The sequence below is a fragment of the Coptis chinensis genome, chromosome 3, assembly GCF_015680905.1.
Source record: "Coptis chinensis isolate HL-2020 chromosome 3, ASM1568090v1, whole genome shotgun sequence".
In the NCBI taxonomy this organism is placed as follows: domain Eukaryota; kingdom Viridiplantae; phylum Streptophyta; class Magnoliopsida; order Ranunculales; family Ranunculaceae; genus Coptis; species Coptis chinensis.
In genome coordinates, this window is record NC_141458.1 from 46,146,059 (window position 1) to 46,218,147 (window position 72,089).

The following is a 72,089-nucleotide window of genomic DNA, read 5'->3' on the forward strand; positions in this document are numbered from 1 at the left end:
CACTTTCCTATTTCAAATGAGGAGCTATATGATGTTATAGGTCTCATATTGTTTCTTTGCTCCATTTCCTCTGCCATATCCATTTTGCCGCGGAGAGAACCATGTAAAGCCGAATCCTCCTACGCTAAGTCGGAGTTTTGTTCCATTGTGATTCCGAGTCTTTCCTATACTTCTCCCCACTTACCAATTTCCAATACATTATTCGCTGCTCCAATTCCTCTATGAGAGTTGTTGTGAGTAGAGTGAATTGCTTCTATATTTCCTCTTCCCCTGCCTCTCCAAGCAACACTGTATCTTTCTTGATTTTGCAAGCTGGCGATAGCGGTTTGGGCAGATCCCAAAACCCTATCTTGCCTTGGTGTCGGTGACGGTGGAATGTTACAAAAACTCAAATATTCAGAGGAAACTTACTGAATACAATCGTATTAAAAATCTTTAACTATGCTCCAATGACTTACAATCCCACATGACTTGATGCGTAAGGGACATATACCTTCACATAAGCACTTCCAAAGTTTATGGAAAAGTGATTAAGTTATCCATTTTGCTTCTTTATGGTAGTCCTTTTTAATGTCCACATTTTTTTTTTTTAGTTCCCACTTTTTGATTTTCGTTTAAATTATTCTAATATATTGTATGACTTTTCAGTCTTTAATCACAACAGGGACCAATTTCATTTACAAAATCTTCTCTTTTCACATACTCTACTCTAAAGAAAATTTCATTTTTTGGGATTTAGTAATATGTAATTTATTTTAATCAATTTTTTGGGATTTAGTAATATGTAATTAAGCATCAATATGACTATCACAAGTACAAATGCTATAGAAATATAAAGTTTATCTCAACTCACATAACTTTCTATGAATACATACCTTTATTACGCTTATATCTTGCTTTTTCACATCGGTGTTAAGAAACAACCTTATCTTGCTTCATTGGTGGTTGATTCTTATGTTGAGTAGTTATTACCCTACATAAAAGATAGTTACAAATATGATACAAATGACACATCAAACAATGGAATTTAGAAACAACGAACAGGGACCAACTTTAAGCTTATAAAGAAGACCAGCCTGTCCTTATCTGGAAAAAATCTAGACAAAAGAAGGCCGGGGAAGTAAAAGCGAAAGTAAACGTAAAAAAAATTCGGAGTTTACCACCACACTAGCTAAAATAGGCCAAGAGAACCCAACACCAAGCCTCTCAGTTATATGATGCTCAGTAGCTCTTTTATCAGTAAAGCACCGCACGGAGGATCACCAATTCCAACCCCAAGAATCGACCATGAACTGAGAAAAAGAAGTCACCGTTCAATTTTAGCTACAATACAAGCCTCAAGAAGTTATAGGAAAGTAAAACATCAAACCTATGTTACTCACCCAAAGAAGACTAAATGCCAATAGAGACACAAATGTGATGTAATTTTTCCTCCCAACGCAATTATTCAACCACTGCACAAAACACAGGGATTTTGCATTTTTCATCAAATTCCAACAAGAAAATGATATACATCGGATAGGTGGTAGAGAAAGCCAAGCATAAGAGGTTTTGCCAAATAATAGTCTGATAATTGTATACCATCTCTTAAACACTGAATACCAGAGCATGGACCAGATAAAGAAAGTGAAACTCCACCTCCACCGCATCAGTTAACTTAACTGCTTGAGCACCTTCATAATTTCCACCAAGTTAATTTTTATTACCATATTGTACTGATTGTTATGCAGTGGTAATTATTGGCTTAATGGCAATAAATGACTCAAATACTGACCGAGTATCAGGTAATGATCTTATATGTTTATGCTACTGCAATATTTTTAGTGTACATTTATTTTGAATTCAATGAATCAATGTGTCACTGAGTTTTAATGATTTAAGCGCATATATCTACTAATTAGAATGCTGCTGCTGCTTTTACAGCATCTGGCAAAAGTAGACGTACTAAACTGAAATAACACATTTTCCGTAATATAGTCAAAACCTCAGTAGGCCACTTCAGCAATGTAATTAGAATTATCTGCCAAACTTTAGAAGGTCATAAAGATAGTGTTGCAATCCGATTGAACTAAAGTCCATCTAGACTCATTTTCATGCGATCCATATTATTCTCTTTCCGAGTGCATCCTACTTTATTTGAAATTTTGTTGAACTCATTTCATTGGATTTATTTCCCAAGGATATCAAACTTATTATTATTATTCATTTGAAAGGAAGTATTTGAAGGCTTCGATGGAGGAAAGGAAAGCCATTTGGTGACCGGCTCAATAAACACCCTTGGATTAGGAGATGGTTTTTCATCCTCCGGTCACTTGGAAATATGTTTTACGCTCTATGTTATGATGATCATCATGACCTTACTTGAACATGGTCTATTCTATAGGCTCATACATCTCAATCCTTGAGAGTTGAGTCATAAGGAGACCGTGAACCAAAGCCGGTAGATGAATCGTGAGGTCGTTGCCATGATTAATGGTCAGATTGTGATGGGGTCCCTTAGTCGTAGAGGATCATTCTCGGCGACTTCGGGTTCTTTGGGGGGGTGGTCGATGCGGTTGTCCGGACAGCTCATCGACAATCAATCTAACACAATTTACATCTTGGTTGTGCGTCGTAAGAATCGTTTTTTATGATGGTAAGAAGAGAAGTTCAAGAAAGAACACTTTTGAGGGTTTTGTTTATGCGGTCTTAGGTGGTTCTCTTGCGAATTTACTCTAAAAGATGTAGCAAATTCATAAAAACAACTCTATGATTGAGCTACTTCAAACATCTTGATACTCAGATGCGTTCTATGTAGATGGGCCATTTATTTGGGAACGGCTCAAATAGTTAGGATATTGTACTGATTGGTTTCTCCTAATCATCCCTCACAGGCTAACATTATTAGAAACTTAGATATATAAGGAAGCGATCACGGAGCACCACATTGTGTGTGTTTCGGTATTGAGGAGGTTAAACTATAATAAACTTAAGGCAGAAAAACTGTAATAAACTTAAGTCCAAAACAAGCCATTTTTCTTCAGTCTACTCCACACGTCATTTCTTTAACCAGATAAGTCCTCACCAATCTCAACACAAAATACATTATTACTGTTTCTTCCTGCATTCCTATCTGACTACCTAAACTCTTGCCAGTGGAGCACTGGCCATGGCCAAAACATTTACTCTGAAGTTGTTTTAATCATGAAGAAACGTGGTTAAAATGTTATGAGCCACAGATTGTTTTGTTAACCGTATTTAGTAAATAATCTCCACAGAAATAAGAAGTACAAAAGATGGCAAACAAGGTTATCATGGGAAACGGATCTCAAGATCACCTATCCCCTAGCTTTTGAACCCGTTATCCCTCACAGGCTAACATTATTAGAAACTTAGATATCTGATGCCATTAACAATGGGTATGGCTCATGGGGTCCCTTTATTCGGTAAGTTGTTCTTCGGCTTTACGGGTGATTGTTCACCGTATCCTTTCCTCAAAGGATGATGGGGAGGCGAACGGGGACTCCCACTATTGTAAAATCGATCCTCTGGTCTATTCTGCTTTCCTCAATTTTCTCCTTGCTTTGGGTCCGTATTGATCCATTCTTGCCTAAGCAGACAGGACCGATCCTTAAACAATGTGGAGTGGAATGCTAATCATTTTGTTCTTTACTTTTATTTTCGCTCAATTGCGCTTCTTCATCTTACTTATTTGTTTCTACACGTGCTTGGAATTGGAAGTGTGTATTTTGTAGATAGAATGTTACAAGCATGGGATCGCATGTATAAGATAAATTTTGTTCCTGTTTCAACGAGTCATTGGGTATGTAGTAGTATTGTTGGTAAAGAAGAAATGATGTTAATATGTGTTCTGTTGTATTCAGTATTGATGAACATTCTCTCGGCGGGGGCCATCCGTCCTATAGTGAAATTTCTTACGAGCTGCTAAAAATCATCAAAAACAGCTGAAAAATTCTTCTAAGAGCATTTGCAATGCAGGTGATAGAGGGGGGGAAGTGATAACTATCACCTTGTTTCCTCCAAAAGTCTTTTGTGCAATCTTTGGGTGATAGACTTCGGTGATAGTTTTCCGAGTTCAAAACAAAGGTGAAACCAACCACCGAGTTTATCACGACTTGTTAACCGGACGGGATGTTGGATTCCGTGCGGATTACAAAACTCACCGGGACGGAATCAACATCCCGTCCGAGTCCTAACGGCTACCAACGGTCAAAAGTCGAACGGTCAAAAAGCGGTCAAAATAAAAACTTTGGTATATATACAACATTTGTTTCATTTCAACTCACACTTCCAACAATCATATATCATATTTCTTCTTCTTTAAAATCAGTTCTTAAAAACCAAATATCAAATGGCATCAACTCAAGCATCTCAAGCAAGTGGTAGCACTCAAGCAAAAGCGAGAGCTCACTTTAGCATGTCCGATGATCAAGCTCTATGTCTTGCTTGGATAAAATTAGTGAAGACTCTATTGTTGGTGCTTTCCAAAATGCAAAAGGATTTTGGAATCGTGTAACAAACGAGTTTAATCAAGCACGTGGGTCGGATAGGTCTCCCGATTCAATTAGCGGAAGGTGGAAATATATTTCAAAAATGATGAACAAATTTGTTGCAATTGTGAATGCGGTGGAGGCTCGACATGCAAGTGGTACAACAATACAAAGCCGGGTAATTACAAGCGTTGTCAATTTGGAATTTATTGATTATCTTAGTCTTAGTCTAATTATTTCCGTCTTCGTCTAATTATCTTAGTGTATTTATTATTTCCATTTTAGTCTTAGTCTAATTATTATCTTAGTCTAATTATTATTGCAGTTTAATTATCTTAGTCCTAGTGATTATTTTAGTCTAATTACCACCATTTTTTTTTTTAGTTGTCGAGGCAAGGATGGCGTACCAACTACAAGAAAAATCGGCTTTTTCACTTGATCATTGTTACGTTATACTCAAGGATAATCCAAAGTGGAGTAACGCGTTTTTGAGGCAAGGTCAAAGCCGCCCCACAAAGGGAAAAGGTCATAAAAATGATGGTGAAGATTCAACTTCTAATTCACCAAGTGTTGGTGGAGTTGAATTGGAGGGTTCTCAAGAAATAGCGTCCAAAAGAAATGGGCGTCCTCTTGGATCGAAGAAAGCCAAGTCCAAAAGGAACCAAGAAAAATCATTTGGTATGTTGGAGGGTTACTTTACACGTTTAGAGGATACATTTGCACAGGATGCAAATGAAACACAAAAATGCTTAGAACTTAGGGAAAGGGAACTTGCATATGGTCAAAGAACTGTGATGGCAAGAGAAAAAAAATCGGATTCAAGCAGAAAAAATCAGGTTCAATTGGAAAAAATCGGCTTCAAAAGATGCAATATGAAGCTAAGATTTTAGCGACCGATACAAGTGTCCTCCATCCCGATACGCTTTTATAATCGAGCAACAACAAGCTGAAATACGTCTTTGAATGGGGAAGGGCTAGAGGTGGTTCTAGCTCTAACTAAGCTTATGTATTTTAATTATCTAGTATTTTATTTTAATTAAAGCACTATGTATTTTAATTAATGCACTATGTATTTTAATTTCACTGTCTTTTTAATTAATGCACTATGTATTTTAATTTCATTGTATTTTTAATTAATGAACTATGTATTTTTATCTAACTTTTTTTTTAATTAATGCACTATGTATGTTGTCCAATATAATTATTTTCATAGAAATACAATTACCAATCAAATTAAAATACATTGTAATATAGTTCATTAAAATACAACTGATTAAAAACGTTGGAACTACATAGGAAATACATTAGGAAATACATTAGGAAATACATAGGAAATACGTTGGAACTTAATAGTTCACGTTAGGAAATACATAGGAAATACATAGGAAATACGTTGGAACTTAATAGTTCCGTTAGGAAATACATAGGAAATACATTTTCATTTCCATTTTAATTTTAAGCCTCCTTCTCCCTCATCCGGATCCGACCAATTTGGATCATAAATTGGTACCGGATCTGCTTGTTTTCTTCAATGCCGGTCCAATTAAAACATGTTCAACTAAGTCCTTTTGAAGATTAGTATGTGTAACTTCATTTTCGATCTTATTTCTTGCTTCAATCATCGATAGACAAAATGAAAACCATCATCTTCCGAAAAGAGCGGTATTGTTTCTTTCCTCGACCTTTCCAATTCCAAACTCCACTTTCCGTTCATTCTCAACAATCATATTATGCATTATAATGCATGCCTTCATTATATCTCCAAGAACAACAACACTATGACAACGCAGAAGCCTTAACAATATGCCATCGTGCACGCAAAACTCCAAGCGTCCTTTCAACATCCTTTCTTGCGGCTTCTTGGCGTTGAGTAAAGATCTTTTCATGCTTATTTCTTGGATAACGAATGGCTTGAACAAATGTGCCCCATTTTGGGTAAATACCATCAGACAAGATAATATCCCATATCATAGTCATTACCATTCACATTAAATGCAACAGCAGGAGCCTCACCTTGCTCTAATGATTCAAAAACATGAGAACGATGAAGCACGCGTTAATGTCATTATCACGAACCCGGTAGGCGAAGAAGCAATGCGGATCCAACAATGTTTTATGCCGCAGCGGCTTCAAGTATCAAAGTTGGTTCCTTCTTGTACCCTACATGTGTTCCGCCCATCCACTTGGGCAATTCTTCCACACCCAGTGCATACGGTCGATTGATCCAAGCATTCTGGAAAACCCCTTGCTGCATTTTCAGCTAATATCCTAGCGATTAATTCCGCCTCACTTGGTCGATCTCAAGTACTCTTCCTCAAACGCCCGTGATAATTGCCTTGCACCAACGCTTCATAGATACATTTCTTTGTGGAATCTCCAATTTGTAAATACTCATCCGTTGAATCGGAAGAACAACCGGTTGTTAATTGTGCAAGCCGCAGCTAGTCCCTTTGTAACCCGAAATTGCTTGCCGACCCAATCCATCCACCTTGTCTTTAAAGTAATCGTCGAATGATGCAACAGTATGCAACATATACATAAAAGCTCTCTTGTCATCCTGTACCTTCGTCTAAACTTATGAGGAGGCCACCTACAAGGTGTTGTGAAGTAATCCCTCATTATCTTTTGTTTCTTGAAATCACCACCATCTCTAAGCGTGTACTCTACGCCTGCGCGCGGATCCACGCGTTTATGCAGTATCCACATCTTCAATTTCAATGGCTGCTTGAGTCATTAATGCCTTGGCGATGGATAATAACTGCAACCTCCTCCTCCTCCTTAGCCTCATCATACCATTATGCTCATCTCTTTACTCTTTCCATGTAGTCATCTTTGGAAATTACCGAGGAAGGCGACCGGTGAAACGGAAGGCGAACTATTACTACTAGATCCTCCCCCATAACCTTTGGTTATATGTAATTCTTTCTTCTCTAGACATTTTTCCTATTTTTTAGCTTGGTTGTGGGGAAGAAGATGGCTATGTTGTTTGTTTGATATAAAAGATAGAAGAGTAAAGCGAAATATGAAAGGTAAGGTCACATATGATAAGGTCACATGTGATACTTTGATTTTGGTCCACTTACCAATTGACAACACATTTTATTAGATTTTTGTTCACTCTCCAAGTGACAACACATTGTATCAAATGTCTATCCATGTACCCTCAATAATTCCAAATGGGCCACCATCCCCATCCATAATTGCATTGTTTGGAATAGTAAAATGTAATGCGGTGAGGAGGGCTTAAAAACCGGGCCGGGATGTTACATTCCGTCTCGGTCTAAAAACCGGGCGGGATGTTACATTCCGTCTCGGTATCCCCATACACTATTCTGTCGAACACAGCCGAACCAAACCACCGCAAAATGAGTGATATTCCAAACTAAAATTTCTTTGTTTCAACAATGACGAGGGAAATGAGTGAAACAAATGTGAAGCGAAATAAAGCGAATGTTCCATTTTGGAAACATCTGAACTTATAAGTTTTAATTTTTTTTGGCCATAACCTCATTTGTTTTATTGACATATTCATATAAAAAACCTGCTAATATACTTTGAAAATAATAAAGAAGACAAACAACAATCATGAACAACACCCAAGTCTAACACAGAAACTCGGTAAAAAAACTAACTTATAATTTCTTAAAAAAATTGGACATAACCTCCTTTGTTTAATGACATATTCATATCCAAAACTCATCAAAGAAAAACCTGCTAATCAAAAATTCATTACAAACAACAATCCCAAACGCCATAAGACAAGTAATGGCGCACAGTTATTACAAACTACAAAAAAATATCTACTGAGACCTCCTCCCCCTACGAGAAGGCCCGGTCGAAGAGCTCTCCCCCCTACGTCGTTGTCGCCTCTCTGGTTGAGCTTGAGCTTGAGGTACTCCACTTCCAGCATTCTCCAACTCTTGCACACGTCTCTGAAGCTGCAAAGTTCGATTACGTTCTTCTTGTAAGTACTCAAAACTGCGACGAGAGGACTCCATGAAGGACTCACGCATGGCATAAGTGAGAGAGCTGTAGTTAAGGAGCTCTGACCTTACTTCATCCTGTTTAACAAAACAAATGCAAGTTAGGGGTTATAGTGAATACTAATAATAACAAATCATAAATAAATTCAAATCATACTAACCTCGCTAAGCTGCTTTCGGATCGACAAATCTGCTACCACTGCGGCATCTACTGGTGGAATAGGTATTCTCATATCTTGCCCCTGAGAAGTAATCATGCTCCAATGCCAAAGGTCATCATCATCAAATATCTGTGGAGTTCTTTGCGGCATCTGAATATCATGAAACACCACGTGGATCGTGGGGGCAACTCCACTCCTCTGGGAAATGAATGTCGGGCCTCAATGCTCCGAAGTAACCCCTTCAAAATTGATGCCCGGTATAGCGCACCTAGCAAGAGACCTCGACCAACCCTCTTCCAATATAAGTCATAGTCGCCCGTAAAACTGAAAGGCGATCGTCGGCCACTCATTTGGGTTTGCTCTATAGTGTGAAAGAACGGCGGGAAGAATATCGAGAGGTCATCATATCGTAGGTGGTGGGTAAGGTATAACAATCTCTCCAGATACTTGCCGCCAACATCTGTCCCCAAGGTACCATGCAGTGACTGACCCTATAAGTATCATCCGCCGCTGAGAAAGAAACCTTGCTCTATGACACATATATGATAGTCTCACGGTACTTCGGTGTTCTCTGGAACATCTGGAATATCCGCATAAGGGGTCTGAAAGATGAAGGACTCGGCCCAGGGTTGCCACTCAATTCGACTAGCTCCTAAAAGCTCAATCTGGCGGCGAGTGTTATGAATATTATCGCGATAGGTCCCCATACCCCCTCGCCTCACGATGAAGCCCCCATGCTTGAATCGTGGAATCAGGTCATGAGTCTCATCCTCTTCCAACCTCTTCAACACGGGATGCATCACACGAAAATGCTCGTACCACCAATCCGTCATCAATAGATAAAATACAATATCAATATATATATATAAACATGTCAACATTAATAATTAGATAAATAAATGAAATGAAACAATAACTTAATAAATAAGACTTACGGTATAATCCAAACAAAGCCGCACAAATTGCCTTTTAGCGGCTTTTCGTCTCAACTAGAGGTCTAGCCGGTAAAGGTATGCCAAGATGGATTGACCCCGGTCATAATCCCACATCCTCTCGTGCGAGGCGGCGGCCATCCACCCGATCGTAAATAACTATCGGCATATCCAAATAATACCGCACCAACAAAGTAGAAGAGGAAGCCGTACATACTTCGTGGATCGACTCCTCACCAATATGATAGTCTTTCGGCTTCTCCTTGAGTCTATTCAAATATCTCGAAGTAAAACCAACTCATATTTATAGCTCCTCCCTTAAAACTGCTTTCAGCCGATAATCTCAAAACTTCGTCTTGCTCATCATCTTCAACCAAATCAAAACCTTCAAAGAAACTCATTACGCCCGTAGTAAAAACCTCTAAAGTTTCATCAAAGGAAGCGACATCTCCATAACCAATTGGGATACCCGTGAGCATTGTGAAATCAAGAGGGGTAATCCCAAGCTCACCCCATGGGAAATGGAATGTGTGGGTAGTTTGCCACCACCGCTCAACTATCCCAAACAACAACGCCTGATCATTTTGTCCTAAATTAGAATTCAAAAAACTCCCAAATGGTGTGGCGGATATAATATCGGTAACCGTGACAAAATTAGGATCCGTTTTTGATTTCATACAACGCCACCACGACACAACATTTGAAAGTGCACAAGCGACTTTCCATAAGTGTACTTCCTACATTCAACAAACCGCTTAATACGATATAATTACAACTATTTTTTTTTAAAAATAATCGACAAATTCAAACTAAAATAAACTAATATAAACTAATACAAATTCAAACTAAAATAATACGACAAATTCAAACAACAACAAACTTGATATAAACTAACATAAATAATAATAATTAACATAAAAAAAAAATCAAAAACTTACTTGAGATTCCGCCACTTTCGATTTGCTCACGTGTCGGACCGATGTTGACGCTTAATGGTGGGTGGTCCTCGATTTCTAGCGGTGGAAAATTAAACCCAAGTTCAATTTAGGTCCTCCTGCCCACATTACGCGTTCTCGACGACGATCCTTTTTGCCCCTTTTTTTTGGAAATTTTAACATTTCCAAACCATCGGGAATGTTCTTCATGTGGTGAGGTTGGTGGGGATGGGTTGGGGGATGGAGAAGTCATTATGAATGGAAATTTGTGTTAAAAGGTTGTTAATGGAGGCAACAAAATCGGAATTTTGGCTGGAAATGAAGTGAAAATGGAGCCTGTTCGCGTCTGTTGATATTGCGCCATCAGACGGGATGTTACATCCCGTCTCGTTATAAAATATCAGACGGGATGTTACATTCCGTCTCGTATCAAAAACCTCCAGACGGAATCCAACATCCCGTCCGAATAATTTTTTATCACCTCTGCATTGCACAACTTCACCTTGTTTTTCACCGGGTTGGTGAAAAGGGGGGTGAAAAGTGATGAGGTGGCGGTGATAGAGGGGGGGATAATTATCACTTGCATTGCAAATGCTCTAATATGCCCAAAACACAGCTGCCGCCACCGCAACTAGAACCTAATCCAATATCCAGAGTGAGATTAGTACAAAATGAAATATGAATTCTTCTTTTCATTCTATGAAGATCAGGATGACAGGTATAGACTCAAGGCAGCAGCCATTTCCATAGCAGTAGATATAGCTAAATGGGGAAAAGGAACAGCGGAGGCTGTTGACACATAGAGAGGACGAAGCTCTTCAGTTGTGAGCGCAACAGTATCCAAGTGCATTATCTCAACATTTTAACAATCTATCTATAGTCGAGTATATATTCCACTCACCCAGTGAAGATAATTTCAGATCAATCCAAAACAAAATCATAATAAAGATGGCAAAGGTAGAGAAGATGAAATTGGGTTCTCAAGGCCTTGAGGTTTCTAGACAAGGTCTAGGATGCATGGGGATGTCGGCAGCTTACGGTCCTCCAAAGCCCGAATCCGACATGATAGATTTAATTCACCATGCCATCGATACAGGCATTACTTTCCTTGACACATCCGACATGTACGGTCGATTCACAAATGAAATCCTACTAGGCAAAGCTCTCAAAGACATTCGCAACAAAGTGGAGTTAGCTACAAAGTTTGGTGCCGATTTGGCCAAATTCGGCGATGGGAAAATGAGCATACGTGGAGATCCTGCTTTTGTTAGAGATTCTGATTATAACTACATTAGGTCTCCCTATCAATTCCAACATACCTCCTGCATTAGACTCCCTCAAGAAGGTCCTGTTTAAGCTCCATCAAGCCACGAAAGTACCACACTCCCTCAGGGTAAAGGTGTTTTCTACAATTAACTGTAACAAGCTTTCTAAAGATCCCCTAACCCAACAAAATTCCATGCCAAAATTTCCAGTTGACTGTAAATTAACTTAACGATATTCCACAGCTGAAAAATTCTTCTAATATGCCCAAAACACAGCTCGCATGCAACCCGTACCATCCTTGCAGAGGCATGTCCTATACTCTGCAGGGTGAAGCCAACACTCAAAAACTCCATTAGTATATTCACATAAATCAACCCTCCTGCACGCTCCCTTCCGGAACTCTGACAAGGAACACAACTGTAGTGAAACTTCCTTGGGTATCTTCTTCTAGCATTTGGTCATGAGAATATGCCCTTGAACAAGGTCTTCAAGAAAAACTTAATGACTAAACCATGTGATGGCTCTGCCTTGGCTTTATTTATCATTCTTTACAAAAGAATTTCGCCTATCAGTTTTCAAAGGTCACACAAAAGTATGTTGTAGAGTTTTATCTAAAGTCATCTGATTTTGATCAGGGTTATCCAATTGGGTACAAGTCTGATGGATGTCAAGCAAAACAATGTTAAAGAATGTGGCTTCTGCGGTAAGTCCTTCGCTACTTTCCAAGCCGTGGGTGGTCATGTATCTAGCCATAATAACAAGAGAAAAAAGGATTGCTCAGAGACATTCAGTACCAATTTTTTTGCAATAGGTAATGGATCACCGTGAGAAAGAGACACGAGTGGGCAAATCAAAGGGTGAGGGCGATCCACCGATTAATGCGATGTGCAACAAGTCATTCGATACATGTCAAGCTCTAGGTGGACACAAAACATGTCACTGGGGTTTCCCGAAGCGGTCAAAAGTCCCACCACTACTAACTTCGGTGGTGAGGTTGGTTAGGTAGTTGAACATAGTCGGGCGGCGGTGTTTGACCTCAACGAGCTTCGATATTAATGAAGGCGGAGGAGTTCATATTGAGTCAGTCCTCTGCTACCTCTTTTGCATAAGCATTCGGTACAAGTTCAATTTTGACAACGATCTTTGAAACTTTGGCAAAAGGCAGTACGACTAGAAGACTTTTTATTGGATTCTTTAGCTATGTTTACTAATTTATTAAATCTGAAATTGTTTTGCATAAGCATTCCAAAGACTACCACCGGTACCGCATTCAAACTATGGCAAAAGGCAGTACGACATAACATACATGCCTGGGGTCGTAATTGTTATGTTGAACTCCAAAGGCATTAGCATGACATTATTATGAGGTGCTTTCTTCATTCACAAGTAATGCAGATTATACTCTTTTCTCTTACAAAGATGAACCACCTTTTGTACATCGACCCATGTCCTAATTACAATTCAAATCTATCATTAAAAAGAGACCTAACATAAATACAATTCCAAATTTAAGACTTACTTAAACAAACAAACTACTATTACCCAAAAAGATACCTTACTAAGTTGGATTCCTAAGATTACATCGACATGTCCTAATTACAACTCAAATCTAACGAAGTTATCATTAACAAAAGACCTAACATAAATACAATTCCAAATTCAATAGAAGTTTACTAGTAATAGAGTTTCTTAAACAAACAAACTACTAATAGGACGATATATAACACATCAAGAAAACCTCAAAATTTTCCATCGACCTTTTCTCTTTTCCAAAATCAATTTTAAAGGTATTTCATTAGTTTTTAAAAATTTAAAAATTTAATTATTTTCTTATTTTATGTTCTTTACTCTAACTTTTATGAAATTGGTTACAGATTAAGATTATGACAACTGAATATCATTCATTGAAAATGATCACCAAAGTAGATACTCCATGGAAAATTCAAGTTAGAGTTACCAGAAAGTGGAATGACCTATTCTTCAATGATCTTGCACTTAAAAGCAACAACATTTTACTAATGGACGAACAGGTTTTATTTAAATATTTATTTAACACATATATATTATTATAAATTGTTCATCATATATTATTATAAATTGTTCACTTATATATTATTCATTGTACAGGGTCATGAAATTCAAGCTACATATTCATTAAAATTAACAAAGAAGTTTGAAAAATTCATTCAAGATGACAATGTCCTAATCGTCGAAAACTTCAAAGTGAAAGACTCATCAGAAAAATTCCGTACTACAGCACATGAGTTCAAGATTGAATTTGATGATAAAACAATACTGAAATTAGCAAGCAATCAGGACGTTGAAATTCCAAAGGACCTTTTCTTCTTCACATCCTTCACAAATATTCATTCAAAAAAAAATAACATTGTTCTGATAGGTAATACATTCATTGGAAATTTTTATGCTTACTAACATATGGTGTACATGTATACTTAATAATCTTTTACATCCAACAGATGTGATAGGTGTGCTTATAAAAGTCAAAGAAATTGAAATGTCAGTTACCAGATCTGGCAGTGAAAGACAAAGACGAGACATTATACTTGCAGATACAAGGTACGTAAGAAACATGTTACAAAATTTATATATTTAAATAAGTCAATAATAGTATCCTACTTTTTAACTGCAGCAAATCTACCATGAGAATAACTTTATGGGGTAACACCATGGACCAAATTCCAGCTGATTTCATTAGATCACCCCAAAAAAATTATGTCTTAATTGTTACATCAACTTCATTCCAAAATTTTAGAGGTACATATCTCTTACTCACCCAAATTCAAATAATTATATAAATATTGTAAATAAATAAAAATACTACTGTATGATTATAGGTGATTATCTCCAGTCAACATTTGCTACAAAGGTGTATGTATATATAAATAAGAATATTCCTGAAGCTGCATCTTATTTGGAAAGGTAATATAAAACTACTTTTCAGTCAATTATTAATTTATGTCTGTTCCTCCATTTCAACATATATTTTATTTAAAAAAAATATACAGAAAATGCCAGATCAAAGCAGATGCACTCGAAAACGAACAAGACACCAGCAAACAACAAGTAAGCAACACAACAGAAGAATACCGAAGTTTAGCTGACATATTATTTCAAGAAAATGAGGTAACAACTAATATTTATTAGTCTGATTTGCTATTAAATTTCAAAATATACATCTTTATTATCTAAGTTTATCTTAAATTTATTGTTCTATAACAGGGTAAATCATACATGTGCAATTCAAAGGTTTCGAAAGTTTTCAATAATGAAAGAATGCCATGTTACTATAAAAGTTGCCCAAGTTGTAAAAATAAGCTTGAAAAAATCAATTCAAGATATTGGTGCAAAAAGTGCAAAAACCATTCAGAATCTAAGCTCAGGTATCAATAATGACAATTTTTACAAATATATCATATAACGGATATGCAATCTTACATGGTTTTCTTTAATATGGAATGTACAGATACAAGTTAAACTTTGAAATCTCCGATGGCGTAAATTATGCAAGCACAATAGCATTTGGGAAGACTGCAGAAATAATGATCAAGCATACTGAAAAAGAAATTGCTGCCATCGAAGATAAGGTAAAATGGCAAATGAGAAATCTACTATTTTTACAATTATATATTGTTGACTTTCAAATTTGCAACAGGACAATGGAAACGAATTGGTCATTCAGATTTTACTCCGAATGCAGGTTAACTACCAAACCTGTCAAATCAAACATAAAACATTAAATTCAACAAAAATAAAAATTACGAGAAAAACAAAAAACGACGAGTAGATGATATAAAGGGAACAACCTCTTCATCAGATTCATCCAAATCAATATACTTCGTAAGAACTTCAACCAAATATTCCATACAATTCAAGAAACTTAATCCTTCAAAGTTTTCCCTATAATACGCGCATAAATTATCCGCTTCATTATTTAACCAGAACATCTTTATAGCATACGAACGAATACCAATACTTCACAAAACAAAAAATTAAAAATTAAAATAATAATAATAATAATAATAAACATCAAATTAATAACATTATAAGTAAATAAATTACAAATAAAAAAATAAATAAAAAAACTTACTCATCTAATTTGTTCCTCATCCTTAGAACCGACTGATTAGTTTCACTATTCGCGTAAACATTAGATTCACCACGGTGTATACAACACCTCTTCTGCTTGATTTTTTTAATGAGATATTCAAAAAAACCAAAAACAGACATACACTCATAATTATATCGAGCATGCGATTTGGTAGACCATTTGTCTTTTGGAGAAAAAAAAAATTACGAAATTTACAAGAACAATCACTACAAAACATTAAAAAAAAAATTGAGAGAGAGAAATTAGTAATCATAACAAATATAAACATGTAAACATAAAACAAAAATAACTCAACTTACACTTCCATTTTGAACAAATTGCAAGAAAACCTGAAGAAAAAAATGGTACATTCAATATATCATGTATCAACATAAACACATACATTTAGTTTAGGATTTAGGAAAATGTTTTATGATGTTCATACATAAATATTCTGACACACACACAACATACCTTCAAATATACAATTATAGGCATGTAGTAAAAACTTACATATAGTTTTTTGAGAAATAAAACAAAGTATATATGTATTGAAGATTTTAACAAAAATTTTATTCAAAAATACAATATAGAGTGCATGTTTGCCACTCAATTTATCGTGTGTTTGATTCAGCCCATTCTAATTCGGACGTTCAACACTGTGAACACAGCGCTTTACCTTAAACAAATACAACTCAACACATTATATTTGAACAACAAATAAACACAAAATTTTAAAATCCACTTTTCTTAATATATATATATATATACATATTTTCTTCACAATTAAAGAAAGTCGAAGAAGATGAAGTAGTAATGGCGTATTCACAATTAAATTGCGGGAGTGCAATTCCGTTGAGCAAAGAAATTGCGCAATTATTGGAGTGGTGGCAAATTGCACCGGGACAACTGCCAATTATTACTAGAAACTCCAGTGCAAGTTTATACATGAACAAAAACTTATTAATAAATAATACTCTGACCAAACACTTGCAAAGATGCAATCACATTTTTTCTTCATGCTTTACAACTTCAATTTGATACACCTAAATAGTAGATAAATAATAGTTCAATTAATAATAAAAAAATCGTTCTAATTCGTTGATTATTCTTCTTCCATCACAACTTAACGTTGTGAACTAAAAGTTCTTAATGCCTTTCATAAAATACATACATATTTAGAAAATTTATTCAACCATATTGATAAATAATAGTAGATAAATAATAGTTCAATTAATAATAAATAAATCGTTCTAATTTATTGATTCTTCTTCCATCACAACTTAATGTTTTGAACTAAAAGTTCTTAATGAATTTCATAAAATACATACATATTTAAAAAATTTATTCAACCATATATTCATCTATCAAGGTAGCAGGCCCGACCATAGGTCGGGCTTAATGGCTAGTATTTAGTAAGGGTACAAATATTATTTAAATTTCAAATCAACAATTTCTACTAGACTTTTTCTGATAGTTAGTATTAAAGTAAATACACTAGCCATTTGAGGCTCTTGACGAGTTTGACATTATAAACTAACCAAAGAGAAAAAATATTTTCTTTCAAAGAGATTAAATAATACTTAATGTAGATATTGGTATACTATTAGGACATTTTCAATGGGAGGTGTAAAATTACATTTCTACATAGGTGTTATCTAGGTGTCATTAGGATTTTACAACTCCAATTATAAATTATTGTAGAGTCTATAAATATCCACTCTCTATGAAAAGTGTAAAAAAGTTCAATTTTAAACTCGAACGTCACTTCAAGTGACGTTACTTTTTAAATTAAAGTGGTCCGAATTTAAAATTTTAAAATTATAATTTTAGAAATAGATAGGGACGATACTCCAAGTGACGTCCGAATATTTTTTTATTCATACGTCTGTTCAAGTGTCGTCCAGACTTTTTATTAGCTGATAGCGAGAGGGGGAATACTCTATTATCTACGATATAACACTTCCATTAGAAAGATTTTTTTGATATTTAGAGTGTAAAATTTCCACTCTATACGGTTTACCTCTTTATTGGAGATACTCTAATATAATATACGGCTTGGTTTGGTTTACGTAATGAACTAAAAGCAGAAACCGATGGCCGAACCAATCTAGCGGGTTCTTAATTTTAGGAGCCGTATAAATAAACTTGCAGTACTAGAAACTCTGAAAACAGTACGGTTTGGTTTGATTGGGTTCGGTTCCACGGTTTTAGTTTTTCTGTGAGCGGCCGTAACGAAAACAATGGACTTCACCCAATTTTTTTTATCCAACATGCATGCATTGATTATCACTTGAATGCAATTAAATTAGATATAAACATGTCCAGATGTCCCATCAGAATTACTCAATTTTAACAAAATATATCCAGTTGATTATCGAAAAAAAACAAAATATATCTAGTTAGTGTGTCACCTTGTCCTATGTGCTATTTGAAGGGGCAACACCTTCGCCACGTGTTGTAACCTGTTCCAGTTGCATAATGAACAGTATATTGGCCAAAGTCCAAATGGCTCAAATACAACACATGACCCAGCACTCTAAAAACTTACGAAATTCAATTTAATTGGCTAAAAAAAATTGATGTAGCGAGAACTAAGAAATAAAAACAAAAAAGATATAAGAAATTGAGATAACAACAAAAAAAGAGAAATCAAACATACTGAAAACAGCACAAGTTCACGTTCTTTTTTTTTGGGATTTTTCTATCTCAAGTTCTCAACAAATATGAATTTTAATTTCTATTTTACCCTCTATTTGGTCGATGACATGGGGTGTTTTTTGCTTTTTTGGAAGCTGAACCAACTAAGAGCATCTACTACTTGTTGGTGTTGAAATTGGTCTATTAATTACTCCATTACTTCAACTAGTACTAATAGTTTTACAAAAAGCATAGTAAAAACCCAATAAAATTGTTCGATTTAAATATTTTAAACTCATTCAAAAGCTTTTATTTTTCGATTTGTCTTCTTCTTGTTTTCACAACTCAACAACAATAAGATAGAGTTTATGAGATGGGAAAAATTAAATAAGAAAAAGGATTTGTGTTGTTTTATTTTTTTGTTCGGTGTTTTTTGTTTTTTTCTGATTTTATTTGTGTTGTTTTATTTTTTTGGTCGGTGTTTTTTGTTTTCTGTTTTATTTCTCTCTTTTTGGTTATCTCAATTTCTCCTATATTTTTTTTTTCTTTTCTGGCGTTTGTTTTTATCTTTTAAATCTTTTAGTTCTCGCTACATTATTTTTTTTTAGCCAATCAAATTGGACTTTATAAGTTTTTAAGGTGTTGGGCATGTGCTGCAGTGGCGCCCAAGTCCAAACTACTAAGACATCTGGCAGGAAAGTACTAGGAGAGACTACAACATCTGCCTAATATATCATAAAATTGGACCCAACGTCCCAACCTGATCCCCACGGGTCAATTCCAAATTCGCGCTGAAACTTGAATAAGCATCCAAGCCCATCTTTTATATATACAATTAAAGGTCTAACATTTGTGACTATGCCATTCCCAATAGTGTTGCGAGTTGTGACTGCAATTCTGCAAATTAAGACCGTCTTGGTCGTTCTGCAACAAGCCTGGCGTAGTGGTAGACTGGTGGTGCTAAGTTCTGAGTAGTGAGTACTAAGTGCTGAGTGCAAACCTTGGCGCAGTGGTCCACGGAAATGATCGATAGTCGTGAGTTTTTTTTGACGTGTAGTTCCTTGTGGGGGGCATACCCGAGATTCTAGCAGTTTAACACTTTAACTAATCAAACGTCAATTGTCAAAGAGTCCCCAGACCCTAAGCAACTTTAGTTAGGTTAATATCCCTCTTATTTAATTCTAAGATTATTCATCAGGTCGACAGCTCCTACTTTTCTATGTGCATTGCCGCTCCACAAAGTCCTTAAAAAACCAGGAAAAACCAGGTGCCTCCCCATTGCGTAAATCACAATCTTTCCCCCCACCCCTCTTGACTACTCCCCACCCAATCCCATATCTCTTTCCTTTCTTTCTTTATATATTTATATTTATTTACACTTCAATTATCAATCATCAACACCTATACAGCCACCTCATTCTCCACTCCATCACCACTTCACTCACACACTTTCTCCACTATTTTTCATGACTTTTAATGTACCTATAATTCTTAAAATCTTTTTTCTTCCTTGCTTGATAGAATACTTGAACTGAAGTCTCTGTACAAATTTTCCAACAAAGATGGAAGATAAAAACCATGATCAACAGCACCACCAAGTAGAGCATGGGTGTGCAAGACATATTTTATTTGGGAAATATGAGCAGGGAAGATTGTTAGGACAAGGAACATTTGGAAAGGTTCACTATGCCAAAAATCTTATGTCTGGAGAAAGCGTAGCTATCAAAGTAATAAGCATAGATCTAGTGAAAAAAGAAGGACTAATGGAGCAGATCAAGCGAGAAATCTCCATTATGCGTCTCGTCCGTCATCCAAACGTCGTGGAACTTAAAGAAGTCATGGCTACCAAGGGAAAAATCTACTTCGTCATGGAGTACGTTCGTAGGGGGTGAGCTTTTCGCGAAAGTAAAAAAAGGAAAGCTCAAAGAAGAAGTAGCTCGAAAGTATTTCCAGCAGCTGATTAGTGCAGTCGATTTCTGTCACAGTCGTGGTGTTTCCCACCGTGATTTGAAGCCAGAGAATTTACTATTAGATGAGAATGAGAATCTTAAAATTTCAGATTTCGGATTGTCTGCTTTACCGGAACAGCTTCGTATTGATGGATTGTTGCACACACAGTGCGGTACACCGGCTTATGTAGCCCCAGAGGTTTTGAGGAAAAAAGGTTATGATGGATCGAAGGCGGATATATGGTCATGTGGAGTGATTCTGTTTGTTTTACTAGCTGGATTTCTTCCATTTCAAGATGAAAATATGATGAAGATGTATAGAAAGGTATTTAAAGCTGAGTTTGAGTTCCCACCTTGGTTTTCTCTAGAAGCCAAGAGATCAATTTCCAAACTCTTGCTAGCTGATCCAGAAAAGCGGATTACGATTGCAGCAATAATGCAAGTCCCTTGGTTCAAGAAAGGATTCATTGCTCATACCCTCGACAGGCAATTAACGCCTGAAGAAGAAGAAATTAGTAATTGTGCTGCTGCTATATTGTCAAGATCTCAATCGTCTCCGCCTTTTTATAACGCGTTTGAATTGATTTCATCCATGTCATCTGGGTTCGACTTATCTAATTTATTCGAGAACCAGAAGAAGACTAGTTCCATGTTCACATCCAAATTCTCTGCCTCAGTGATAATAGAGAAATTGGAATCCATGGCAACGGCGTTGCGCTTTAAATTTGTACAAGTGAAGGAGTTCAAAGTGAAGATGCAAGGAAGGGAAGAAGGAAGGATGGGCAGGCTATCGGTAGTGGCAGAGATATTCGAGGTGGCGCCTGAAGTGGCTGTTGTTGAATTTTCCAAGTCTTCTGGAGACAGTCTAGAATATGCCAAATTCTGCGAGAAGGATGCTAGGCCTGCTCTCAAAGACATTGTTTGGACTTGGCAAGGTGACGATGATGGTATTGACAGCAATCTTAATAACTGTAAGAAATTAGCTCTGATAAAAGAAAGAACTACTTGTATGTAAAGAGCAAAATATGGATACGGGTGAAATGTGGTGTAAATTATAGAGAAAATTCTTATACAGTATTTTGGGCAAAAACTGAAAGTTAGTGTTTGTTTGTCAGTGTCTGAACGGAATGTTAGATTCCAATGCTTTCATTTGATACATCTGGGTGCTTTTTCTTCATTTTTGGTGTAATGGTGTAATCTCCCTTGGCGCATGTGAATTGGCCGCATGTGGAATTGTGGAGGAGAATCGAAGCAAAGAGGATTGGGTAATGATGTGATGTGGGGTATATTTATGGTTTGCTAAATGCCTAAAAACTGCTAGTTCAGCAAATAAAAATACACAGGTAAGAAATAAGCACCAATAACTCTGCCAATATTGCAGAGGGACCCATTGCAATATATTTGCCCCATTCATTTACCAGTATTAGTGTATTGCAGCCATGTTTTCGCTAATGTATTGCCAAAGCTCCTATCAAAAAAAAAAAAAAAAAAAAAAAAAAAACTCTAGATGGGACGTTGACTAAGAAATTAGGACAGAACAACCACAAGTTTTATTCCATTGTCGGACGTAACTCCCACTTGAAAAGATAGTGCGAAGTACTCATAATATTTTTCCACATATTAGTTATTTTTATTTTAAAAAAATAAAATTAACATAATAGGAATTTATATATAAACTCTTGAACATCTCTCATGTCCCACTCTCTAGTCACATCTCTTACATCAGAAGTTATTTTCTCTCTCCTATTCCTACCCAAACTGGACGTCCCTTTTTCTCTCTCAACAACATTCACTCATGCGTACACAGTCTCCAATAAAAACTTTATTTGTTCCTGCCCAATTTCATTCCCCTCTCTTTTTTCCCTCCATTTCTAATCTGATATGATACATTATCTTTCATTCTAGAGTTATTAATCTAAGAAAATCATTTGGAGAAGCCAGGAGAAGCACTGCAGGTACATTTAAGTTGATTACGCTTATAAATGTTTATGTTACATTCGAGTTAAATATCAATTTAATAGCAACATCCTAAATGTCCCAAGTCACTTTGATCATTGGATTCTTTTACATGTTGTAAAAGTAAAGCAAAATAGAGATGAAAATCGTATTAAGCGTGTATTTTCAGATTATTCAAATACGAATTTTACAACACCATATATTGTTGTACATTTGAGATACGATGTCTTATTACTATGATCATATTCAGTTTAATTAAATTGTAGTACACTCTCTAAAGTGAACTTATATAGTGGTGTACATATTAGATAAAATGTCTTAATATGATCACGGGTGACTCAGGTAAACTATAGTATACTCTCAAAAGTGAACTGATATAGTGTCTTACTTGGGAGATAAGATGTCTTAATATGATCATGTTCAGTTCATGTAAACTGTAGTACGTTGTCTAAAGTGGACTTATATAGTGTCGTACTTGGGAGATAAGATGTCTTGATGTGACCAAGTTCAGTTCAGGTAAATTGTAGTACGCTGCCTAAAGTGGATTTATATAGTGTCTTACTTGGGAGATAAGAAGTCATAATATGATCATGTTCAGTTCAGGTAAACTGTAGTACGCTGTCTAAAGTGGACATATATAGTGTCGTACGTGGGAGATAAGATGTCTTTATATGATCATGTTCAGTTCAGGTAAATTGTAGTACGCTCTCTAAAGTGGACTTATATTGTGTCGTACTTGGGAGATACGATGTCTTAATATGATCATGTTTAGTTCAGTTAAACTATAGTACACTCTCTAAAGTGAACTTATATAGATTTGTTTTGGGTTTTTGTTTCAACCATGGTCACTAAAGCATATCAAAGTCCTTCTAAATTATACCATGATGGTGATTCTAAAAAGACTCAAGAGAGGAATTATTAATTGTAGAATGAAAGCCCACTATTGGTGGAAAATTCATGTAGAGATGGGCACATTTGATGAGTACTGGATTATTGGCAAGAGACCAGAAGCAGTTGTGGCTATATGTAACAATGATGGATACCTTCATTTTCATAGTTACATCCCCAGACCCCTCACTATTCGGATCTAGAGACTTTGGCCCATTTGATGGAGATTTTCGTAGTGACAATTAACAAGTTGTACAACTTCGAGCTCAATATGGAGGCAGTGGTGAAACAAGAATTTCACAACTTAGTTTTGGACATAGACTTGCTCAGGAATTGGTGTTTCGATGTAAATTTCATGGCTAGGTATCTATATGATATGGGATGCGACTATAAAATGAAGTTTTACACTAATGCAAAAAAGGCAAAAAAGGCCAAAGAAATGAGGTTTATTCTATTCCCAAGCGTGGTTTATGCGCTTAAGTTCTTGGGTGAATTCGAAAGTCCAAAAGACTGATGTTTTTGAAAGACCACCACGCCCGGAAGCACTGCCAAATCACTACCATGTCAAGCATCCATGGATAGCCAAGGAAAAAAGGTAATAAATATGGGTTTGAAATATATAATAGTATTTGATATATAAGGAAATGAAAAGTTATTGTTGCATGTTTATGTTGTATGTTATGTGCAATAAATCTATGCTTAAATCTTGTGTAGTTGAAAAGAAAATATAACGAGGCTATGATAGATTTTGAGGAAATTGAATGGAAGACGTATCTACTCTCAAAACGACCACGGCTAGGAATCGGTGGAAGTGGTCATAAGTGTTATGTGCCTGCAAAGCCAAATGACCCATGCATTATATATACTCTGCCATGTGATCTCTTGAAATTGACTTCTACGACGAAGACGAATATGGCGACCGGGAGTAATTTGTATGAGGAATGTTTTGGAGTTTCAAACTTGTTTTATATGGCCCTTTTGTTGTGATGAAAGTGAATACTTGTATTGATAAGTTTTAGTAAATTATATGATAGAACTTGATAGCTTTAATCTGTCGAAAGTGAGAATCCAAACCAGACCAAAATACAAGGCTTTTCATATTTAAAGTACACCAAAATAAGCAAACAAATCCACAACGCACCACATGAACAACTTCAATAAATGTCACTGAAATATGCAATTTTTGGCAATGCGAATATAATCAAAGTTATCAGAGATCTACTATTATCTAATAACACGTATGATGTCGCAAAGCGAGTTTCTGTTGTCTTAGGATGGATATTTTTGTCTCCTGGGCAATAGAGATCTATCTATTTTTCAAAGAAGACATGAAGTCAGAGTGGGAGCATATATTGTCTTGCTCTAGGTAATGTTCTAACTGTATGCAAAAGTAATTAAGCACAGTCTAGCAGCTATTAAAAACAAAATCCAGTACAACATAATTAGTTTGCCCATCCAGTCAATCAACCACCATGCATTTTTTATATTTTTTCATGGCTAAGCAGGCAAGCAAGTCAAAACTTCCACCCCATTCTTAGCAAGTCCATCACCATGATCATCCATAATTGAGGTCTCTCGCTGCATCCTGCTAAAAAGAGGAAAGAAGTCAGCAAGTAGCTATGATGTGTCATAGCAGGCATATAATGTCCCACAAAATTAGCAACCTTTCAATCCACATTTAGATGATAAGTTAGGGTAATTTGGGAGTCAATTTAAATCATGTACCATGACTGCATTTTCCCTAATAAACGAGCAGTTGCTGCAATTTAAATTTTGGAAATTGCGTTCCCACGAACATACTTTTGTTCCAAATTAGTACCTCGTACCGCATCAGCAACACCACCCTGAACACTCATAGCAAGCATAGTGCATTTTTCTTCGATGTGCATCCCCAACTCCTTGAAAATAGTATCCTAAAAAAACATAAAAATAACCTATAGACATGACAAATTTTTTAAAAAGTAATTAATAGTGAAGCTGAAGCATCGATATTACCATATCAACTGCAGTTGAATCAGTGTCTTGTGGGTTAGGATGAAGATCTACTTCCACATCTTCTAAGTTCTCCATCACATAGACTTCCTGCATAAAACTTAATAAAAACTCAAAAACTAGCTAAGATGATCAGGAAAGCACGAAGACATAAAAGCCTGCTAAGGCGGTGGATATCATCAGCCCTATTTGGATTAGTTAGGGCAATATCCTTGGCTGTCTCCCTAGCCTTGAGAATCTCTTTATATTTAATTTGACCATGTAGTGACCTTCTGCATCCGTTAAGGGAAAATACCTCGTCCAAAAATCACTCGGCTCGTTCTCGTTCAATTCATAATACCAGATTGGTGGACATTGGGTGGAAAGCCCGGTTAGTAGCGCTATATCCGATGACTTAAATAAGATGTACTTGCCACCAACTCTGAAAGTCCTTGGAGCGATTCTCATTTTCAGATACTCTAAAACCAGTTTGGGGTGGCTCAAATAATTGTAGGAGGTTTTTTCAGAATCCATGGAGTCCACAGTCCCACAGAATCCGAAATTTTTCTCTTTCATCAGTATCAAATTAATCAATCAGCTGCTGTCCAGGGATCCTAAAAAAACCTCCTACAATCATTTTAGTCACCTTAAACTGGTTTCAGATCTCTTCCCCTTCGTCTTACAACTATTGCACACATGGACACAATTTCTAAGCACATTACGACAACATAACTAATAAGTAGACAAGAAACAACTTTCACACATCGTAGAGACCACAAACGATTAATTCTAATGTTAATGCTAAAGCATACATCAGAACAAAGGAATTCCTCATTAGCTGGTTACATTATCGAACATATTTATCACAATATCAACTGAAGTACGAAACCCTAGAAAATGCAACCAATTATTTCAATAATAAAATTCGTGCAATTTTCACTGTGCAATAGTTGAAGTCAACATTGTGAATCATACTCAACCACCATAATTTTCCATATATAAAAAAGGTACCTTTTAGGGTTTGGCATTGTAGTGGGGATCCTAAAAAAAACTCAAGCAAAGTGATGGAGACAGTAGATAGATTGCTCAAAGCCTTGCTTAAATTGGGTGAAGGATTAAGGAAAGTAATGAAAATGTCAATAATTTCATCTTAATTGGGATGAAGCCATGAAGGTGAGAAGTCAGAGGTAAGAAGTGAGCTTCAGTTGAAATCCCTAGAACTTAATGTTTCCAACGCCCATTCCAGTTCACAAAATCCCCCTAAAAATTAAGTGATTTGCTACACCAGACACACTATTAATGAAGTGGTGGGCAATTACCAGTTGACCACATGTCCGCGTCAAATTAGATTTCCAAAAGTAGGATAAATGTGCATTTAAGTCGGGGATGTGTAGAAAAGAGTATCATCAAATTCATTAGAGATCTACCATTATCAAAGAACGCTTTATGATGTCTCAAAGGGATTTTCCACTGTCTTAGAATGGATATTTTCCTCACCTAGGCAACAAAGATCTATCTTTGTTTCAAAGAACGAACATGACGTCTCAGTGGGAGCATAAATTGTCTTGGTGGAGGGTATGTTAGAACTGAACGCAAAAGTAATTAAATACAATCCAGCAGCAATGAAAAACAAATTCCATGACCACGTAGTTAGTTTGTCTATTCCATCAATGAACCACTAAGAATTTTTGATGTTTTTTCACAGGTAAGCAGGCATGGAAGTCAACCCACAGTCTAGAAGATCTTTGGCTATCGTATTTTTGATGAAGTTCTCAGGGTGGCCAAATTGTAAGAGATAGCAAGTATGTTGTCTCGACAGAGGAACATAATTACTCACAATAATTGCTATATGATATACGTGACAATTTAATTTATTTTTAAAGATAAAAGGAAGACACTTCCAAAACTAGGAAGGGCCCTACACAGCCGTTACTGATTGAGTAATAATCTGGCAAGCATCCTGCATAAAAATTGTTCAGAATTCAGCAGGTAACTATGATGTCTTACAACAGTCACACAATGTGATACTGAAGTAGTAAACTTTCAATCCAGAATTAGAGTATAAATTAGTGTTTGGTACATATTTAAACAACCATTTCCACCTAAGCAGCAACAGTTGGTACATTTTCAACTTTAGATATACCCTTGACTATTAGAGTTTTTTCTCCCGCATCAAAGTCCAAAGACCGAGCAGCTTTCCTCATACAGTACTCTTTTTCAGTCATGCCACACTCCAACAAGTCCTTTGCTAATCTTTTCCTGATATACGTTCGTCTCTTCGATTGAAAGACGGGTGGCAAATTTCTCAGTAAGCAGTCAGCAAAGGTAAGTGTGTATGCACTATAGCTGGTGTTGTTGTCCTGTTTGGCCATTCGACAAACTCCAAATTCCACTGGTGACCCAGTTTTGCCATGTCTATATACTCACTATCTAAATTCAGAAGTGTGTAAGGGAGCACCATCAACAATTTCGTCAAACGTGGTGTGGGGTCTAGAGCCCAGACGGCACCATCTTTCGGTTTCTCCAATGAGTTGTAGATTTGAATAGTCCACGTGACAAAGTTTACGATGATGAAGATCTAATGCACTCATTCAACATTGATCATCATCATCAACCCACAGCAGTTTCTCAAGTCTGGCCTCGAACTGTCACGCTGAACCAGTTTGATGATACGGGTCTTTAAATTACCCACAATTTGCAGTTTTGTTGCAGAAAGCTTATCTTGTACGGGCATCTGGTCGTCTTCTAAAATAGGACCCAATCCATTGTATAAATCACACAAATAAAGCTGTCATTACAATAATAATAAATAAATAAAATCATTATATTGAAAAAAATAAGGAAAGAATAAATCATTATAGAGTTCCATTCAATAAAAGACATGAAACGTGTGTGAAATTACCGAGAACTACAACTCTGCAACTATGATGTACAAATTATCCATTCCACCAGGGTGTGCTACGGAAGTGTACCACTGGCCTAGTAAGCACATGTATGAGTCCAGTACCTTGAACCCAAAAACAATAATAAATAATCAACATCAAGTATATGCAGAAGAAGTACTTTAATTGACAGAGACATACCACATCATTAAGCCATCCTCCCTGAAGCTTTAGATAGTGGTGGTAACTTCAAAAGAGTTTGTTTTAGAAGTGAGGTTCATCCTAAATTGTTTAGAGTTTGAGTGTGGAAGCTGTGAAGAAGAAAAGTAGACTCTTGTATGGGTTAGATTGGTTTTAATCTAATGAAAACATTGAAAGCTTTAGTTGTTGGTATTGAAATGACTTGAAAATATAGAAAGAAAGATTGATTAAAGCTTGAAATAAGAACAACAAGATAAGAATGAAGAATGAAATAACAAGTAAAATAAGATTAAAGATTGAAATAAAAACAAGTAAAATAATAAGTTTTGATTGAAAGGAAAAAAAACAAACAATAAAGTAAAAACTTGAATTGAAAAACTAGACAAGAAATTAACCAAATCAAATGGTTTGGATCTTAAGACAATGGATGGTTTCTCTCCCTTACTTTTGGGTTATATACCCCTACTTTTGCCTTTTACAGATTTGCTCTTCTCCATTATAAACTAGACACCTCACACTTCACTTTTTCTTTTGTTTTTTGATTTCTTCTTGATCAAGGTAGGTTTTGGGAGAATGTCATATTTTGAGAAAAGGGCCTCCATTTCTGGCCTTCTGAATTGAGGGCTTTGACCTTTGACTTTGTTCGTTGACTTTGACTTTTTCAGCACTTTTCTATAGTAGCTTTTGGTCTTCATAATAAGCATGATTAAGGCTCCTTTTGGTGCTAAAACGCAGTTTTTATGATAAGTGGTCTGAAATACTCCATAACATGAAAAAGGTAATAAAAGTAATGAGTTATCTTTTCGTTAAGCGTAAGACGGGCTATAATGCAGCAATATATGGGTAATAAAATGCACATTTGGGAGCTGATCACCATCCACAAATAGCATATTGCTTGTCCTTAAGCAAGGATGAGAGAAAAAACTAAGATCACAAATAAGTGATTTATTATAAGTTATACTAATCTCGTTTCGCAGAGTGCGATTGCATTGACCATATGCAACAAGGCCTTAAACCACTAGGAATTCCCTAGTGGACGAGCTTTAAGCCTCGTGAGAGTTTTCCAGTGAAGGTACTGACAAACTTCTTCTATTTAGTACAAAGGGTTTTGTTTCCTTATTTATTCTCCGAAGTTCATACATCTCATTAGCGGTGAATAAGAACAAGCTCCTTTGAACTTAGAATAACATATGTACGATAATTTAATCATCTAAAGATAAATGTACAAAACATGAGTAATGAAATACAAAAGCAGAGTTGCTTCTGAGGCTTTTGAAGAGCATCCTTAAGGTGGGTTCTCACAGGGGTGCATTAGAATTACAACTCTCTGATTGATTCACTCAAGGTTCGTTCTCTCAAGTGTAACGGGCACTTATATTCCTCGCATACTCAAATGATGTCCAAAGAAATCGGGGTCGATTGAACACACTTTTCACTTATTATCACACCATCCTATTCCTAATCGAGCTAGAAGTCTTTTATTAGGAGTTACGGGGCAAGGGTGATGGTTTAGAAAGAAAAAGGAAGGGAAAAACAAAATCTGATGAGTCGAGAAACTGGGTCTTCATGATACTTGTAACCAGAGAAGAACCTCGTTTTGTTCTTTTGCTACCGAATTGTGATACATTCTTTTAGCCTTTTGACTTTGTGAATCCATATGATTTTGAATTTTGGGAGTTCTAACTTTTCTTTTGTTTCTTTTTGTTTCTGATATCGTCTCATTTTGATTTTGAACTTTTGGGAGATTCGATTTTTTTAACTCTTTTGATTTTTTGGAGTTTTAGTTTTTGATGGATCTTTCTTTTCTTATTTTTCTCTTCATTTCTTTTTGAAGCAATTATCTGTTTTGTTTTTGTACTAGGTCTTCTCTTCTCTTTTTTCTAATATCCATCTAGTTCTCAACTTGTTAGCTGGGTCAGCTTTTTATTGTATGTTATAATGGGTTAGAAATATTTGGTGAAGAATAAAAAAGCTTTTAGAAAGGGTGAAGGCTCAAGAGGGGTAACAAGAGGAAATCTATCTTTTTGGGTTTTTAATATTTATTTGGCTATATCGATCCAGAAAGGGCCTAAATTCTCTCTTAGGATATGGCGTGATGATCAAGCAAGTGGACGTGTGGTCTTTCTATCCAGACATCCTTTGTGTCATCACTCAATAATCATTCAGATGTAGCTTTTTGCTAGATTCTCACAGGATATGGAACTTAATTGTTCTAACCTTGGCTTTGGAAACTCACTGTTATATATAAACAAATGCTAATGCATGCCATTCATGAAAAGATGCAGAAACTATTGTACGTATATTAGTCTAAATACGAAGAACAAGTCCTTACTATATTGCTATAATGAGACTTCTAAACTTTTTATTCATCATAGAAAAAGAAAACAAGACATTTTAATACTAAACGGAAAAATATTTTTGGTTTTTTTCAAAATTTTTTTTAGAAAGGAAGAAATATACTATTATATCTACTATATAGAAAATGTCTAGTTTTTGCAAAATGTTACTATACCACCCCCAAATAGAACTATGCTTTATCCTCAAAGTATGAAGAGATAATGAAAGAGATTACCATAGAAACATGAGCAAAAACGGCGATATACCTGTATTATGTTTTTCTTGATGAAAATACGCCACCCCAAAATAAGTTTGGGGCATGGGTTATTTGATATAGAACAAGAAATACATGGTTTATTATACTATGTATATTTATTCTACTATAAAATCTTTTTGGGTTTTCGTATTTTTGAAAACATGTATGAAATGCATGAAAGAAAAATGGAAAATTTTGGCATGATGTATTTGTTTTACCTTCTACTCATAAACCAAATTCCACAAGGAAAACAAAATAAAACAATCAAATAATATTAAGCATATAATTAAACTTATACTACGTCATACACGTAAGAAAGAAACAGAAAAATAAATAAATCCAACTATACGGACACTAGGAATCCTAGTCAGAATCCGTGCGTGACTCGTCTCGACATCTAGAAGATCCTTCTCCTTGCTGACGTCGGGACCTGAAATGTCTATCACTACGAAGGAGCGCGTCTCTGATACTCTACAGTGTTCTAGTGACACTATACTGAAAATGTCGCTACTCCTGTTGGGAGGACCGTTGCTCCTCTCTGATGGTCCGCTGTTCTGCTATAATGTTACCCTGAGTTTCCTTGAGCTGGTGGAGGTTTGAATGCAGAATCCATTGGCCTCCTTGGAGGAAGTGAATTCCGTCTATGGGCTAAGTGAACTGTCGAGTGACATCTTCAGCGAAGTAATCCACCTTCTGGGTCGGGCGTGCTTGCTTGTCGGCTCTGGCTTCAGGTGGAAGCTATGACTTCTGGATGCAGTGGGCATAGATAGGACCTGTGGTAGCGTCCTTGACCTCCACTAGGATGTCTGTGGCTTCGAACCTCCAGTGCTGCATGATCCTGGTGACCAGTACTGGTAGAGGGGTGGTTGACTTCTTTGGTTTGCAGAGTTGCTCAAAGATAAAGGAGACGATGCAGAAGCTATTCTTCTACTCTTGAAGAATCCATCAATTATGAAGCATCGCCTTACCTATATCCGAAGGCTTGGCTGAGCCTAGTAGGTTGTAGGTGATCAGTCCCCAAATGCGTATTTTATTACCTTTACAATGTTTCAAATACGCCTTTCTTATGCTTAATGAACATACAACTTATAGCTTTTGCTATCATTTGCAGGATACAGGCCATTTAGGATGCATATTCCTAATCCGTGCATTTGGCACAAAAAGGATGGCTATTTATGCTGCTTGGGAAGATTTAAGCTTAGGAGCAACAGTGCCAGAAAGTCAAAGTCAAAAGTTTAGTCAACTGTCAAAGTTAAAGATTCAAGGACTCAAGGCTGAAAGCTACGGACTCAGGGACCTAAAACCAAAATCAAGACTTCTATTATATGGGATTAGGTCAAAAGCCCACAAGATTGTTTCTAGAAGGAAGGGTATAATTGTAAATGGTGTCCAATATAAACCAAAAAGATGTAGAGAATTAACCATCCAATGCTTTAGGGTTCAAACCATTTGGTTTGTTAGGAGTAGTGTAACCTAAATTTACATTAAGTCATTTAATTAAAAGTCTTTTTATTTTCTTTTATTTTCTTTATTTGAATTTTCCATTATTGTTCTTCAAGGTTCTTTAATTCAAGTTTGATTTCGAAGTTCATTCTTACAAGTTTTAATCAAGTTCTTCATGTCATTCAAGTTCTTTATGATTTGCAAAGTTCAATCAAGCCTCCTTTCACTACAAGTCCTCTTCAATCAAAGTTTCTATCAAATTTTTGTCCTCTACAAAGTATTCCATGTTTTAATCCTTGTTTTCATTTTCATGTTTTAAACCCCATTCAAAGAACTAGTGTTTCCACCATTAAATAGTAAGAAAAAGAGTAGAAAGTTTAGAAGAGTTTAGAGAGAGAACTTTTCCAACCATCAAACCATTTGATAAGTGCTCAAAAAGTGTAATTTAACCCTCGATTATGCCTCTTGTTTAGCTATCTTAGTGGACTAATAGTGTTTGTAAGTTATGTTTTATGATTCTACAGGAGAAAAAGTGAGTTTTGTGGAATATTAGAGAAAAAGGGGTAAAACGGAGCAATTCGGAGCATTAAAGATCACATGGGAAGCTCCTAGATAATCATGGAGAAGGCCAAGGAATTAAAGCTATTAAAGATGCGACTTGGACCTATTTTAAAGCCTATTTGGAAGCCCAAGGCTAAAGGATTCGTTGCTTGGACCAAAGCCCACAAAAAAAGATAGAAGGATAGAGTAAAAGAGACAAAATAGACTTCCGCGTCTGAGACTCATGGATCTTGAGTCCAGACTCAATGCTCGCATCTGGGACACATGGATCGTGAGTCCAGATGCATTGCTCGAGTCTGAGACGCATGGATCATGAGTCCAGACGCATGAAACGATACTGTAGCCAATTCCTTCTTAGTTTTGGAAAGGAAGTTGGACTCTGAAAGAAGTTTATTTGTATTAGGAAACAAATGGTAGTTTGGAATGCTTCTAGAGCTCATTGTAACCTCTATAAATAGAGGACCTAAGTGCCTCATGTAATTTTCCAATTCACTTATATTTTTGTCTCCAGAACTTGAGGCAGAGAAAGATTAATAATAAAAGATCGGTTTTAACTAGCTGAGTCTTAATAAATTAGTCTTTCTAGTCTTATGTTCTTTGACTCTTCTTCTTCTTGTTCTTCGTGTTCTTCCTTCTTTATGGAAGGCTAATCTTCTCCTTCAAGGGAGAAGATGAAGTTGGTGCTTAAGGTTTAATGATTCTTCTGGTTCATGGTGTTCTTCAATCAGGTTAGTTCTTCATGTTTTTAGTTATTAGTTCCATTGCCCAGACCAGGGGATGGAAGTATAGATTAAGGTTTTTATTTATTGCAATCGAATATCATGCTAGTTTAGGGTTTTATTTATTGCAATTGAATATTTGCTAGTGACATGCTTTTATTTATTGCAATCGAATATCATGCTAGAATAAGGTTTTATTTATTGTAATTGAATATTATACTATTATTCTCTACTTTTCTTCTAGTTGTGTAGTGTTTTAGAGTAAGGGAAGTATTCCTTGTGTTTGCCTTAGATGGTGATTCATTGAATAGCTACCTAAACTCACATAAAAGGAAAGAAGATACTAGTAACATGAACATAGGAACAACCTTAAGTAGAATTATTCATTAACGATGTTTCGTCCAAGAGGGCATTGGCACTCGCTCAATTGCCTAATTGTAGTCTACTTGTGAGAACAACCATGAAGCATAAGATCATATATCAAAAGTATTGGTGGATTCTAATATCTTGAATTCCATCTCTTATAAATTCTCAATAGTTTAGTTTAGTTTAGTTAGTTTAGTTTAGTTTAGCATTAGAATCTACAATATCTATAATCATAGTTTTTAATCCCTCAACCCCCTTTCTAGTACTGTCCTTCATATAAACATACATTTAAAAGTGGAACAATACCCTACTCATCCTTTACTTATTGAGGGATAATTAGGTTTTGATACGCTTCTATTTTGTTCAACGACCATCATCTATCTACATCATCCATATACCATCTTATCTCACACAAAAAGAGGCAACGTCACCATTCCTCCAAACAAAAGGATCTAAGATGGACAATAACCCCAACTCCCACTTTCTCAACTTCTCAAATGGCGTCGCCGTCATGGATTCATATGGGAATAGGAAGATGGATAAAAGCAAAACTCATTGAACCCTTCTTCTCAATCTTCATTTCAATTTTTTTTTTTTTTTTTTAAAATTTTGTTAATGATGTTTCATTTTTGTATGTTTCCAGTACATTTCTGCGCAAACGGAGCTCGACAGTAGCATGAGATGAATCACCGAAACTTGCTGTAGAAAACAGAGCGCAAACGGAGAAGAAGAACCCGCGTCGCGCCTACCATACGCACGCCTGAAGCTTTAGTAGTGGTGAAAGTATACTTCAAAAGAGTTTAGAAGTTGAGGTTCATCCTTAATTGTTTAGAGTTTGAGTGAGGGAGATAGAGGAAGAAAGGTAGACTCTTGAATCTTAGAATGTTTCTAAGCTAAAGAACTTGAAAGCTTTGATTGTAGATTAAAATGACTTGAAAACATGAAAGAAAGATTGATTAAAACATTGAAATGAAGATTGATTAAAACATTGAAATGAAACAAACAAACAAGATGAAGATTGAAACAAAGTTATGAAATAACAAGTTGATTGAAGTAAAGAAAATGAAATAACAAGAAATTAAAAACAATACAAGAAAATAAACAAACCAAATGGTTTGGATCCTAAAACAATGGATGAGTTCTCTCTCCTTTGCTTTTTGATTATATACCCCTACTTTTGCCATTTACAAATTTTCCCTCGTCCATTCTAAACTAGACACCTCACCCATTTCACTTTTGCTTTTGCTTTTTGGCGCCTTTTTGACCAAGGTAGGTTTAGGGATAATTCTTCATAACTTGAAATAAGGGCCTCCATCTTTGGTCTTCTGAATTGAGTCCTTTGACTGTTGACTTGACTTTTTCAGCACTTATCCATAGCAGCTACTGGTTTTCATAATAAGCGTGATTAATACTCTTTTTGGTGCTAAGACACAACTTTTATGATAAGTGGTTTGAAATACTCCTTAACCTGAAAAAGACAGTAAAAGCTATGAGTTGTCCTTTCGTTAAGCGTAAGAGGGACTGTAATGTGGCAATATACGGGTAATAAATCGCACATTTGGGAGCTGATCACCACCCCCAAATAGCATCTTGCTTGTCCTCAAGCAAGGATGAGAGAAAAAAAACTAAGATCACAAATGAGTGATTTATTATCAGTTATACTAATCTCGTTTCGCAGAGTGGGATTGCATTGACCATATGCAACAAGGCCTTAAACCACTAGGACTTCTCTAGTGGACGAGCTTTAAGCCTCGTGAGAGTTTTCCAGTGAAGGTACTCACAAACTTATTCTATTTAGTACAAAGGGTCTTGTTTCCTTATTTATTCTTAGAAGTTCATACATCTCATTAGCAGTGAATAAGGACAAACTCCTTTGAAATCAGAATAATATATGTATAGTAATTTAAGCATCTAAAGATAATTGTACAAAATATGAGCAATCAAATGCAAAAGCAGAGTTGTTTCCAAGGCTTTTGGAGAGCTTCTTTAAGGTGGGTTCTCACAGGGGTGTGTTGCAATCATAACCCTCTGATAGATTCACTCAAGGTTCATTATCTCAAGTGCAGTGGGCACTTATATTCCTTGCATATTTATTGCCACTTACTATCACACCATCCTATTCCTAATCGAGCTAGATGTCTTTTATTAGGAGTTACGGGGATAGGGTGACGGTTTAGAAGAAAAAAGGAAAGAAAAAACAAAATATGATAAGATGAGAAACTGGGTCATCATGATACTGGTAACCAGAGAAGAACCTCATTTTGTTATTTTGCTTCCGAATTGTGATACTTTCTTTTAGCTCTTTGGCTTTGTGACTTGGCTTTGTGACTCTATATGATTTTGAATTTTGGGAGTTCTAACTTTGCTTTTGATTCTTTTTGTTTTTGATATTATCTCCTTTTGATTTTAAACTTTTGGGAGATTCGATTTTTGACTCCTTTGGATTTTTGAAGTTTTGGTTTTGGATGGGTCTTTCTTTTCTTTTATTTTATTTTCCTTTATTTTTCTTTTTGAAGCAAATAACTGTTCTATTTTTGTACAAGGTCTTCTCTTCTTTTTTTTTTGATAACCATCCAGTTCTTAACTCATCAACTGGGTAAGCTTTTTATTATGTGTTGTGATGGGTTAGAAATTATTGATGAAGAATAAAAAGGCTTTTAGAAAGGGTGAAGGCTCAAGAGGGGTAACTAAAGGAAAACTATTTTTTTGGGGTTTTAACATTTATTTCAATATATCGATCCAAAAAGCCCCTAAATTCCCTCATAGGATATGGCGTGGTGATCAAGCAAGTGGACGTGTCATCTTTTCTATCCAGACATCCTTTGTGTCATCACTCAATAATCATTCAGATGAGGCTTTTGGCTAGATTCTCACAGAACATGAAACTTAATTATTCTAACCTTGGCTTCGAAAACTCACTGATATATACACACAAATGTTGATACATGCCATTTATGAAAAGATGCATAAACTATTGTATGTATATTAGTCTAAGTACGAAGAACAAGTCCTTACTCTATTGCTATAATGAGACTTCTAAATTTTTTATTCATTATAGAAAAAGGAAACAAGACTTTTTAATACTAAACAGAAAAATATTTTTGGTTTTTTTTGAATTTTTTTTTGAAAGGAAGAAATATACTATTATATATACTATATAGAAAATGCATAGTTTTTGCAAAATGTTACTATACCAACTCTATGATGGAACTATGCTTGTCCTCAAAATATGAAGTTATAAGGAAAGAGATTACCATAGAAACATGAGCAAAAATGGCAATAGACTTCTATTCTGTTCTTCATGATGAAAATAAGTTTGGGTTGTGGGTTGTTTGATATAGAACGAGAAATACATGGTTTATTATATTAGGGATATTTATTCTACTATAAATTTTTTTTGGGTTTTTATATTTTTGAAAACATACATGAAAGATGTAGCATGCATGTATGATTATGCTAGAAGTTAAAAAATAAAAATAAAAGATGGGAAATGCAAGTATGTAAACAACTATCTATACAGACACATGAATGTGTGTGTGTGTGTGTGTGTGTGTGTGTGTGTGTGTGTGTGTGTGTGTGTTATTTATTATTTATTATTTATTATTTTTATAGTAATTGTTTTTCTCAACCTAAAAGAATCTCTAACCATATAGAGGTTTTGACAAGATGATAAAATTATACGTTGATCTGGTATTATTTTGGTTACTCCGGGGCATATAATTTTCTTTTTTATATCCTCTAGTTTTGAAAATTATGGAGAGATATTTTAAGATACTCATACTCAAAATCTGTGATTTCTAAAACTAAGTTTGAAAAAAAATCATAACTGGTGATCTCAGGCAACTTACATGTTGGCTATTTATTGAACCCAATCCAGTCAGACTGTGGCTTCAGTTATGTGAGTTGGGGGATTTACTGCGCAAGAGATGGAATGTCTTGACTTGGGCGTATAGCTCGGTGATATAGGCAACCCTTAGTAACACATAACTGATCTTCAAACCGCCCTTAGAAGAATAGAGATTGTGTACTTCTAAGGGTTGGTCTATGTGGAATCCATTGCCTATTTTGAAAAATCACTTAACTATTGATGTATCGAGAATCATCTATTATAAGTGCGGTGAAAACAACAATTTTATTAAAGAAAGAAAGAAACATTTGTTTTTGGCTTTTAGGTTTTTATGTTCCTAATTATTATGACAGAAAAATAAATAAATTATAAAACTACTAAGAAAAATCACTATGACGAGAGTGATCCTCCCAATTGAAGATGCTTGAAATTAAGTGATCCTCCCATGGTTTGGCCTCCCTAGATCTTCCACCTCTTGTTTTGCAAGTAGGCAAATCTAGTGAAGAGGACTAGTTCTATTTCTAGATAATCTAGTCTCTCATCTCCTACTGTCTAGTTAGTGCTAGTTAAACCCATTCCAACCAGAGAGAAAGACGAAGCTCGAAACAATTAGAAATCACCCATAGAAGGAAAAAGTTTTTGAAATAAAGGGCTCCAGCGGCTAACCATCCCACGGTATGGCATGCCTATTGATAACCCGTAAAAACTCTACTAGATTTCTCTAACTTTTTTTTTTGAGTGAAGTTAGGGTTAGGCAGACCCTGTATTGCTCAAGTAAAACATACAAAAGATTTCTTTAACTTTATTCTTATGGTATTAATTATTTATTTTCTACTCTCACATATATATATTCATGCAATATATAGAGTATGGAATCGTTCCACTCCTAACTCTCTAGACTTAAATGAATTCAACTAATCAAACACAAGGAAACAATGGTAAGAACATTATTTATGGATGCGAATTTATACTACGAAACTGAATATATGAATTTAACTTATAATAATTTAACTAATCAATTGAATATGACTTGAATAAAATATGGAGAAGAATAGAGAAGGAATAAGGGAGATTTGAAATCCACCTTGATTAATCCCTAACATGCTAGTATGAAGATTGGTGTAATTCTAATCTTTATGTTTTCACATAAAGGTTAGGTCTTTTTAATCCCTAATTATTCATAACAATCTCTACCAACAAATAATTAGTATGTGAGGCAATTTAAACCCATTCTCATGGTGAATTAACTACCTTCTAGAGTAGAATAGATTACTACAACTATTCTACACTAACACATCAAATTTTCATCAAAGCTTCAATCACACCCCTCTAATGAAGGTTTAGCTAAGATTCATTAGACTATCACTAATAGAAGAAGAATAAGACATAATGAAGATAATAACAATAGCTTGGTTTTATTAATGGAGGCTAGGTTTTAGAACAAAAACTAAGTTAAAACTAAAGAGAAATCAAATTATTCTAGCTAATGGGAGAGATAGAGAGAGAGAACCCTAATTTACAACTAAACTAAAGAGGAGAGTAGTCCAATTTTGTTTAGCCTTAACCCTCTTTATATAGGAGAGGGTTAGGTTTACAATTTCATGTATGGGATTTGGAGCTATGTTCTGGGCCATTAAGTTAAGCCCAAAACCTAATTACTTAAGTCCAAAAAGGGTTTTTCAGTTGGAAATTACTGCAATAGCCTTTTCAACTACTTTTACTTCTCTGATTGGATAAAGGCCTCGATTGTTAGAAAGATCTTTCCGAGTTGGTAGTTTTGACATATAGTAGGCCCAATTCCGAGGTCTGAGTCCAAAGATACGGCTTGCGGAAGTTCTGTTGACTTTTCCGCTCTATTTCTACCTGTGTTGACTTTGACTTTTCAGCTTTGACTGGACTTTAAAAAGACTTTTTCTCCTTAAAACTTGGGCTTTAACCATAGAACTTCTTAGCAACCAACCTTTGCTCCTTTCTCTTGCAAAAGTGACATATTTCTTCATATATTTGACTCCAAGACCTGAAATACACAAAAACACGTAAACAGTACTAACTCTTATTTATTATACACATAATTGGTCTAAATGTAATATTATTAAGGGGTTAAAACTACAGTTTTGGGCTCTTATCAAACCACCCCCAAACAGCATTTTGCTTGTCTTCAAGCAAATATGAGAAATTAAAATAAGCGATAAAAAATGGAATTCTAACTAATCTCGTTTTGCCGAGTGCGATTGTATTGACCATATGTAATAAGGCCTTAAACCACTAGGAATTCCCTAGTGGACGAGTTATAGCCTCGAGAGAGTTTTTCAGAGAAGGTACTCACAAACTTCATCTATACTACAACGACTAAGAGATAAAAATCACTGTTTCCTTATTTATTCTCAGATATCTATACATCTCACTAGCAATGAATACAAAATAATCAATTGGAAACCTAAGCTAATATATGCATAATAATCAATCATCTACGGATAAACATATATATAATGAACTATGCTATGAAATGTAATAACAAGTCTGTTTCTGAAACTTTGGAATAACATCTTTAAGTAGGTCCTCACATATATATCAAGACAAAAACACTCTTATTTTTCCACTCAAGTTTCGCTCACTCCAGTGTGCAGTGGGCACACTTTACCTTACAATCTCAATGACGTACAAGGAAGTTGAAGTCTATCAAACACATCTGCCACTTATTATCACACTAACCTATTTCTAATTGAGCTAGAGGTCTTTATTAGGTATTGCGGGGATTAGGTGATTGTTTTAAGAAGGAAGAAAATGGATATTCAAAAGGACAAGTCTGAGATAATAGAGTCTTCAAAATATGTAATTAGAGAAAACCTTATTTTACTTTGCTTCTACACTTTGTTTCCATCCTTAGCCATTTTCCCCTTTTTCTTTTGGCTTTTGACTCCTTTGATTATGTTTTTGGAGTTCTAACTTTTTATTTTATTTATTTATTTATTTTTTCTTTGGATGGAATTTTTTTTTTCTTATTTGAAGCAACTAACAAATTTTTGGTTTTCCACAGGTATTTATCTTTTCTTTTCTTCATTTCATCTCTATTCTTAGACTCATTCAAAAATGGGTAGGCTGATTTTTTTGTTATTTTGTTTGTTTGTTGTTTGTTGTTTGTTGTTTGTTGTTTGTTGTTGTTGTTGTTGTTGTTGTTTTTTTTTTTTTTTTTTTTTAAAGGGTAAAGGATTTGTGGTTTATGAAAAGGCTAAGAAAAGGCTGGAAAATAATTTCATATATGTTTGAATTTTTGGCTACATCGATCCAAAAAGGGCCTAAATTCTCATTTAGGATATGGTATAGTGATCAAGCAAGTGGACGTGTGATTTCTCTATTCGGAATTTACTTCTCCCTTGTGTCATTATTCAAATATTTCACTCATATAAGCCTTTTAGGCTATATTCTCACAGGATTTGTAGAATAAGTACTCTAGCCTATATTTCAAAAAGTTATTGCCAATACAAACATAGATGCTCATGCAATATATTTATGGAAAGATGCAATGATTATTACCTACATATTAACCTAAGTTTCTAAAAACTATTCTAATTTAAGAGCTAAAGTGAAACTTCTAGACTACTATCATCACATAAAAAGAAACAATACCAATATTCCTAAGTGCATAGTATAAATACTTTTTATTTATATTTTTTTATATTTTTTTAAAAAGTAAAATGCATATTATACATATATATCCTACTCGTTGCCTAATTTTTGCAAATGTTTCTATCCTACCCCCAAACAATCGAATGCTTTGTTCTCAAAGTGTAAAGAAATAAGGAAAGAATTTACAATAGAAATGTGGTAAATATTGGTAGTACCTGTAACAGAAATATTATAAAGATAATATGATAACATGAAGCATAATTAAACTGTTACGTACTAACTAACATAAATTCTACAGGAGTAAACATGACACACAAAGGGTGGCAAAAAGTTTTGAAATGTAAGACCAAAATACGCCACCCCTAAACAAAATTGGAAAACTCTTTTAAGTTTGAAATTTTTTGTTTGGCCTATACTCCAGAAAGGTGGTATTATATAAAAACTTGGGTCTTTTAAAGTTAGATTCCCTAGACTTAATGTGGGGTCATTTTAAGTCAGATTCCCCTAGACTGTGCACACCCCCAAACAAGCAAGAAACTGGCGTGGCACAAAATGGATGATGCATGGTCAACTATAAACTAATAGTCGAAAGAGTTGAGGGTCTAGCCATAAAAACATGATACTAAATGCACCCCCAAACAAAATAAAGTTGTATAATTGGAAACAATCTTGTAGAAGAATGAATGAAAACTTATGCAACCCATCAAAGAACATATGCAAACCATCATGTTGTAGCTGTTTTAAAGAGTTAGAATGACCCAAAAGATGAATTAGTGATACTTTAGGTGAGAAAGGAATGGAGTATGGATCCTGATGTCTTTCATGAGGCTCAAATGAGGAAAAATAAGACAAACTAGGTTTCTCACTACACTCGGTCAAAGCTTGGCTCTCAACTACAGGAATGGTGTACTCATGGGATTGTGTGCTAGGCAAAAACTCTTCGCCATGAGGGTTGAAAAAATTATAGAGGGTCTCTGAGACAATAGGTTTAAGTGCAAATTTGAGGTTCCTCTAAAATGGTGGGTGAATGGATGGCTTAGTTGTGGTAGATGGTTGGATTTTAAGAGGTGGTAACTCAGGTGGATGGTGGTCAGTTGGTGGTTCATCAGTTGGTGGATCCTCACACGCTCTTAAGAAATCATAGAATTATTCATCTAGCTTAACTGAATTCATAAAGTTGTGGTTCGTGGCTTTATCTTTAAGAAATTCATCTATTTCTTCCATTGTTATTTCCTCAGCTGCCAAACTAAATTGAGATTCACATTACGATAAAGAAGTTACTTCCTTTAATTCTTGCACATGACCTTGTTCATGCCTTATATTAGAATTGTTGATTTATATTTCCTCACTTTCATATTCTAAAATAATATAAGTTTCCTCAATAGCATCATGGTCATCCGACACAAGTCCTAAAGAGTCATCTTCAAGAATTTCCTCATCCAGGTAGTGTGTAGAGTTAATATAATGGTTAATGGGAGGGTCATGGGAAGGTAATGGTTCATAAAATTCAGGGTAGGTCTTAACTAGGTCGAATGTTTTGGTTATGGGAATAGGTTATTCTACCTGTGTGTCGATCTCTAGCAAGGTTGAAAGTTCTGTGTTAGGTGAGGGGATCATGGAAATCATTTGGGCTAGATTCTAAAACATAGTTTGGATTTTGACATTTTGTTCTCTAAACGATTTTTCATTATTAGATATTTGTTCCCTAAATGTTTGTTCTGAGTCAGTCATTTGTTGGAAAATTCGGTCTGGGAAGGGTGGCGAACTAGATGGGTGGGTGATTTCTGGCATGGTGGAAGGGTCTGGCGTAGGTGAGGTTAGCATCAATCTTGTCCGTTCTAGGTCATGAAGTATAATTTTGATTTTGAGCCATTATTTTGTCAAATGTCGTTAGCGAAGGGAAAGTTTGGTGGTGTGCATCTGGTTGGTATGGTGTTTGATTGTCATAGTTATTGGCATTTCAGTGACTCTGGTTGATTTCGTACTGTGCTTGGTTAGGTTGAGGCTGAATAAATATGGGACATGAATGGGCGGTGTGGTCTGGATCTGAACAAATTGTGCACGAAAAAGTGTTTGGTTCGTTGTACACACTCATCACGGAACTAGAAGTAGATGACACTGGTTGACTCCATGTATAGTTTAGATGACTAGAAAACTCTTGATTGTATTGGTTACTATGAAAATTTGAAAATTGAGGCTCATAATTATTATTATATCCTATAGTAGGTCCAAACTCTTGGTATGATGGGCACTGAGAAGCCCAATGGTAAGGACTACCACAACATGAATATGGTGAAGGGTTTGCATAATAACCACATGATTGTTGGTCTACATATTGATATGCCATATTGGTTTTAAAAATATATTCTAGGACAATTAATATGCAAACAAAACTCTAACTATAAATATCTAGATAGACGTATGAGTTGACATTTACGATAGATAACGTTAGATGGTTTACTCTTACAGGACCTTAATTAATCTCATGCAAGGCTAAGGCCAATATGAAAAAAAAACCCACTAGCAGCAGACAAACAACAACCTGATATACTAGAATTACAACTCCTCTGACAGAAGAGACGACGAGTGAAAGAAGAAGTACCTGAATGCCTCCTTGCTACATGTATGAATAACGTCTTTGATACGTGATCTCAGTGTATTAAAGAAGTTTGAAACACTGAATAGTAAAAATAACTTGAACACATATATAGCCTGTAACTAACCTGTGAATCGGGCTTTTTCTTCAGAAGGGGCGCGGGTGCGCTCAAGTATAGAGTACACAAGGGCGCGGGCGCGCTCAAGGTACTATTCGATTTTTATTTTATTTTTTTTAAGAATTAGAAAGTTTATTGATAATGATAACGAGTTGTACAAATAATTAGGACAAGCATGTAACAAGCTGCACCACAAGTCCTTTCTGAATGGCAAATCCTATCCTCCTAAATACAAACTCATTAGAACCAGCTGTCATTACGTTGCCGTCCATAACTTTCTGCAATCTCTTAAGGAGCTCAACAGACTATTATGCCAAAAAACCAAAAGTGTCGAAACTGAACGAAATGAAACAATGCTGGTTATCCCTACAAGCCTCCTTGTGTTTTTTAATCTTTCCTGCCGCTGCTCTATTAACTTTTTATTTTATTTTTTTTCCTTTTAATAAATAGTAACAAGAGAGCGGGCACGCTCAGAATATAGGTATAATAGGGCGTGAATGCGCTTCAAAAAAATTTGAAAATTTTACAGTAGTTTGCTAAGACGTCTAATAAGTCGCCTATAAAATTTTAGAACAATCGGAGTTATAAAAGTCCTTCTACTGCCCTGCAAAGTTTGTGAAATAGTTTTCGAACACAATACAAACAACCGAATGGTTAACCAATCAAAACAGAGCCAAAAATTGTCAATAGTTTACTGGAGACTCCTGACAGATCATGCGTGCTTCAATGAAAACTATAGAGTAATTGGAGTTCTAAAAACCCTTCATATTGGCTGTTGTTTCAGAAATTAAGTGTTGCAAAATGCCAGAAACACACTGGAAACAATCTACTAGATAGGTGGTCAAAACAAATAAAAAACTCTTTGAATGTTTATGACTAACTCCTGACTAAAGATAGATACTCTTGTAAGAATCTTAGAATTTTTGGAATTGCCTAAGTAACCTTACTCGTCAATTTTTCCTGTAACTTATAGTGTGAAAGCTGAAATATAGCAGTGTAAAGATGGTAGTAGTTCACTAGGTAAAACAACTAGGAAAAATCTGAAATATTTTTAGTAAATCCACAACACCTCATATATTATGCTTGAAAAGTTTGAGAATTTTTGGAAATTTAAAAATACCTTTACCGCAGTATTCGTCACTGTTAGTCCGCAGTACCTCTCACTGCTGGCGTGCTCTTAGTTTAAAACAGTGAATATCAAGCTTGAATAGTAACGAAAATATGAGAAACAAGAATAAAAAATTAAAAGGGTGGGTGGGTAGAGAATGAGAGATTGCCTCTTTGATTCAAGCAATTAAATTCTTGTCCTGAATGAGTTTAAGATGGCAACGACGCCATTTGATAACCCGTAAAAACTTTACTAGATTTCTCTAACTTTATTCTTACGGTATTAATTATTTATTTCCTACTCTCACATATATATTCATGTAATATATAGGATACGGAATCGTTCCACTCTTAACTCTCTAGACTTAAATAAATTTAACTAATCAAACACAAGAAAACAATGGTGAGAGCAATATTTATGGATGTGAATTTATACTACAAAACTGAATATATGAATTTAACTTATAATAATTTAACTAAGCAATTGAATATGACTTGAATAAAATATGGAGAAGAATAGAGAAGGAATTAAGGAGATTTGAAATCCACCTTGATTAATCCCTAACATGCTAGTATGGAGATTATTGTAATTCTAATATTTATGTTTTCATATAAAGGTTAGGTCTTTTTAATCCCTAATTATTCATGGCAATCTCTATCAACTAATAATTAGTATGTGAGGCAATTTAAACCCATTATCATGGTGAATTAACTACCTTCTAAAGTGGAATAGATTACTACAACTATTCTACACTAACACATCAAGTCTTCATCAAAACTTCAATCAAACCCCTCTAATAGAGGTTTAGCTAAGATTCATTAGACTATCATTAATAGAAGAAAAATAAGACATAATGAAGATAATAACAATAACTTGGTTTTATTACTGGAGGCTAGGTTTTAGAACATAAACTAGGTTAAAACTAAAGAGAAACTAAATTATTCTAGCTAATGGGAGAGATAGAGAGAGAGAACCCTAATTTACAACTAAACTAAAGAGAGGAGTAGTCCAGTTTTGTTTAGCCTTAACCCACTTTATATAGGAGAGGGTTAGGTTTACAATTTCATGCATGGGCTTTGGAGCTATGTTTTGGGCCATTAAATCAAGCCCAAAACCTAATTACTTACAAGAGAGTTTAGAAAGTTTAGTTTCAATGGGGACCAATATAGGGGAGATCGGGAGTGAGATAACCTATCTTGGTGATCCAGTGATCCATATTTTTTACCGCCTTTAGCAAATTTTAGTTGGTGAGCAGAACTTATCCTTTCAACATCTTGTTTTCCTTCCTTTTCAGGCAAATACTCCATTACCAAAAGTGTTGAGCTTGTCAAGGAAATCAAGCTCTTCTCCTGTTAGTTTGTGTCTCTTTTGGTCTTTCCTGGTGAAATCCTACACTGCCTGAAGAGTGTGAGTTCAGGAAAAGCTAATTCTGGTTAACTGTCTGTAATGGCAAAATCCTCCACTGAGCTACAGTTTCGCTCAAGACAACCAACAATTTTGGATTCCTTCAACGGTAAAATCCACCACTGCTAGAAAGTGTGAGTTTGTCTAGAAGATACCAAAATGGATCTATCTGAATTCGAACAGCCAAATACCATGAACAAGGAGGCCCCATCAAAAGTGAACCCTCCCGAGCACATTACTGTTACAACCCCATCAGTTGATACAACCAGAAGCTCCAATGTTGAAGCTGCAACTCAGCAAGTCCAACTACCAATGGAATATCCTCAAAGGAGTATGGTCTCTTTCGTAGATAAGGTTAGAGGAGCACAACCTCAACACCTGGACGTTGAGGACCTTCTTGTTCCAGATATCAAAGGTAACATGCCTTCAATCAAACTACCTAAGAAAGCAGTTGAGAGGGGTATACTTTACTGCAGATACTGCTTGGTGGGTAGGTTGGATATGCAAAAAATCAGGATGGATGAGATCAGGTCCATAGCAGCAGCTAAATGGAGCCCGCAAGGTGACTGGAAAATTATCCCACTGGGAAAAGGATTCTTCATCATTCGACTTACCACTGAGTTGGATTGGAGGAATATATGGGGAGGGGGTCCATGGAGGTTTGGAGAGCAAACTTTTTGTAACGCCCGTATTTAAAATATGTATTTTTTCTATTTATTAATTAATTAAATTATTTATTTAAAAATCGGCTGGATTAGATTTGGGATACGCGGGCTTGATTTTTGGGCCCGAGTCTGTATTGGGCTTGGGTTTCAAACCCAAGTATATATTCGTATTGTTATAGAGAATAGGGTTTTAAAGAATAAAAAATAAAATAAAAATGGAGGCAGAGCTAGAAACTCGTTTGCTGGAGGGTGGAGCGCGACGATTCGGGCTAGGAGGATTCGTAGAGCTGTTAATTCAGGTGAGTAGTTATGTTTTCCTTTTCATCAGAACTAGAGTTTTACATCTACGGATTTAAAACATTTGGTGCGAATAAAAATATTTACTGCTGAGTTTTTCCGCTCAGATTATATGTGCTGTCACTATTCTTCTTTCGATGTTTTTCTGATTTCGCTGAAGTGTTAAACTCGTTAGATTGTTAAGCTTGTACTTATATATATTGTTTGTTGTTGGTAACTACTGAAATTATTAAAACTGCCGTTGGAACTCTGGAGATTTGTTAATGGCGGCGCAAGCCCCACAGAGATTTCGGCCTGTGTTTGGGTTAAACTCTTTTTGTATTTCGGTGTTGAACTCTGCTTTTGTTGTGGTTTTGTTGGAATGGTGTTTGGAGAGTGGGGGCAGTGAAGCTCTTGAACGAGACGTTAATGGCGTCGTCACGATTTGGTGGATGGGTTAAGTGTATGGTTTGAACTGTGGTTGGGGGAAGGGTGATTTTGGGTAGGTGTGTAGTGGTTTGTTGGGAGCTTGGAGAAGGTTGTTAAGGGGAGGCGAGCCCCAAACCTCCTCCTCTATAGATTTGCATTACTGTGATACTGAGGGATTTGATTTTTGGTTTTTATTTTCGTGTTTGATCTGCTATGTTGTTTTGTGGGTTGTTGATGTATGTTTGAATGTTGGAATTTGGATGGGGGTTGTTGATAGGTTGTGGAAGCTGATAAGCACCTAAAAGTGTATTATGAAACCCCATTGAGACATATAAATTTGGTTAATTATGTGTTTAATAATCATGAAATAAATATGTTTTCATACTTTTGCGGTATTTGCAAGTAAACATGGAAATATTGGTTAAACCCGAATAAAAGCACGAGGGCGGCGATATCTGAATTCTCCCAAATCCACAATGAAGCATCAAACTTCCAAAGCTCCTACCTCTCGAACCCGGGACTCGAATGCGACCACGAGAGATGCTCGGACAATCAGGCGATGAACTCTACGCGATAGGCGGAAATTGTAACACTTGCCCAAAATACGGACCGCCCATCGATCTGCACATGGACCCACTATCTTGGGGCCACAAGATTGGATGAGTCATCAATCATGGAGCATGTCAAGACAAAGATAACAAATTATTGGTGCAAAGTTGACACCTTGCATGTAATAAATTAGATTAGGTGTTAATAGAAAAAAAAAAAGCAAGGTGTCACTTTGTTTTAATGTGGTAGATAAAAATGAATCAATGTGGTTTGATAATTCACGTGGGAGGAAATGAGATTTCTCTCAAATGGAGAAGAAATTAGACAAATGTGGGGACACTCCATTTACTCCCTTGACTTATTTTCCTCACATGACATTATTTTAGTTCCTTAGTGAAAATGAGAAGTTAGTTTTTAGATTTGATTAAAAAGCTTGTAATAGTTTTAATGGAGGAACACTTGTTCTTCTAGAAAATAATAGAAGTGAGTTTGGTTGTTCATCTTTCTTCTCTCTCTCTCTCTCTCTCTCTCTCTCTCTCTTGTGTTTTTCTTAGTGTTCCAAGCTTATACAGAAAGTCTTGCTAATCAAATGGCGCCGCTGCTGTTCTAAAGCCGTAGAACTTGTGCTAAAGATCGGAAGTTGCATCAAGGGGGAACCCCCATTCTCTTCATTCCTTTCCTTGTCGTTCGTTGTGTTTTTTTAGTTCAAATTTGAATTTTAACATTGCAATAGACCCGTTCGATAAAAAAAATTTCGTTCCACTTGCAGGTACCCAAAGTTAGGACTGGGAAACAACTCTTGAGGAGATTATAAGACTTCCATAAAAAATTTAGCTCCTTTGTGGATTAATTGACGCGTCTTGTGGGTGTGTAGTCGCTAGCGCAGTGTGACCAGCGTCATGAAGTGATTTTTCTTTTTTTGCTCTGTTCAACCACCGGCATCTCGGATCTACCTTGATCCATTTCCGGGCCTAAATATTTGGTCCTCAGACCTGAAAAATTCGATAATCCTTTGGGATTAATCGCGTCGGCAATTGAAACGTTTGTTTCAAAGGGCTTAAAACGCTCTGAGGTTCAATTTTCAGTATTAGTGTAATTTTTTTATTATGTTTTCTGCATGTATGCTATGTATATAGTATTAGGAAATATTTATGGATTATTATTTAAGTTTTAGCCTCGAATTATGTATGAATCAAGTTCGTATACCGGTAAATATTTATATACGATTACTTGGACATGATTTGCATATTAATGTATATTTACATATTAATGGTACTGTTTTGCATGGGTATATGTGTTTCTACGTATAAATGATTTTTGTTACATGTTTGACATTTCTATACGTCTACGTACACAGTATTGTCTAATAAGTCGATTTTGTCAAGAAAGAGGAGAACATTCCAACGAGGGTTAAAATCTGAGTTGGGTAAGTTGTTTCTAAACCCTACGGGGTAAAGCTGCTCTCTATAGGACATTCACAATCTTAATGAGTATTGTCGAAATCGATTTATTATGCAATACAAAGAGTAAATATTTTAGTTTAGGTATAATACTTTGCATGTTTAGTTTTGTCGTCTATTCTGCATTATGTATATTGTATTAGGTATGCTAATGTATGTAGATACATTATGAGTGATTCAAATTAAGCACATTCTTTGTTGATATCGTTTTACGTAATATCGATTTACAAATTAGCGTACATATCATTATTCTTGATGTATATTTGCACATGCGTATGGAAATATTTATCGATGACACAAGCTTGCCTATTCAGTATAGCTATCATTATGATGAGAGTATCTTCACATACTCTGCACTTAGTATTGTATGAGTAGATCGTATTTGCATGTTTGTATTTTAACCCTTGCATAAATCTTTAAAAAAAAAAAATTAAATTAAATTAAAATTAATACCACCTTTGCATAAATTTTAATTCCTTAAATCTTAAATCATATTCCAATGGTGTCTAGGAAACTTGAAAGATTGAGGTTACTTAATTAGAACCGTGCTTGCACGAAAAGCCTCCCTCATATCTCTCTTGTGACCTAGTTTGTTGGTTTATGCACCGCGTATTCCTAGCTTCATCGCTTTCGTTAGCGGCAGCTTAGGCATATGTTATTAAAATATAATGCTTAAGATAATAATAAAATTCGAGTCCTACTAAATTCCTTCTGCTTGCATGAGATTAAGGTCTGGTTCCACTAAAGAAATTGAACATACCTATCGTCGAAAAAAATATGATAAGCAATTGCGTAAGTTCTCACATAAAAATTGTTCTTCTTACGCTAATTACCTTCATCACAATCCTTGCCGCCATCAACTTACGTCATTATGGCCGACGATCCTCCACCGGCCGAGAGAAGCCCTCTCGGACTTCTATTTGCATTACGGGGAAGGACCTTCTTCACGCATCAAACTTGAGGACATTGTCGGTGATTTTCAGATCCCACCAAAGCGTTTTCGGTTTGTTACCAATATATCATGGTTTGGAGCACGAAAAACCGTACAATCATCTTCGTGAGGCTTCAATAAGTGGCAACAACATTTCATCATCCAGTGATCTCTAAGGAACAACTCTTGCTTCGGATTTGTTTCCATTCACTTTAGCGGAAAAAGCGTCAATCGGCTAGCGGGACAACAATCACAATCCATAGACACATGGAATAAACTAGTTCGGGCTTTCATGCTTCGGTTTTACACTCGAGAAAAAACAAGCTGAAATGCTTGAGAAAATTCAATTCTTTTCGTCAAAATCCTCATGAATCTTTTACGGAAGCATGGAGTTGTTTTCTTGATCTTACGTTAGAATGTCCTCATCACCAACTGAAAAAGCTGTCCTTGTTCGTTCATTCTTTAATGGTCTTTCGATCATAAAAAGAAACTCTTGATATAATGAGCGGCGGTTGCTTCATGGACAAAGGACTCTTTGAAGCTTATACTTTTCTTGAAAAACAAGCGAAAAAGGGTACATTTGGGGTAACAACGAGTCGTCTAGGTCATCAAAGGACAATGTTACAAAGGCCACATCTATTTTTGAGGTAAAACCCGATCCCGAAATAAAAATTTGATAGAATCCCTAACTAAAAAGTAGATGCCCTTGCGGTTCAAGTAAAGCGATCAACTACCAAAACCGGTCATGAGCGTTGACACCGCCCTTGTGTCCTTTGTCTTAGTCCCGACCATCGATGCATATTGTCCCTTGTTATATGCTTCCCCCTACTCAACAATCGGAGGAGGCATGTGCATTCAACATTCCCAATGCACCGTGGAGACAACATCAAATTTTGCTTGGCGCCAAAATAACCAACAAATGGGGGCTCCTCCGGGTTTAAGCTAATCCACTGTTAAGCCCTACCAACAATTTTATTCCATACCGCCAAGGAAATAATCAACAATACCAACAAGGTCAATTTCCAAATAATTCCAATGCTAATTATCAAACCAACCGCAGCCTTGTTCCAGCTAATCCAGATCCCAACTATAATCAACAACTTCTAAGCAATAATCGAGAACTACTACCTGTTGCACAACTGCGCCAACCATTACGGATAGGACAAATGAGACTTTCTTGGCTTACATGAACCAACAAGTCTCAAATTTTAACGTCTATCCAACAATCACTTCAACAATTGGCGCAAGAAAAGAGTCGAAGAAAAGGCGTGTTTCTGCACAAGCGGTTCAAACCCTAAACCGACAAACATAGCCTTTGAACTGACCACCAATGCCCTCGGTACAAGCACCCCAACCAAGGTGAGGTGCATGCAATCACTACTCTACGATCTGGAAAAAGCTGAGACAATCGGATCACGTATGCGGATGATCAACCAAAAGAAAAAGAGGGTTCCAAGGAATCTATTTCTAATAATGAACCTATGGAAGATTCCCCAGATTCAACAGAGTCAACACCTCCGAATGTAGGAAACAAGCAAGTAGACCCTTTTGCCAAATTCTGCCCTAAGGCACCATTTCTGCTGACGCGGCAAAGAATAAACTGATGAGAATTTTCTTTGAAATTTGAGAGACTTTTCAAAATTTAACAATCAACTTACCTTTTCTCGATACCTTAAAATTATTACCAAAACATGCAAAATTTCTGAAAGATATGTGCACCACAAAAAAGAGAACTAATGTTCCTCAACAAGCCTTCCTCATTTGAGCGGTTTCCTCCATCACCGAACACAATGGTATAGTAAAATACAAGGACCACGGTAGACCAGCGGTTCCATGCACCTTAGGTGACAAATACCGCGACTCTTGCTATTTATTAGACCTAGGAGCTAGTGTGAACTTACTTCCATATTATTTATTTAAACAACTAGGACTTCATAAGCTCAAACCTACCACCATGACTCTACAGGTTAGCCCGATAGTTCCATAAAGTATCCAAAAGGAATTGTGGAAAGCGTCATTGTAAAAGTCCAAGATTTCTTCTATCCTGTAGACTTTGTTATTTTGGATCTGAGAAGTTGCATGTGATTCCATTCCTATCATCTTAGGGCGTCCGTTCCTCGCCTTTGCTAATGCTCTTATTAAGCTGAAGAGATGGTTCCATGACCATGTCGCCGAAATCTTTCGGTCGAGGTGAATGTGTTCAAGTTGATGAAACAACTTCGAGCGACATTGATGGTGAAGTCAAGCGGGGTTAAAGATTCCGTAAGAGTATTTCACAAACTCTTTTCACGAAGATGAAGTGTACCAATTTCTTTCCTTTAGCGAATCTGAATTTGAGGGGCGATGATTACACACAAGGCGTAAATGAGTTATTAGAGTCGATTACCATTATTTGACCCCTACGGTGATGTCAAGTAACTTGGATGATCATCAATCTGTTTACTACATGGATGATGACCTTCCTCAAGAATCTTTAATACCCACTCCGCCCACCCCTGAATTAAAACCACTTCCTTCGGAATTAAAATACGAACAGCTTGATGCTGATGGTCGTCACCCAGTTATTATTTCTTCACAATTAACTGACGATCAGGAAGCTCGTTTAATTAATGTCATTCAACAACATCGTTCTACTATTGGATGGTCCCTCAATGACATTAAAGGCATTGAACCAAATGTGTGCACCCATCGCATACACCTGGAAGAAAATGCTAAGACGTCGCGTGAACCACAGCGTCGCCTAAACCCTACCATGAAAGATGTGGTCAGGGAGGAAGTGTTAAAATTACTAGATGCGGGTATTATTTACCCTATCTCTGATAGTGTTTGGGTGAGTCCTGTACACGTGGTTCCAAAGAAATCTGGCATTACAGTTGTGCGAAATGATAAAGATGAATGCATTTCCGCTCGTATCCCAGTAAAATGGCGAATATGCATTGACTATCGCAAACTTAATGCCGTCACTCGTAAGGATCACTTTCCACTTCCATTCATCGATCAGATGCTCGAACGTTTAGCCGGTCATGCCTATTCTTGCTTTCTTGATGGTTATTCAGGTTATTTTCAGATAGTCATCGACCCTGCTGATCAAGAAAAGATAACATTCACCTGTCCATTTGGTACATTTGCATATAGACGAATGCCTTTTGGCCTTTGCAATGCACCGTGCTTTTCAATTTGCATGCTTCATATTTTCGAGTGATATGGTTGAGCGGTTTATGGAAGTATTCATGGATGACTTCTCAATTTATGGAGATTCTTTCGATATTTGTCTATCAAATCTTGAAAAAAGTCTTTACACATTGTGAAGAGAAAACCTTGTTCTTAATTGGGAAAAATGCCATTTCATGGTTACTAAAGGAATAGTTTTAGGACATATCGTTTCAAAGGGACGGAATCGAAGTTGACAAAGCTAAGATAGAAAAAAATTGCTTCACTTCTATACCAAAACAGTTCGAGACATTCGCAAGATTCTTAGGACACGAGGGTTTCTATAGGAGATTTATTCAAGATTTCTCAAAGGTTGCTAGACCTTTAACCAATCTCCCCGCTTAAAGATGCCGCTTTTGATTTCAGTTTAGGTTGCAAACAAGCCTTTGAGGTATTAAAACCGCTTTAACTACGCTCCCATAATTCAACCACGATTGGTCTAAACTTTTTGAATTAATGTGTGACGTGTGGCGACTATGCTATTGAGCTGTACTAGGGCAACGCCGAGAAGATAAGCCGGTTGTCATTTATTATGCGAGTAAAACCCTTAATGAAGCTCAACGTAACTATACCACCACCGAGAAAGAGTTTCGCCATTGTATATGTGTTAGATAAGTTTAGATCCTTACCTAGTGGGTTCTCCAACTATTGTCTACACCGACCATGCGGCGCCGTTATCTGTTAGCGAAAAAAAAAGATGCAAAACAAAGGTTGATCCGATGGATTCTCCTTTTGCAAGAGTTTACTCTCGAAATTAGAGATAAAAAGGTAGCGAAAATGTGGTTTCGGACCATTTATCAAGACTTGTCACCGATGTTGATATCGATACCGAACCTATCGTGATTCCTTTCGGATGAACACTTGTACTCTATTTTTTTCGTCCCTTTGTACGCAGAAATAGTAAATTACTTAGTTACCGAGGAATTTCCTTTATCTTGGTCTCGTAATGACCGGAAAAAGTTTTATCCATCGTGAAATTCTATTTACGGGATGATCCCTACCTTTTCAAGTATTGTTCGGACCAACTAATCCGCCGTTGCATTCCGACCGGGAACACAATGATGTGTTATCCTACGCCATGAACAATCTTGTGGTGGTCATTTTAGTGGTAAGAAAACTGCGGCCAAGGTTCTACAATGTGGTTTTATTGGCCAACACTTGTTTAGAGATGCACATGAGCATTGCAAAGCATGCAATCGCTGCCAGCGATTAGGTCGCATTACTCAACGCAATATGATGCCCTTAAATCCCATTCTAATTGTGGAAATCTTTGATGTATGGGGCATCGACTTCATGGGTCCATTTCCAAATTCTCATGGCTTCCTATACATACTTGTAGTAGTTGACTATGTGTCAAAATGGATTGAGGCATCGGCATGTCGCGGTTAACGATCATAAAGCGGTCGTTTTGTTTATAAAAGAAAATATTTTCTCTCGATTTGGTGTTCCAAAAGCTATAATTAGTGACGAGGGAAAACATTTCTGCAATAAAATTTTTGAATCATTAGTAAAGAAATATGGAGTCACGCACAACGTGGCAACTCCGTATCATCCTCAAACCAGTGGTCAAGTAGAAGTTTCTAATCGAGAAATAAACTCCATTTTGGAAAAAACTGTCAATCCATCTAGGAAAGACTAGTCTCTACGATTATCTGATGCCTTGTGGGCATACAAAACAGCTTTTAAGACACCTATAGGGATGTCTCCGTATCGCCTCGTTTTTGGAAAACCCTGTCATCTGCCGGTTGAACTTGAGCACCGTGCTCTATGGGCCATCAAAAGCCTCAATTATAACACTAACGTGGCGGAAAAAGAGAAAATTGCATTGAAATGAGCTTGAGGAAATTGAGTGATGCCTATGATCTCGAAATCCTATAAAGCCAACATGAAAAGAGTGCATGACAAGCACATATTAGAAAAAGAGTTCAAAGTCGGTCAAAAAGTTTTGATGTACAACTCAAGATTACACATCTTTCCGGAAAATTAAAACTTCGATGGTGCGGTCCTTTCATTTCTCTCTGTCACTCCTTATGGGGCTATCTCGTGAAAACGTAAATGATGGTAGCGAATTTCAAGTAAATGGCGGTAGCCTTAAACATTATCATGAGTTGCGCTCTCCGGATGTCGAAGAGACTCTTCTCAATGATCCGGTCTACGGACTAATAGATTATTTGGTGTACTTCTTTCCATGTATTTAAACGGGGAAAAGTATGCCATTAGGGTAGCCGGGCCCTCTTCTATTTTCTTTTCTAAACAATCCCTAGAGTGTGTGGTTGCAAGGCCGGAACCTTAGTCCACAAAACTCTACTTCAGAAAGTATAAATGTCTTCGATAATCGAGCAAAGCGTGCCTCGGAGAGAACAATGGGTACCAAAATTTCAACTCCTTCTTTCTCCTCCCTTTTCTATTCTCTTCCTCGCGAACTCCAACTCATCATTTGGTCCAAATCTCACCCATCTCGAATTGGTAATGGTCGTAGTACTTTTTGCTTCGAAAAAAGCGGTTTAAAAGGATGGGGTGGTGTATGAACCCAATCAAACTCCTTTCTGTCCGGTCTTGATCTTCTATCGAGATGAGCGGTATAAAGTATATTATTATCCGACACCCATTTCAATGGGATAAACTTCGTCGTCGTCCCATTATTCCCACGGGTTGGGAATCGTCTTGAGGATCGGCGTTAAAAGACTCAACAATCGTCTTGAGGATCGGCGTTAAAAGACTCACATTCGTCTTGAGGATCGGCGTTAAAAGACTCACATTCGTCTTGAGGATCGGCGTTAAAAGACTCACATTCGTCTTGAGGATCGGCGTAAAAGACTCAACATGTATATACTCGTTTTTTTTAGCACCCAGAATGGTGCCCAAAAAGAGTCGTGATATGCACCATTGGAATTTCCTAGTTCGTACGGGCAATGGATTCCACCAGTCCAACCCCGATCAGTTTTCTATGTGACTGTTTCGGGGCGGTTTGAGGCTATACCATATGTACTAAGGGTAATATTATTATTAGGCCATTGCACATTGGTCAAGGATGGTACCGTCCTAAACCCTAGGCCCCCAAAACATAAAGGATAAGCCACAGTCTGGCTGGATTGGGTTCGCCCAGAGCCGACATGAAAGTTGCCTAAGTTAAGCTGTTGTGATGTGTTGTTTTATTTGGATTTCCGGTGTTGTTGACACGTTCTTCTCGATTTGTACATTTGTATATAAAAGTGTAAATAAATAAAAACCAAAGATTGTTAAAAAAAAAAATGTTTGAATGTGATTTTTTTCATATTCTAGTGGATGGCATTTTTAATGCTGATCGTTTTGATATCTCATCCTTTCAATTTGAAGTTGAAACGAATCGAATTTCCACGTTTGAAATTTCGGAACATTTTGGGACATAAGGGGAATTTCTGAAATTCATTTGTACTTGGGCCAAAATTTTGACCCGACCCAAAAATCAAAAACCCGGGTACAAAGCCCACGCGCGGGGCACCCACGTGTCCACCCCCCCTCATTTCTTCTTCCACAAAAATCGGATCTTGGTCCCCCCACAATCCAATCCACTCAGGCCTACCACCGATGAATTCGACCGCAAGACGGGCCAAACTCCACCAACCTCACCCCCTTCCTCCAAAGCACCACCTCCTCCACCTCCTCTTGCTATTTGCACCATCAAAAGTTAATCTACAACGCTATGGCATGGCAGCCACGAAAGAGAATCACGGTTGAGAGAAATTTCACAAATCTCTATAATTAGGGATGTTTCACCCATTTTTCGATGAGGAAATTGCTAGTAGAGAGTGGGAATATCTATTGCATCAATTCCAGCTCAATATTCGAAGAATTGGTGTTGAAATTTTACAACAATGGAGGTTCCGGGTGGTGGCGAATTTTGGATTACGGCGGATGGGTTGGACGCGTGAACTAACGCTGGAGTTGATTTGAATACCGCGTAGATTCCAATTAACTCGATAGCCCCCGTTATTGTCGAGTATCCGACCACAAAGGGATTTGATATTTGACACGCGAGGGGAGTACAACATCGCTCGAATGCGTGTACAAAGATTCGCTCGGGCGTAACCAATTAGCCGTCACTCAATGGTTGGCGTACAACGTCATTGGAACTTCAAAGACGTCTGACGTGAACAAGACTTTCTTGCACCTGCTGTGGATCCTACAGGAGAGGAAGCACACTTTCTCTATGGTCCATTTCCTGGGCCATATTCTTACGACCGCGTCAAACGGTGCATTGTATGCTCAAGCAATCCAAATTCATTTTTGTAGGTATGGAGTTTTGAAAACTTTGTTTTTGGTCTATAGTTTACTACACGTCTCAGAAGATTGGGTAGTTAATTCACCAAGTGGCCGGTGTGCTACCAAGAATCTCACTCACAATGAATCTGGGGAAGGGGAGTGAGGAAGGTAGTTGGTCCACCGGAATCTGGTAACTGATTACTCTAAATCCTCGTGGCTATATTTTTTTTCCTTTTTAGAGGAGCGTGACTACTTAGGCTCTAGTTCATTGATTTTAATTAGTTTTTTTAGTTTAGGGCTTTTAAGAATCAAGCAACGTCCAATTTACCTACATTGGGTAGTGACTTCCCAATGGTTGTTATAGCTCGGGTTCAGCCTTATGCGAGAATGTAAATTGCAGTACAGAAAGTAAATTTCAAACAATCACGTAAGCATGCTTGAACACATAAGTATCCTCTTACTTGGGCTTTGAGGAGGTTTAAAATTTACCTTACAAGCCGTGCTTACATACTACCTGAGGAGAAGGCGACGTCGGTTGGTGTTTGATCTGAGAATCAGGCCCAACCTTTCGAGCTTTACCCTGTTTTAAGTTACAAATAAAGGCCCACTTAAAAAGCCTACAAGTTGGGTTTTTGACAATTTATACAACTTTGCCTTCAAGGGCTCACACTTAAAACTAAACTAAGATTATACTAATCTAATTAACTAGTTTTAGATTAATCTCTTAGATTAACTAGAGTCAATTGGACTAAGAGTGTTGATTACCAAATTGATTCAAAGTGTGTGAGCTATGATCCACAACTTGCCTCACACACTTGAACTTCCCAAGGCAATTAAAACTCTAATCCCTTGGTAAGTATTAAACTTAAACCAAGTTTAACTCCTGTTCATCATAAGAAATCAATCAAAAACCAAGTTTTATTTTGTTTTGTTTTTTTGTTTTTTTTTTGTTTTTGTTTTTTGTTTGTTTTTTGTTTTTTTTTCCGTTTTTCTTTTTATCACTAACTATTACAAACAAGTTCCACTATTTTCTCCTACTCTATTACAAAATTTGGGCTCGGAGTACAACTGTGTGTCACAAATGAACTGTACCTCGAAAAAATCGCACACACTTGTGTTGAGGTGACCTAGCAATCGCGTTCGCACCGCCCGTGCGGTTGCCGGCCGGCGCCGGTGGACGACGATCGTCTTTTGCCTATTGGATCAGCTCCTCTCCACCTTTGTTGTCCCATAACCTGATTTGCAAAAAAGTATCTCAATACAGAGAAACAATAAAAATAAAATGACAAAAAAAAAAAAAAAAAATAGAAATGGAGAGGTGAGAATGATGCTCCCTTCTTAGATTCTCAATCAATCACTCTCACTCTTTCAATCCCCAGCAGCAGCGCCATTTGAAGCTTTAGTAGTGGTGGAAGTATACTTCAAAAGAGTTTAGAAGTTGAGGTTCATCCTAAATTGTTTAGAGTTTTAGTGAGGGAGATAGAAGAAGAAAGGTAGACACTTGTTATTTTCTTGTTTTTTTTTTTAATTTTCAATCTTATTTGTTTTTTTCATTTCAATGTTTTAATCAATCTTCCCCTTCATCTTTTCAATTCATTCCAATACAACAATCAAAGCTTTCAAGTTTTCATAGCTTAGAACCATTCTAATCCTATAAGAGTCTACCTTTTTTCTTCATATCTCCGTCACTCAAACTCTAAACAATTTAGGATGAACCTCAACTTCTAATCTAAACCCTTTTGAAGTATACTCACTACAATATTAAATCTTCAAATAGCGTCCTTAAGTAGGTCCTCACAATTTGTCAAGACAAAAATACTTTGATTTTTCCACTCAAGTTAGCTCACTCAAATGTGTAGTGGGCACACATTTTCTCACAATCTCAATGACGTCCAAAGGAGTCGAGGTCGATTAATCACATCTACCACTTACTATCACACAAAATTAATCCTAATTGAGCTAGATGTCTTCATTAGGTGATACAGGGCTGAGGTGATGGTTTAAGAAGAAACAGGTCGGAATAGACATTCAAATAAACAAGTCCAAGATAATAGGGTCTTCAATTACATGTAACTAGAGAAAACCTTGTTCATACTTTGCATCAACACTTAGTTTCCATCCTTAGCCTTTTTATTTTTGTTTTTTCACTCTTCTTATTCTATTTTTTTGGAGTTTTTATTTTATTTTTATTTTTATTTTTCTTTTCTTTTATTTTATTTTCTTTGGATGAAAACTTATTTTCTTTTTCTTTTCTGAACCAACTAACTAATTTTGGTTTTCCACAGGTCTTTCTCTTTATTTTATTTACTCATCCTATTTCTGAGACTCATTCAAGATGGGCTGGCTTATTATTATTTTTTAATTTTTATTGGTTTTAAAGATGGGTAAAGGATTTTTGGTTGCGAAAAGGCTAATGAAAGGCTAAGTGGGGCGACTAGCGGATAATTACTTATAGGTATGAATTTTTAGCTATATCGATCCAAAGAGGGCCTAAATTCTCGCTTAGGATATGGTATGGTGATCAAGCAAGTGGATGTGTGGTTTCTCTACTCAGATTATATGTCTCCTTTGTGTCATCGCTCATATACTAACCCATATGAGGCTTTTAGGCTAGAATCTCACATGATATGTAAAATTAAGTAGTATAACCTAGGTCTTAGAAAAATACTGCCAAGTACACTCATACATGATCATACAAGATGTTAATAAAAAGATGCAATGACTAAGTACACTTATAAACATTTATAGCGTGTTTCTATACCACCCCCAAACAGAATCATGCTTTGTCCCCAAAGTATGGAATGAAAATAAAGGATAGAGAGTACCATAGAAACGTTCTTGGAAATGGGAGCACCTGTAAAAGAAAGTTAAACGATAAAAAATATAAAGAAATAAATTGCAGACGCAACTCCTATATGAGTTCCATCCATTATGGAGATAACAGGAAATAAAAGTCGCTTGGGACATAAGCAGACTCTATAACAGGAAATTATAAATAATTTCCATATATAGTTGAGGTAATCAGGCATTATCCTCCGTTTGCTCCTCACTTGTGAAATGAGGCTCCTTTATGTTGTCTTGACTATCTATGACTACTTTCCATGCCTTCATCCTGTTTTCATCTACCCTTGCCAACCTATTTAGTGCAATTTGCTCGAACGGGGTATATGTGCCTACTAGGTGAGGTTGGAGACTCCAGCCAGGCCAAACCATAACACGTAAAGAACGGACTATAGCATTGGTCATGCGCATTGTATCAACATTGACCCAATTGGTGAAACATGTACAGAATTCAGGGAAAAAGAAGGTCATTATACATGTGACTGTGACTGGCATAAGAAGGTATTGATGCCTTATAGTCTGTGCTCTTGCAAGACCAGCCACTATGGTTTTGGATATATTAAAATACCAACACCCCTCTACTAAAGCAATGAAGGCGTTGCATGCGTGGGAATCCACATATATGAAGTGCCAATCTCCTAGGACATTAAGCTTAAGGAAAAGCATAGCAAGGCCCGTATTAAGGGCCATGCTTCCTAAGGATACATTACGTTAGCCTTGGTGTTCTACTTGAAATATACCCGCACCATAGGTCTCGTGGAAGTTTATCCAGTCATAATGGTTGTCATTATCATCTATATAATCAATCTGGGTATGTGGGGCTGGGGTTGGAATTTCTAAGGCACATGCAATTAAGTACTTCGTCAGTAAACAAGGTTTGTCATCTAACGTCACTATGAGTCCGTCTTCCCCATGGGAGCGTGTAAAGAATTCAACATGCTCATAAAAATAATTAGTAAGGGTAGGAGACTAAGTTTGATCAGGTCTTACCAACAGGGTGTACCAATTGTGCTCCATTACCATATCATCAAAGTATGCACCGTACTTATCATTGAGAAATAGGTCCTCAAAAGATTGTTCCGGTATAATTTTTGGAGTAAACATAGCAAACAAGTAATGAAATTAAGTACTGGAAGTGTTAGAAGAAGAACTTGGTAATCTGAGCCTGGAAGCTTGCAGTGTGGGCGCACGCGCGCTTGAAATATACCTTCGTAGGGCGCAGTGTGCGAGTAAGAATGCTGATTTCAAATTTATATGAGCGCGGTGCACGCTAATTTTGCTCATGTAAGGTGTGTGCATGCTCCGAGATGCAGTGATGTGTTTAGGGATTTGAGTTATGGAAGAGCATGTTTAGAGATTGTTTTTATAGGGTTTGGTTGCTAAGTCTAAGGTCGGATGGTTGCTAAATAAAAAGATGTGTAAATTTTTTTTATTTTTAGAATAGTTTCCTACACGTGAATTCTATTTCAGTTTTTGGAATTTCTATATATGATTTATCTTTCGAAATTCCCTGAAATTTTGATATTTCACGAAATTTATGGTTCCTAATTACATTATGGATCCCAATTGAATAAAACAAGGCCCATGGGTTGTATATAATGGGTTTTCTCTATTAGATTAGTTTATGAAATTCTGTAAAACTTTGAAATTCCTTGAAATATCAGGTACCTAATGACATTGTGGATCCCAATTAAAGTAAACAAGGCCTAAGGGTTCTTATATTTTGGCCCAAAACTTATAAAAATATGATTAAGGCATGCAATTTCATACGTGCACATACATTGTGTTAAATTAAAATATATACCACCCCCAAAAATTTGAGAAGGGGGTTCATGCAATAGTTCATTAAAATACCTAAATATGCTGAATTGCAGCAGAAAAACTATATGGTAAAGAATATGTGATTAATCATGCATTAAATTTAACAATACGTGCATAGTAGAGCAATCATATAAACAATTAAATACTAATTACTTAACTAAAGAAAATGCAACATACAAATAATTTACGAAGGTACTACAATTAAAACAAGTACAAAATTAAATAGTTATTACAAAACAAAAATAAATCTAAATCAAATGCATCATAACAAATCAAAAAGAAATAATCTATCCCTGAGAAGAAGATGGTTCAGAACTTTCAGAAGGACGACGATGACGATGCTCATGCCTAGAGTCAAAAGAAGAAGGCGAACCTCCTGGCTGGGGCAAATGTCTTAAGACCTCAACCTGAAAAGTTGTTTGCACCTCTTCCATATTCTCTATAGTATTAAGCATGTCAGTGTGGTTGTCAGCTATGGTTTGAATGTTCTGCTATAAGCTGTGGTGATTATGTTGAATGGAACCCTAGCGCTTCTGTATCGATTCGCAGAGCATAGATAGGGTTCGTTGATGATCATAAAGCATATGCATCCCGCTATGGAGTAGTGAAAAACATGCAAAATCAGAAGAAGCACGATCCATAACAATCTCAACAAAACAAACAGAATATTCATCCTCCTCCTCCTCATCATGATCTATACCATCAGCCCTCTCTTCAGGCAGTGTCTAATACCTTTGAACACAGTCACTATATGCCTTTGCGTTTGAGTGAAGCTTAATATGAGTCCTAGGTGACTCAGGCATTCAATCCCAAGATAACATAATCTTAATAACTAAAACAGGTAGGGGTGCAGTGGTCAGGCCTACAGCAATAAGATCTTCATGCAGAAAATCAATGGGGCAAAAACCATACCTCATGTTCTGCAAAACCCAAAGGACGTGCAGGAATGATAAGTTGATGTCACTCAGCTTTGAGGTGCTACAGAGGTTCTTGCATAGCCACTACATCACAGCCAGCTGGTTAATCCTCAGCGACTGTTGCTTGGCTATATGAGAACGATCATTGTAATGACCCTTGAGCAGTGTCTCTAGCATCAACTGATGCACAACGTCGAACTGGGATCTCTGTAAGGTTAGGGTGACCTATTTCGCAAGTATCCTAGTGATGGTTGCGAGCAAATCATGCATCACATCCATTTGAATGCCGTCCAAATCCACAAATATATAGCCTCCCAGAAGGAGTTATCCTCTTATTCCGATAAAATCTCAATACCAAATCATCATAGTAGTACTCATCAGTAGAGTACCACATTCTATCCCAACCTCTAGCATGCATCTCTGTACCGTAGAATGGCTGGAATATCTCCACGTTAAATGCGAATTCCAGCATGATTTTTGCTGGTTGGGCCATTGTATGGTTGAAGTTTGAATACGGGTAGGGGTTTAAGTAAGGGATAATGGGGGAAAGGTGCTGTAAAAAGTTGGAGAAGGTCTATTTCGATGAAGGCGTGTGGCGCGCTTGGATTCAGGTTTGGTTAGGCATGGTGCATGCTGGGATCGATTTAGGTCAGATCAAATTTTGTTTGAGAAGATGAAGTGAATGGGCCGATGCGCGAGGTTAAATGGGTTGGTCGGTGGGGTGTAAATATCGTGGGTTGTGACAAGTTGAGATGGTGGGAGTTGGGTTTGTTGCTTATCTTAGATCGTTTTGTTTGGAGGATGGTTTTGATGGATGGAAACTCTTCTCTCCTTTCTAATGGTGGAAAACACTAGTTGAATGGATGAGGGTTTTAAAACATGAAATGAGAACAAGATTAAAGTATGAATGAAAGGCAATGTAGACAAGAACTTGTAGTGAAAGGAACTTGATTGAACTTTGAAATAAAGAACTTGAAATCAAACTTAGATTGAAAGGAACTTGAAGACAACAATGGAAATTAAGAATAAAGCAAATAAAAAGAAAATAAAAAGACTTTAAAAAAAATTTAGGTTGCACTACTCCTAACAAACCAATTGGTTAGGACCCTAAAACATTGGATAACTAATTCTCTACATCTCTTTCGTTTATATAGGACAACATTTACAATTATACCTTTCCTTCTAGAAATAATCTCATGGACTTTTGACCTAAGCCCATACAATAGAAGTCTAGAATTTAGCTTTAGGTCCCTGGGTCAGTAGCTTTCAGTCTTGAGTCTTTGACTTTGACAGTTGATTTAACTTTTGACTTTGACTTTTTGACAACTTTGCTCCTAAGCTGGAATCTGTAAGAACCGTTATGGTTGCAATGAATGATCTACGAACTACAAAAACCCACGCGCAACGGTTTTGGATAGAAATCATACCTTTAGATCGGCTAAGATAACTTTGAGAATCCAAGATCTACGAATCGAATTAGCCTCTTGATCTTCTGTTGTATTCCAATCAATGGAATGGACGTTGTGTGGGTAACAATCTACTACCCTCTTCTTTCTCTCTTGGCCTCTCTCACTCACATAATTTGGAACCAATTTTAGATCTACTTTTCTTGAGCAAAACCTTGAGATTTTCTTGTGTGTAAAAAACGGCCAGAGAAAGAGGTTTCTATTTATAGGCTACAATAGGGACCATGAGGAGAAATTAGTGTTGGGCCTCCTGACGGGCTTGGGCTTCCCATGTTTGACCAGAACACACGGCCCAAGTCCATCAACAAATGGCTTATTCCACTAAAGGCCATTGTTGCACTACCGCACTAATCCCAAATTACGTGTTATGTTTATGGGCTCCATATTTTATGCTTGTTGATCTCCCTGTGTTTAAGATATCGAATTCCCATTGATTAAGTTAAGTTACTGACATCTACATTAATCAACTTCTTATGTCCTTGAGTAGTATCACTCAACCTCATTGTCATGTCGGATTAAATCCACCTGCAGGGTTTACATGACAATCCTTATGAGCTCCTCAAGGGGACATCATCAACCTGACTTCTTGCGGGTGACGGATTCCTTCTATAATCAACAACACACCTTACATACAATGTCATTACCCAATCTATCAAGTTTGTTGATTCACAAATGAATCTCACTCATTGATAATTTAAAGCAATGTACAATGCACGTAAGTGCCCGTTATTATATCTGGATTAAGAGGACAAGCATCCATCATAACAGAGGTGTTTGTTCTCTTATATAGTCGATATAAAGAGAAACAACCTCACTTGGTCCTGTTCAATACACACAAAGTGTACTAGTATAATCCTGTAGTCAAGATAGACTAATAGCAGATTATACTACAACCGTAGCAATGGTTTGTCCAAATCCATTTAGGTTGTGAACGTTTACTTATACTTTATAAGGTACTGATGATATGATCTTCTGTGTGTCACCACACACCATATCATTTACAACATAAAGTATTAAACACATGCATATAACTAATATGCATAACATTTGCCCATATAATTCTCATTCAAAATATAAAGAATTAGAGTTAATACAAAAGTAATGCTTTTAGTATATAACCCTATCAGAATCTTCCCAAGCAGTGTGAATAACCATCATTTTTGTGCTAAAATGCACGTATTAGGAATATGCGTCCTTAATGGCCAATATCCTGCAAACAATAGCAAAAGCTATAAGTTGTATGTTCATTAAGCAGAATAATGACATATTTAAAGTATTGTAAATGTAATAAAATGCACATTTGGAGACTGATCAACTACCCTGAAATAGCAATTTGCTTGTCCTCAAGCAAAAGATGAGAGAAAAAACTAAAATCACAAATGTGTGACTTATTATACTAATCTCGTTTTGCAAAGTGCGATTGCATTGACCATATACAACAAGGCCTTAAACCACTAGGACTTCCCTAGTGGATGAGCTTAAGCCTCATGAGAGTTTTTCAGAGAAGGTACTCACAAATTTCCTCTATCGAGTATAAATAAACTTGTTTCCTTATTCATTCTCAGAGGTTTATACATATCATTAGCGGGGAATAAAGGAAAGATCGTTTGAACTCAGAATAATATATATACAGTAGTTTAATAGTCTAAAAAAATGTGCAAAATATGAGCGGTGAAATGCAAAAGTAGAGTCGTTTCTGAAACTTTTGGACAATGTCCTTAAGTTGGGTCCTCACAGGGGTGTGTTTCATTCACAACTCTCTGGTAGATTCACTCAAGTTTCATTTTCTCAAGTGCAGAGGGCACTTATACTCCTCACCTACTCGAATGACGTCCAAGGAAACTGGGGTCGATTAATCACAATATCTACTTACTATCACACCATCCTATTTTTAGTTGAGATAGAGGTCTTTTATTAGGAATTATGGGGTAATGTAGCAGTTTATAAATAAAGGGAAGGGAAAACAAACTCTTATATGTTGAGAAATTGGGTCTTCAGGATATTTGTAACTAGAGAGGAGTCTCGTTTTGTTCTTTGCTTCTGAATTTGTGATTCATTCTTTTAGCCCTTTTGCTTTGTGACTCCATATGGTTTTGAATTTTTGGGAGTTCTAACTTTGCTTTTGTTTCTTTTGAAATCGACTCCTTTTGATTTTGAATTTTTAGGAGATTTTGATCTTTGAATATTTTCTTTATGTTCTTTTTTCCCTTTTTCTTTTAAAGCTTTTAACTATAATAGTTTTTGTACAAGACTTTCTCTTCTCTTTTTACATATCATCCAATTCTCAACTCGTCAGTAGGGTAAGTTTTTTATTTTGTATGGTAACGGTTCAGGGATTGATGGTGAAGAAATAAAAAGGCCTTTAGAATATGGTGAATGCTTAAAGGGGTAACTAGAGGAAAATTTATTATTTTGGGGTTTTAACGTTTATTTGGCTATATCGATCCAAAAATGGCCTAAATTCTCTCCTAGGATATGGCGTGGTGATCAAGCAAGTAGACGTATTATCTTTCTATCTGGACATCCTTGTGCCATCACTCAATAATCATTCAGATGAAGCTGTTGGCTAGATTCTCACAGGATATGGAACTTAACTGTTTTAACCTTGGTCTCGTAAACTCACTGCTATATACAATCAAATGCAGATGCATGACATTCATTAAAAGGTGCAGAAACTATTGTATGTATATTAGTCTAAGTTCGAAGAATGAATCTTTACTCTATTGCTATAATGAGACTTCTAAACTTTTTATTCATCATACAAAAAGGAAAACAAGAATTTTGGTGCTAAACAGAAAAATATTTTTGGTATTTTCAAATTATTTTAAGAAAGAAAGAAATATAAAAAATCTATCTAATATAAGAAATGCTATTTAATAAATGCCTAGTTTTTGCAAATATTACTATACCACCCCCAAATAGAAATATGCTTTGTCCTCAAAGTATGAAGAAAAGGAAAGAGATTACCATAGGAACACGAGAAAAAATGGCAGTAATCTGTACTCTATTCTTTGTTATGAAAATATACCACCCCACACAATTTTGGAGCGTGGGTTGATAGAAATAGAACAAGATGTACAGGGTTTATTATACTAGGGATTTACGTAATTATTCTACTATGAAATACTTAACATGCATGCAGAACTATACTTAGAACGTAAGAAATAAAATGATAGGAAATGCAAGTATGTAATTAAAAACTATCTATACGAAATGTGTGTGTGTGTGTGTGTGTGTGTGTGTGTGTGTGTGTGCGTGTTTTTTAAACAAGTTGTTTTTCTTAATCTAAATGTATCTTTAACCATATAGAGGGTTTATACAAGAGAATAAAATCATACGTTTATCCAGTATCATTTTGGTTACTCCAAGGCGTAAGATTTTAATTTTCATTATATCCTCAAGTTTTTGAAAAACTCTGTAGAGATGTTTTAAAGATAACTCGTACAAAATCTGTGATTTCTAATACTAAGTTTGAAAACAAAACAAGTGATCTTAAATTAGGCAACTTTCGTGTCGGCTCTTTACTGAACCTAATCCAAGTCAGACACTGTGGCTTCAGTTATGTGTGTTGCATGATTTACTGCACAGAACATAGTGGGATGGTTTATCTGATTGGACACTAGTGGATGGTGGAACTAGGTCTCTTTGGTGGATTTTGGTAGTTCTGGTTAAAATGGGGTTGAACTAAAGCTCTGTTCTGATTGCTGTAGGTATTTTGTCCTTGTCTGAATGTAATTGGTGGTTTGACGAACCCTGGAGGTGGTTGGGTTTGTGGCTTTGGGTGTTGCCTCCATGGTTCATTTTGTATATTGAAAGCACAAACTTCTCGATGGTATGTTAGTGCGCAATAGACAATTGGTATCTTTGTGGGTTAAGTTGAGACAGAAAGTGCATGGTGATATGAGTGACCCTTAGTAACACATAACTGATCCTCAAACTGCCCTTAAAAGAATGGAGATCGTGTACTTCTAAGGGTTGGTCTATGTGGAATCCATTGCACATTTTGTTTTCATTTTAGAAAAATCACATAACTATTGATGTATCAAGAAACTCTATTATAAGCACAGGAAAAACAAGAACTTTTACGAAGGGGTGAATGGAAAATTTGTTTTTTGTTTTTTGGTTTTATGTTCCTAAATTACTATGACAGAAAAATATAAACTATAAAACTTCTGTGAAAAATCACTATGGCGAAAGTGATCCTCCCAATAGAAGGTGCTTGAAATTAAGTGATTATAATTGAAAACCTGCATGGGGTTTGGCTTGCCCTAGATTGCCGATATAAACACAAATTTGTGGAAACTCCAAAGCTAGATGAAGAATTCCCTGATTCGTTGAGATCATATGAAGAACCACCCCTCGACCATCATTCCCCCGAGTTAACATCTCTCGAAAGCCAACCTCCATTCATAAAAAATCCACCAAATTCTGAGGACTGCACCACTAAACCATTTCAAAGAAACCTCAAGCTCGCACTTAAGCCAATTGCATTTGAAACCCTTCATAATTTTCTAAACCTTCCTAGTAAAGAGACTTTGCCCAACATACAAATTTTTGAGATTGTCATTCCAGTTGAGAAAAGTCTCGCATTGATTGACGTGCCAGAAAAAGAGGAAATAGAATCTAAAGTGGGATATGAGTTCTTGAGAGCATACGATGATCCCTTTATTCAAGTGGTTGAAAAACCCAGTTTGCCATATGTCGCACCATTTAAGCCTCATGAAGAACAACTACTACCACACTAACACTCTCTTGGACAATTCAATGACGGGTTATTGAATAAGTTCCATGATGGTTTACATAAGCTTTCTTTTATCATTTTGCATCTTACACTCCAAACGTATCATTTCTTTCTGTTTGGGGGTAAATATTTTAATATGTTTTTCTATAAAGATCCCCAACTATTAAGATTATTAGTATATAGCTAATAACATATCATCTATCATATGCATAGTCTTGGGGAATCTAAATTAAAACGACCCCACATACAGTCTTGAATATCTGACTATAAAAGATTCATATTATGTTTTCTTGATGTATTCTATGGGAGTGCATCATAAAGGTAACCGGACCACTCCACTTGGAGTGTGTGGTTGTAAGTACCGGAGCCTTGAGTCCACGTATACTTGTATATTCCTTGTTAGCACTTTTACTCATAGTTTGAGTAGTGTACCCCTATGGAGCAAGTATACAATTTTATTTTTCTTTATTTTCCACTTCGTTTTAAAAGGGCTTTCTTTTCCTGTCATTTACTTTCCATTTTCTGCTTTATGTTATTTCTTAGTTTTCTGTCTTACATAAGTTCTTTCATTCCATCCTCACCTTTAACGCTGAGTATTCTTTCCTCTATAAAGAAGAGATGTGAAACAAAGCAGAGGGCGATGGGGATTGAGTGAAGGTGTCTTACGGTTGTTTCTCATGGTTGTTTAACATGTCTCGTCTTCCATAGGCATGCCATACCATGGGATGGTTGGCAGCTGGAGCCCTTGATTTCAAAATTTTTTTCCTTCTAAGGGTGATTTCTAACTGTTCCGAGCTTTGTGTTTCTCTCTAGTTGGAATAGCTACAAACTAGGGCTAACTAGAGATTAGGAGAGGAGAGACTAGATTATCTACCAATAGAGCTAGTCCTCCTCACTAGATTCGCTTTCTTGCAAAACAAGGAAGTGCACAATCTAGGGTAAGCCTAACCCCACACATGTTTTCAATTAGAATAATTTAATTTCAAGCATCTTCTATTGGGAGGATCACTTTCATCATAGTGATTTTTCTTAGTAGTTTTATAGTTTATATTTTTCTAAGTAATTTAGGAACAAAAACCCAAAAAGCCGAAAAGAAAAACCCTTCTCTCACCCTTTCATAAAAATTCTTGTTTTTTTATGCTTATAATAGAGTTTCACGTTACAACAGTAGTTATATGATTTTCTAAAACATGGGCAATGGATTTCACATTGACTAACCCTCAGAAGTACGTAATCTCCATTCTTCTAAGGGCGGTTTGAGGATCAGTTATGTGTTATTAAGGGTCGCCCATATCACCATGCATTTTCTTGCTCAGCTTAACTTATATAGATACCAATTGTCCCTTGTGCACCAATATACCATCAAGAAGTTTGTGTTTTAAATATACCAAATGCACCATGGAGGCACCACCTAAAGCCACAAACCCAACCACCTCCAGGGTTCATCAAACCACCAACTACATTCAGACAAGGACAAAGTATTTACAACAATCAGAACAGAGCATTGGTTCCACCCCATTTTAACTAGAACTACCAAAAACCTCCAAAGAGACCTAGTTCCACCATCCACTAGTGTCCAATCAAATAAACCATCCCACTACGTTCTGCACAGTAAATCCCACAACACACATAACTGAATCCACAGTATGACTGGATTGGTTTCAATAAAGAGCCCTCACAAAAGTTGCCTAAGATCACTTGTTTTGTTTTCAAACTTAGTATTAGAAATCACAGCTTTTGTACGAGTTATCTTTAAAATATCTTTACATAATTTTTCAAAAAAAAACTTGAGGTTAT

The 72,089-nt window shown here is 36.3% G+C and overlaps 1 protein-coding gene across 1 annotated transcript; it reads left to right on the forward strand.

Moving 5' to 3' along the window:
- Positions 1-19,001: 19,001 nt before the first annotated feature.
- LOC147509799 (CBL-interacting serine/threonine-protein kinase 5-like) lies at positions 19,002-21,554 on the forward strand. The gene is given in 2 exon segments (XM_086602012.1): positions 19,002-20,398; positions 20,400-21,554. Coding segments are annotated over 2 exon segments (1,401 nt in total). The 5' UTR covers positions 19,002-20,077; the 3' UTR covers positions 21,480-21,554.
- The last annotated feature ends 50,535 nt before the right edge of the window (positions 21,555-72,089 follow it).